At 34.9% G+C, this 72,089-nt stretch overlaps 1 protein-coding gene and 2 long non-coding RNA genes across 8 annotated transcripts in view; 2 read left to right on the plus strand and 1 right to left on the minus strand.

The window, feature by feature from the left end:
* The window catches only part of LOC128246619 (uncharacterized), a 2,151-nt gene extending 1,328 nt beyond the window's left edge, over positions 1–823 (plus strand). Inside the window, exons 2-3 of the long non-coding RNA XR_008263295.1 lie at positions 1–87; positions 451–823. The exon at positions 1–87 is cut by the window's left edge and continues 55 nt beyond it. This is a non-coding gene — a long non-coding RNA (uncharacterized LOC128246619). The remainder of the gene's footprint in view (positions 88–450) is intronic.
* Positions 824–6,039: 5,216 nt separating this feature from the next.
* LOC128245589 (uncharacterized) lies at positions 6,040–8,270 on the minus strand. Its single transcript, XR_008263188.1, has 3 exons — positions 8,182–8,270; positions 7,462–7,532; positions 6,040–6,804 (listed from the first exon to the last, which is right to left on the minus strand). It is a non-coding gene; the product is annotated as an uncharacterized LOC128245589 (long non-coding RNA).
* Positions 8,271–10,952: 2,682 nt separating this feature from the next.
* On the plus strand, positions 10,953–60,149 carry LOC128203505 (contactin-like). 6 transcript variants are annotated; one of them, XM_052904941.1, is made up of 29 exons: positions 11,842–11,928; positions 13,743–13,869; positions 25,318–25,409; positions 28,704–28,783; positions 30,955–31,112; positions 33,300–33,407; positions 35,387–35,463; positions 35,824–35,968; positions 36,350–36,466; positions 45,687–45,782; positions 46,284–46,523; positions 46,899–46,998; positions 47,320–47,507; positions 48,086–48,177; positions 48,482–48,662; positions 48,801–48,907; positions 49,398–49,584; positions 50,038–50,204; positions 50,888–51,002; positions 51,868–52,041; positions 52,453–52,614; positions 53,234–53,328; positions 54,036–54,122; positions 55,290–55,449; positions 55,870–55,991; positions 56,939–57,158; positions 57,482–57,597; positions 58,115–58,292; positions 59,035–60,149. In XM_052904941.1, the coding sequence occupies exons 1-29, from the start codon at positions 11,899–11,901 to the stop codon at positions 59,196–59,198; spliced, it is 3,885 nt and encodes a 1,294-aa protein (XP_052760901.1). In that variant the 5' UTR covers positions 11,842–11,898; the 3' UTR covers positions 59,199–60,149. The 6 variants fall into 6 exon arrangements, with proteins under 6 accessions (XP_052760907.1, XP_052760904.1, XP_052760902.1 ...); XM_052904947.1 differs by lacking the exons at positions 11,842–11,928; positions 13,743–13,869 and adding an exon at positions 10,953–11,059; XM_052904944.1 differs by lacking the exons at positions 11,842–11,928; positions 13,743–13,869 and adding an exon at positions 11,071–11,298.
* The last annotated feature ends 11,940 nt before the right edge of the window (positions 60,150–72,089 follow it).

Raw genomic sequence — 72,089 nt, forward strand, 5'->3', positions numbered from 1 at the left:
AGCCTGCATTAAATACTATGTTGGATCATTGAGACAGATTTGACATCCATGTCTATCCACAAGCCAGTCACATCTGATAGAGATGATGTGAGTATTTCATATAAAACATATTTGAGTTGGTGTTTGTTGTTTTATAAACTCACTGTATTCATTAATCAAGTGGTGGTGGTGGTGGTGGTGATGATGATGATGATGATGATGATGATGATGATGATGATGATGATGATGATGATGATGATGATGATGATGATGATGATGATGAATTTTATTGATAAATTTAGTAATTTTCTTTATATATTATCTACATGTATGTATCAGCTTGTTGTTGTTTTTTTAAATAATGTCGAGAAATATTAAACTGTTTATATTTTATTTTGTATATGTATGGCAGTATTATTATCTATACTAATAAGTTAGAAAGGCTTTAAAGTACTTTTTTTTCCTTTACAGCACTAAACATTCTAGGTGGGTAAAGAACCTGAAGGGGCATGAAAACCAAATCAGCATTGACTCAGCATTGAGTAATTATCTTCTGTGCACACACTACAAGTACAAACGCATGGGAACAGACCAAGCTTCAAATGTTGAAGAGTGAAGACTTATTGTGAAAAATTCTAAATGTAAGAATACTATTGACAAAATAAAACAAATAGACATCGATTACCTACAGAGACTGTTTACATGTTATAATATTAAAAAGACAAATTAGTTGAGAACTTTCACTCTGACATTTTTGGAGGGGCATTACCGCCTACATGTACATAGTGTTCTTTTTTCTCTACATATTTTAATTTGAAAGTACATTCATTGTTTTTAAAACTGAATTCTGAGTAAGTATCATACGTAAAATTCATTTATTTGAATGATTACATTTTATGAATAAGTCCAATAACCTTTATATTTTTTTCAAGAAAAGGGTTGATTTTTAAGCATTTTATTAGCTATAGAAATGTATGGTTACATGACATTATGTATATTTTCTTCAATTGAACGGTAAACTATCATAAATTGTCTTTTAAATTGTTCATTAGACAAAACTGCTTTATATTTTCAAACATCGAAATACTGCTCTGTTCAGAAGACTCACAAGATCAATCAAAATGATTTTTTGCATGCTGTTCGGTTGAACTTATTTTTTTTGTTAACTGAAGTTTATTTCACCAGAAACTGTTGTGTTTATTTCATAAGCTCTGATAATGTGAAAAAAAAATCAAACATAGAGAAAATATTTACTTGTCGCTCTTTGTAGCCCCTGGAGTTTGGGGTTGGGTGTAATTAAATTTAAATTACTTTTTTAATTCACGGTAAAATATCTTCAAAATTTGGATAAAAGTCCCATAGTGTACCATGATAATAACTATGTTGTCGGTGAAAGCTTTTATTAAAGTGTGTATTACTAATAACTTAATTCAGTTTAAATAATTATGGCCTTTAATGATTTTTGTTTTCATATAGATTTCCTGTTATATTGAGCTTTGTCAATTTTTTTGTTGTTTTGTATTATGTACAATTACTACTTCTATTTCCTAACTTAAAAAGATTTGTCTCATTTGTCAAATTGAATTGGTACATATTTCATATAAAGTGAAAAAAAACACACACTATTTTTAAAGATGCACTCTTACTCCCAAACAAGACTTACCACAATTAATATTATTGTTTTGATTTTTCAAAATGGGTTGATAGATGTCAACAACAATGTTTCTAATGAAGGATTTTGAGTTCAATTTGCTAATAAGAATGAACATAAAACATGGTGTTCTGCCTTGTGATACTATCGTAGACCACAGTAAATATTTTAGCAATCACCAATCATTTAATATTTGTCATGCTTTCTGCTGTTTTAAACAGGGTCACAAGCTTGTTATAAATCAGTAAACAATATTTCAGTAAATGCATTATTTAGTAAGTAGTTATTGTTTTATCAGTCAATTTGATGTGTGTTATAAATACAATTATATCATATATGTATTGATTTCAAATAAGAGTTTCACTTTAAAGATGCTCATTTAAAGATAATGAACAGACACACACAAACTAGACACATTTGATACTAATTGTATGAATGATTATTGTTTAGGTGACCTCTGATTTGTTTTGGAGATATTCATAAATGGGTGTTATTCTTTGTTGTCTTCAGTTTCTAATACATTTAAGGATTTTTATAATTACTTTTCTGGTATATATTAATTTAATGCAACTGAAAACACACTTTAAAGTAGACACATTTGATACTAATTATATAAATGATTATTGTTTACATGTACTCTGATTTGTTATGAAGATATTCATAAAGGGGTGTTCTTCATGTTATTATACATTTTGGACTTGATTTCGTATTGCTTTTCTGGTATATATTCATTTAATGCACAAAGAAATTATTATAAGTGTTCAGTATCACTTTCACACATTGTTTACTATTATTTTATGCATATTTGGCCTATTTATGCTTATATGTGCATTGTTGTATTTCAAAACCTTTGTGAAAAATAGAAACAGTATTATTTCTTTCATACATAGTCTGATACATATTCAGTTTGTATGCATTATTTTTATCATATTTGAAAAATTTGCCATTGTCCTATAAGACACATGCTATTTTTGTGTTAATATCATTAATTATTTCATGTCACTTCTTCATGATGAATTCCCCATAGAATCAGGAAACTTATTCCAGCATGGTGACTTTGCCCCCTCCCCCTAAATGATTAGAACTGCAGTGTACAAGAACAATAACTCTATTTCAGCGAATTGCTAGAGTTATACCCTTTGTTCCTTTTCCTGTCCGTAGCATAACAAGAAAACTACTTTTTTTGGAATTTCATTAAACATCATTCAATGGTAAAGCATAATGACTTTAGCTGTATTTCAGCTAATTACAGAATTATTGCTCTTTGCCTCTTTTTCTTGACCAGAGCATTACTTTCAAAATACTCATGGTATTGAAATAAAACTTGGTATATAGATAGGTGGCAATGACAAATAGTACAGTGCACAAGCACCCTAATTATGCCGTGTTCATTAATGTACCACACCCCTAATGAAATGTTCAACTTGAAACTCTTCAATTTCAATGCTTTAGCCTATGTTGTTAAGCAGAATACTACAAATATTTTGAGAATTTCATGGATGCGGTTCGATGCATTGTAATATGCTTGTTGGCCTTGACATTTCTTGTTTTTCAACATATAACAAATGCATACACTATTAAATGGCGCCCTTTGATGCTTTGCATCAATGGTCTTTCTTGTATTATTTAAAACAAACATTATCTGCTCATCAATATGAGTAGCAATACTTGACATTTTTACTTAGTCCTGGAATTTAGCACATACCGTCCATTCTGTCCATTCTGCACAATTTATTTTGTATGCTTCTCTGTTTATGTCCGTCGCATTAAATTGATCGACAAAGTCTAGCAGATTGTATCTAATGTTTGTTTATAAGTGCTTTTGTTGACCTATGTTAACATGCTTGGCTGAAGTTGCTTCGGGTTAAATTAGTATTATTTCAACAAATAAACGTGCGCTTCTTAATGTTCAACATTTCTCCCAGTTTGTACTTTATCCACAATGTTATCAATCGTAAGCAGATCATGCGTGTGCAGTTTAGGATTTACAGCAATATAAAAGAAATGTTTATACTTATGAAAACTTTTAACATATTCAGCTGTAGTGTTATAAAATAAAATAAATGCGATTAGCATGTGCAGAGAATATGCATATGTATACAATTAAAGTATGCGCCTGTTTAAAACTTTTAATTTTTCTAAAGAGTTTTCTTTACGATATGCTTAAACCGCGGAATTTAAATGCAAATATCACTGCTTAAATCAAAATCGTTATGAAAAAATTGGGCATTAAAATTAGCTGTATGAATACCTCAAAATTTGAAATGCGAACACTTTCTTTTCGTTCTTTTAGATGCATACATTTAATGTCATGCACAACAAAAAAACATGAAGAAATGTCTGTTTTACTGCTTTACGACTCGAGTCCTTTCTACCCGACCTTAAAATTGTTATAGCCATTTGTCTTTCTTTTTACGGACCGTATTTAACTCTTGTTTTTCGATACATTTTTATAAAAGTGTTGATAAAGCGCTTTACAAACGCAGGTCAGGTTAACCCATACAAAACTGTGCTGTGTGGGAGTGTGACAACACTACCTCTACATAACATTAACCCAAATAGTAATATTCCCGACCTATTAAAATGTAGTGGCGGTAATATCGGTATTAACAAACGCGCCGTTTGCCGCCTTGGAGAGTGGAAAACTACAATGTTCTACCCAACCGTAACAACTCGGCCATCTCCGGCAAGCTTCGAGATAGACCTCGTAAATAGTAGTAAGGGTATACGAAAGTGCGATGCGGCTGCCGGCGATTAACACCGTTTTCAATCCGCGTAAAGAAGGCCCATTGTAACAACAAGGAAATGGGTTGTGTTAAATTAAATGTGCTTGTTTAAGAGAAAATATTTATTGTAACCTAAAAAAATGTTCGTTTTATGAATATTTAGATGTTTTCTTATAGTTGAAGCACTCTATTTCCTCTAGAAAAACCGTGAGCACACAGAAAATGTACTTGACAGTCATTGAAACGATCATACGGTTCATGGCATGCATGAATCATTACATCGGATTAAATGCATGCATGGACTAAATGTCAACATTTTCTCAACAGTTATAGGAATACCCTATGAAATGTAAGTTTTAAGTCATACTTTGCCGTGTTATTTTTCACAGCATGCCTTGCCATTAAAACAACATATTACTATTCTGTAAAATCATTGATTGCATTGTGCAGACTTTTGTGGATTGTGGTAGGATGGGTGTGAGCTTGGCACCAAGTCAGCTTTACCAGCTGAAATCTATGCATGCCCCCACACCCCAGGGACTCTAGGTAAGGTCCATTCCCCTCTATATTTTAAGCGAAGATAAAACCACCGCATTCAACCAGCACTGCAGGGCCACCTGATAGGTAAAATCACGGCCCATTTCCCCTGGTTAACCCCAGTATTCCCCCGGACCTGGGGGGGGGGGTTACAATTGACTGGTGCACTAAGTTGACAGATCTTGTCTTAAAATTGTATTTGTTCAAGGCAGATCATGCTTCACTTTACCTCCTAGGCTGTGGATAAAACCCACTCATTAGAAGTTTCCTTACACATTATACTTGTCTAAATCTATAATTATTAGTCTCAATATCTTTGAGTAAATGGTCATTTTTATTAAAAACAACACCACCAAAAGAGTAACTGATAAGATACTCAACTGATTTTTTTTTTGTAAATAAAAGCCTTAAACAAATATTTAGCCAGGTTACTAAGCTTTTCAGCAATGTATACCAGACTTTTTTCAATAATACTTAATCTATTTTGAATAATTAGCCTTTAGATCACTCTTCACCAAATGACTCTTTTATGTCCAACTCCATAAAATGCAAACAATAATAATTACAGTTTGGATCAACATGTCTCTTAATTTTATTTTTAATATTAGTCAAGTAATAACAGAGCCATGTGTTTGCAATCCAATGTAAAACTAATGAAAAATTAGGTTTTGCTCCCAATTTTTACTTTCATTTCTGTGCCAAGCCCTTTTAAGTGCATTGAGTCTTTTGGGAGACTTCACAACATTTCTGGCGCTTAATCCCCATATATGGCTTTAAGTTGCCATACAAATTTAAGTCGTCATTACAAAATGTACTGTATGAGAGGACTATTTAAAGCATTACCATGTGTCAGAATTATAGATCTTTCTTTACATTTTATTTGTCTAATTGTATTACCGATCTCTTTAGCAATATCCTTGTGCCTCTTTGAGTACTTGGCTTGACAGTTTGGTTTTTAATACATTGTTTTGAATGTTTTATTTGTACACAACAATGATGATGATGATGATGACACTATGCAATGCCAAAACCTCAACACATTTTCTTCAAACAAAAAAGGACAGTCATTCAGAATAACTTTTATTACATCATTTGAGAAAATAAACTCACACAATCAACGAAATAAACATGCATCTGTAAAATCACAAGTCATGTTATGTGTTCGTTAAATTCAACTTAATAAAGAAAATAAATATTGGTTGCAGTAAGCAATGCGCATCACTTCTAATAAACATTCCAACAGACTGAATAATAAATCAACACAATGGAAAAACGGTTTGCAAGTCAGCTAGTATCTTATGTAATGCCTTATCAGATTGCTATGCAAGCTGGAAGCTTACAAAATCACTCTTAAGTATGTTGCCTAAGAAAAAACAAGTATGGACATCCTTTTCCTGAGGTCAAGAGAAAGTATCTTGGAGGTCTTGAACTTGAATTTGGGGCTTATCCTCTAGACCACTTTCACCTTTTCACATTTTAAAGAGCCCAGTTTACAATATGGCATTTGCAAGGATGTGCCCTATTAACAGATTTTCTGAAGTCTTGAACTGAACAAAATAGTTCTCCTTTATTTGGTCTGCCGATGCCATCTGTTTCTGTTTTTGTAGTTATCTTCCCTCCATAATATAGGAAAACCACTTAAAGCGTATACAAATCCTTTACCATTTTACCCTTTTAAAATATATGTTCGGATTTATTTAATAATCACGGACCAACAGATGACTTTTATCTTCAACTTCAGTATGTAAGTCATCAAATATTTGAGATGACAAGATGTTCCACTGAACGCTTTGTTTGCATCTTGCACTCATTTTTCCAAGGAAGGCGTTGCAGTTGTGTTAAGATGATTGCCATACTTTGCAGGTCAATCCTCATACAATGGCATTTTTTATTACATTCGGATTCCAGTGCCTGAAATAGAAAACAGAAAATACAACAATAATAGGAATTATATTTTCAGATCAATTATTTTAAAAGCCTGTACAACAACAGAAAAGTATTCACAAAACATTAAGTGCAACACCAATTTAATGCTGCATCCTCACAGTTTTACTGTTCTGATACCTTTTTTATTTTTGTCTTTAAACGAGCCAATTGGCAATTATTGTGCAAATGTATGGAAACCAGTGATATTAGACTGCTGACATAATATCAGATCACAGTCTTTCATATACAAGTTGGTAAAAATTCCTCCAACTAGTCATATAAGGTCACACATAATAGAACAGATTTCAATTGTTTGGAAAATATGTTTTTGCTATTGTTTTAAGCCATATAATTAATTATATGTGTAAATTTAATTTAATTACTCCTTTGGGCTTTTGAAGAATGACCAAGAAGAACTGTCAATCTGTGAGAGAGCAGCTTTTAGCTCTGGACTACTGGTTAATTAAAAAATATGAAATGAAATTGTTATCATGTTTAAATTCATCTACAATGTTGATATTTTAATACTGTCAATCCTTGTTGGTTAATTGTACAAACATGCAGGTACTTTTGGGCTTTTAACCAATAGGATACTTGACTGTTATATTATTGTCCGAATTTCGAAAATAGCACAACCATTACCTCATCTGCCTTTTTTCATTAGAACAAGCCGGGAATAAGAGTCAGCTGCACCCCTGGTACCATACTCTTCTCTGAAAATGACAATAAGATTAAAATTTAAATGTTTGCATTTCATTGGCACAGTAAAAATGTCAGCATTTTTCAATGTTTCTGCATCACCACCACTGGTGGATATCAAAGAATTTAGTCTTGAAAGAAATGTGTGCTGGTTTATGCGTTCAAACTCATTTTGTTAAACCAATAGAATGAAGATCTAATTTATTTAGAGAACTATATTAGTGAACAGGGCCGAGGTATTCAATTGTGCCATTACATTAAGTTGTTCGCTACCAACACTCACGGACATATAAACCATACATCCTTGGTTAAAAGAATGTAAATTTTAATTATAAAAATTAAAGTTAATGATATGAAATGTATGAGATAAATACACTGAGAAAGAAAGTCTAACCTATCATCGATCTAAGTAAAGTCAGATTCAGACTTATTTGTTATTAAAAAAAAAAAAAAAAAAAATAGAGTATTTGTTTTCTTAATTTTTGCCACTGATCACTGGAGCTTCAAAATTGTTATTTACTACATTAGAATCTGTCAAATGTAAGAAGACTTTACCCCACCCACTAAGAATTAATGACATTTCCAATTAGTTTCTCATTAGGGCTCTTTTAAAACTATTTTTATATTTTATTAAAATACAATAAGTATAAAAATAACACTTACACACAAATAAATGGTAAAAGTTCGCTTCTCATTCTGTCTTTGGACTAACATATCTCTTGGTTGTTTGAACAAATTCTTCTTGGTTGGCCATGATGGACTATTTTTTTACGACCGGTATTATATCCGAGGCCATATCTTGATACTAGCCGAGGAGTTCCGATTGTGTTCTACCCTTTAATACGTGCTCCTACGGCTGAGTAATTCCCACTCTTTTAAAGTTTTTAAAGTGCACTAAGAGAGGACTTATGCAATCCATTAACAACAATGGCGGACAAAATCTGTAATAGATATGTATTAATAATTATGATTAAGCGTAATTCAGCTGAAATTGATACATGTCGGTTATTTAAAGAAGTACAAATGTATTTATATACTATTGATAATGAACTTTAGCATGCCTGGTTAATTCGAACAGTAGTACCGTCATGTTAAATGTAAATAATTACGCACCTTTTTCCATATACTGTTCAACTTATCTATAGAAGGTCGCATGATTGTTATGATGATTATTCAAATGAAGAAGTGAATATTGAAATGTTAGATTGTCCGTTTTCCGTTGAGGAAATATGCAAAACTATATCCATGTTAAACAGACATAAAAGTGCTGATATCACAAACAATGTTGCTGATTTTTTTATTGATAGCAAAAATTTTATTGCACCATATTTAGTTCAATTATTTAACCATATTTATTATACGGGCGAATACCCTGAGTCTTGGACAAAGGGCATAATTGTTCCAATCTTTAAGAAAGGAGATAGAACCGATCCCTCCAACTATCGTGGTATCACTCTTGTCAATATAATGGCTAAAATATTTTCTCTTACTCTACGTAATAGAATAAATGATTGGTGTGGAAATGGAAATATTTTTAATGACACACAATTCGGATTTAGAGATAACCACAGCACTTCAGATTGTATATTTATATTGCATAGTATTATTCAGAAGGTTTTAATGAATAAATCAAAATTGTATTGTGCCTTCATTGATTATGAAAAGGCGTTTGATACAGTTAATCACGAGGCTTTATGGATAAAACTATTAAAATCTGGTGTGAGTTGCAAAATGTTAAGAATGATCAAATCAATATATATGAATGTCAAATCGTGTGTACGCAACTGTAGAAATATGAAAATATCTGATTTTTTTTATGTTTCTCTTGGTGTAAAACAAGGGGAACCACTTTCTCCATTATTATTTATTTTATTTATCAATGATATTAGTGAGTCGATTGATTTTGAAAACTTAACCGCTAAAGATATAGAATTGTTGTCTGTATATATGTTGCTGTTTGCAGATGATATTGCTCTTTTCAGTACGGACCCCAATAGCTTGCAAGCATTGTTAGATAAATTTGTCAATAAAGTTTGAAGTTTGTTATTTAACAGGACAGAATTAATAAAAATGATTCGAAGCTACCGTCTTTTTCTATGGCTAAGAAAAGGCGTTTAAAGTAAACATACTATCTACACAAATACACAAAAAAAACATTATACAATCCATTGACTGTGTTGGCAAAAAAATACAAAGAAGCAAGCATGTTAAATGAAAATGAATAATAAACTATTATTAATAATGGACACCCTGCATGACACAAAAGTTAACATTTGATATGTAAGGCATTGTCAGCTGTTGACAATATATTTTAAAACAGAGTGTTAAGTAAGTAAGTAGTTTATAAGTGTTACATGTGCAGTAACACAAATTACAGCATATTCACAAAAGTTGCACCCGACCCTATGGGTCTATAAGTCACCGAAGCTAAGAATAGTTCGTAAAAGTTATAAAGTCACAATGACATAATAGCTAATACAACCTTTCAACTTTCAACTTTTATTTCACAAAAGCATAGGGGACACATAGGGACAGCATTAGCTTACATAATATATAAAGCACAATGGGTACGGCTATGTGAGATATTAAGTATTAATTATTTTAACTAGGTTTTTTTTCATATGTCTTATTTTCTACTGTTACTAATAACTTCTTAAAATGAATAAAAACAATTTGGGTTATGTTTTATGTTTTAATCGTATTGTTAGGAATAAGCCTAGTCTGTACAACTCATTTAAAGTTAACAAATTTGATACTACGAATATATGATAGTTCGTCTGCTCAAAATTTAGATAATCTTCGAGGACATGAGGGTGTTTAATCTTGGTCGACAATTTCAGGTTGTATTTCACCAAAGAACAATAACCGCAGATCATTATATATATATCGCATTCTGATAGGAAATGGGTTTCGTCTTCAAATTAACCTAGTTCACATAATCTGCATATTCTCTGATCTAGTTGTTCTCCAATACAACGTCCAGTTTCGACCATTAGTGGTAAGATACCCATTCTTAATGGACCCGGCAGTGATTGTTTATTCATTTTTAAGTTAATAGTAAGTGATTCCCTGCATTAAAAGAACTTTTGATCTGTCTATATGTCCTAAATTGTTGCTCATGTTGAATTTCGTGATTACAGACATTTGCAGAGTCCTTAGCCTGTGGGAAATTAACAACTAGTTTATATTCAAACGTATTCGCTAGACCAATAACACTCAACATTTCTTTAATATCTTTGGTCGATAAATGTTATGTAAGTATCCGTTTCATAAACATATATCACCCTGTAAGGCAATGAGACAAAACCGATAATAGGTTCTGCTAGTTAAATATACATCCACCCAATCTATCTATTATAGTGTGACGCATACCAATGCATACCTGTAAACCACACAGAGTATCAAATATCGTGAAATAAATGCGTGACTCTACTTCCCAAATATTTTTAAAACTTATTGCAAAACAAAAACACTCCTCTTCAACCAGATTGAAGCGGTACAAGCGAAGTCTGTCGCTATTGAAGCATAACTCGGAAATGCGGTTAGTTTATTTATAATATAGTACAAGTATTGACATCAGATGGATCATTATTATAGATTAAATAGAGTAGAATTTTACGACGCTATCATGGCTATACAAGCTATAAGCCATACGTGTTTCACTCACTAGTCACAATGGCCGACTACTGGTCTTTAAGATGAACTTGTGTGTTGTGTCTGTGATATTTGTTGGAATATGTTTTCGTATTTATGGAATTACGGGGCAGGTATTCTCATACGGTAAGACAATGATAATGTTTGATCTCAGCACCTTTACTCCACGTATAGACATTGTTTAGCTGTTTTGTACTATTGAAGGAGACAGTGATTCATTCAATAGTTCTAAAGAATATAAAAAAATGAGTTCACCTGGCATCAAAATTAATAATTTTTAAATAAATCTAAAAATATAAAAAAGAAGAGTACCTGGCATCCAAATTAATAATTTTTAAATAGTTCTAAAAATATAAAAAAGAAGAGTACCTGGCATCCAATTAACATAACCGTACACAGGATACAAAAGGCGTAACTCAGAATTGTCCTTAAGTTTATTTGTTACTGATAAATCAGTACCTAATTTAAACGCGATCATGGCTTTGTCCGCTTCAAGCTCAACATGTTACCCGTCCAGCTAGTGGCCATTTAAATTCGAATTCACGAAGCATAGGTGAAGGAACGGTGTTTGTATTTTGTATTTTCTGTATAGTATAAGGAATTGTATTACGAATTTTATTGATCGACATGCAGAAGTAAGCGTGTGCTCGTGTTGTAGACGTATCATGTTTAAGAGTATTTTTAGTGTTATGTTTGTGATATTTGTTGGAGTATGCTTTTGTTTTAATGGAATTACGGCGCAGATATTCTTCTACGGTAAGACAATGTTAATGTCTGCGGATTTCCGCACCTCCTCCCCATTTTTAGACATTTAAAGCAGTTAAGTATTATATAACGAGACATTACGTCATTAGAAAGATCAGAGAATGCCATACCCTCGCAAGCCACAATGGCTTGCTATTGGCCATTCCTACTTGAAATTCACGAAGCAAATCGGTCATTCGCTGGTCAACGAACATAATGGATATTGATTTAAGATGATTTTTTGTGTTGTGTTAGTAACATTTGTTGGTATATGTTTATGTTTTAATATACTTAAGGCCACAGATGGTGGACTATTAAATTATAAAAATAGCTATATGATATTCCGTTCGATAAGTATTGTAGTCGATATTATGTGGCGTATTTTAACAAATGGGTAAAACCTCTTTTGAAAATCACAAAACCTTTTAAAATTCGCGTGAATAAGACAAGATTGGCAGAATAACTTTAACCGGTGTTATGAGAATTATAACAAACCTGATTTGTTCGTAAACCATCTATATGGCAAGGGCACATATACATAGGGAAATACATACACAATATATTTAATAATATAATAATATATTTGCTTGTGAGCCAGATAAATCCACTTTTAGGTCAATACAACAATATAACCTAGCTTGGTAGGGATATATTTTCCTCAAAATATGATTCAGTATAAAACTTGTTTCTATTTTTTGGACAGTTACAATGTTCAATTAAATTAGATGATCTGTAACTAAAGATTTTCATGTTCAACTGCGTTTCTATTTTAAGTAAAAGTGACATTGACCTTGACCCTAGTAGCTCCAAATGTATCTATGTACACTTCCTATAAACCAAGTTTTGTCACAATTTGTTTACATAAACTAATCATATTCAGTTTCAACCGTTCTTTTTTACTTTTGTAGCAATGACTTTGACCCTGGGTATCCCAAACGCAATCCAATGAAAGATCACAATAGACTCTTCCTACAGTGCTTTTTCTGCCCATTTTGGGAAAAAGACCCTAGACATTTTGGGAAATTTTGCGTCGAGAAAATGCCGAAATTGGGAAATTTTACAGTTAAAAGAAAAAGCTGTCTAGTCTCCTGCGAATTAGGAAATGATTTAATATTAGTTTATTTTCCCTTTAAAAGACCCACAATGGCTGAAATATCAATTCTTGGGGTGTAAATGTCTATTGCAATAAATCATGACAGATAATATCTCATGTTTCAGATCTCTGAATTTGATAAAAAAAATCAATGATTTCTGAGTTCAATTACCAAAAAAACTTCATTATCGATTAGGATGTTGAAAATGAACCAGTACAGGTTAAAAAAAATCTCAAAAAAAAAAAAATCTCAAAAAAAAAACAATTTTTTTTTGATTGGGATTTTTTCTAAAGATTGGGAAAAATATCTTATATTTTGCTTTGGGAATGGGTCCGGACCCTTGGGTACTTTAAAAAAAGCCCTGTCCTATATAGTAAGTTTGATCACAATATGTCAACCCAAACTAAATATATTTAGTTTCACCTTAAAGTTTCCTGTTTTTAGTAACAGTGACCTTTACCATGACCAAAGGCACCCCAAACACACCCCAAAGAAAGGGTTTCATGTGACCAAAATTGGTATTCATGAATAGTTAATTGGGACCTTTCATAGGATTGCGTTTACGTCCCTTTGGATTTTGGTAAATGTAACTGTAAATGAAAATAAAACAAAAAGTTGATTATATTTAGTTTGAATAGACACATTGTGATCAAACAGGGTATATGACAAGACGTTACTATATGTATACCCACACTTTAGATATCAAGTTTCAATTGTTATTATATTTTTTAGAAACAGTACCCATGGCCCCAAGCGCAATCCCATGAGAGGTCTCCATATACTCTTCCTACAAACGTATTCAGTTTCATAAATGAGTTTGACGCCGCCCGGCCGCCCGGCCGCCCGCCCGAACAACGACGTACGTCATTCTCATCATAACAGTCATAACAGATTCCTAGTATACATTCTTTGGCTGTCCTGAAGCCAGTGAATGCAAAGAAATTGAAATTTTGAGTAAATAAAACACATGCATAGATTTCTATAGATGACAGCAAGGCGTACATATTTTCTTGCGATTGATAGCACTATGCTCTTACTTGGATTTTGTTTGATGGCCTCAGAAATTTCAAAACATGCATGCTATCCATCGAAAATTGGTCAAAAGCTCACCGCTCGCAGACAACACATTTCAATTTCAGGCCGAAACGCAGATTAAAATTCGGATATGTGTCTAACTCAGTACCGAATAAAAACATCCAGGAAAAAATAATCAGCAGAAAATAATATCTAGCAGTATTACATTTTTAGGTCCAGATAATGTCAGACATTACCTCTTCTAGATATAATTTTGACAGCTCCTGCACGAAAACTTTTGACTGCTACCATTGCAAAAGTCGCGAGAGTGCTCTCCCGTGGATAAGAAGGGTACCAGTCTTTGGTTTCCATTCCCATCTAATATTGCTGTCGCAGGATACCAATATTTACTGGTTCCCTTCTAACTCCATTCGTTTAGTTGCGTTCGTCTAAATGCAAATTGTGGCCACGACATTAGTAACTTGTGGCCACGACATTAGTAAATTGTGGCCACGACATTAGTAAATTGTGGCCACGACTTAAGTAAATTGTGGCCACGACATTAGTAAATTGTGGCCACGACTTTAGTAACTTGTGGCCACAACATAGTTTATTTAATCGAAACAGTCGTTTTATCTTTGCCGCTTTATTGTGATAACACAGTTAGCACCCCTGGTACTAAAACGCCATTTGTACGCAGCAAAAGTGAATAATATGGACGAAGACAGGGATAGTATTAGATCAGATCACTTTCAGGAAGACCTTTCTTATGCTAATATTATAACCGTTTTGAGAAAGAGTCATAGAATTCAAATAAGTCATTTGCACAGAGTACTGAGATTTTTGATGTTTAGACGAAGAGAGTATAGTGACGCTATGTGTGTTGCTTTGTTGACAGCGTGATCGAGCATTCTATGTGTACTCATGGTTACAGAATTATACGAAGACGATGCTTGGCGAATGGATTGAGCGTTAGTTTTTCACATAAGTATTGAGTTAATCATCCATGTCTAAAACCATGACTCGTCACCATGACAGCGTCCCATCCTTTTTCTTCTTCCTACTGCTACAACAACGACTAAATTAATAAAGCCGAAAACAACGAAATCAACCTTGGATGTATATGGACGGTTTACAATGTCAGAAATCGGGTTTTAAGAATTTTAAGTCCGCTGCAAGTAGATCGCGTAGTAATTTAATTTAGCGGTTAATCTTAATGACTTCACTCTTAGGAATCTTAATTATTTTTTCAATAATACACTTCAATGGCAATCAATTAAAACTTCAACAGATCAACAAAGACAAGCTTAATTACTACATTTATGATATAATTCATTTTTTACGAACTACTTCTACTGATGCGCCGGTATACATCCGAGGTTGTTTTCGATAATAATTGCTGAGGAGCTCCGAATGTGGGTATCCGTAGTACCGTACGTACTATTACCGGTAAAAATCGTAAAGAGTCAAAGATGAAACAGCTGTTTTGATTGGCTAAACTTAGTTGTGGCCACAATTTACTAAGTTGATGCCATGATTTAATAAGTTGTGGCCTTAAGTTACTAAGTTTTGGCCTCAAGTTACTAAGTTGTGGCCTCAAGTTACTAAGCCGTGGCCACAATTTATTAAGTTGTAGCCTCAAGTTACCAAGTTGAGGCCATGATTTAATAAGTTGTGGCCCCAAGTTACTTAGTTGTGGCCTCAAGTTACTAAGTTGAGGCCATGTTTAATAAGTTGTGGCCCCAAGTTACTTAGTTGAGGCCATGTTTAATAAGTTGTGGCCCCAAGTTACCAAGTTGAGGCCATGTTTAATAAGTTGTGGCCCCAAGTTACCAAGTTGAGGCCATGATTATTAAGTTGTGGCCTCAAGTTACTAAGTTGAGGCCATGTTTAATAAGTTGTGGCCCCAAGTTACTTAGTTGTGGCCACAAGTTACTAAGTTGAGGCCATGTTTAATAAGTTGTGGCCACAAGTTACTAAGTTGAGGCCATGTTTAATAAGTTGTGGCCCCAAGTTACTTAGTTGTGGCCTCAAGTTACTAAGTTGAGGCCATGTTTAATAAGTTGTGGCCTCAAGTTACTAAGTTGAGGCCATGTTTAATAAGTTGTGGCCACAAGTTACTAAGTTGAGGCCATGTTTAATAAGTTGTGGCCCCAAGTTACCAAGTTGAGGCCATGTTTAATAAGTTGTAGCCTCAAGTTACCAAGTTGAGGCCATGTTTAATAAGTTGTGGCCCCAAGTTACTTAGTTGTGGCCACAAGTTACTAAGTTGAGGCCATGTTTAATAAGTTGTGGCCCCAAGTTACTTAGTTGTGGCCTCAAGTTACTAAGTTTTGGCCTCAAGTTACTAAGCCGTGGCCACAATATAAATTAAGTGTTGCGGATGTCACCTATGTGCCACCCTATGAGTCTGTCTCGACCATATTTAATGCTCGGATTTTTATCAATGGAATGTTCATGGGAATACATTTGATGTTATTTCAATAGTGATAAATGTTTAATTTTTATGTATGGTCTAGTTATTCTCTAGTTATCATGTTTACAACATATTTATATGAACATTGAGAGAAATATGAACAAGGATAGATATATTTTTTTTCATAATTGTAAAGTTAAGCATCTACTCCGGGTACATATTCCATTACCGTCACAGATTATAAAATATAATACATAATGCATGCTTAGCAGTGAAAGTTTTCATAAAATAATTATGAGTTGGTAGACGGCTCTTGTTACAACTTTGTGAATAAAGTAACTAGATGCTCTTACCCAATGTTATGCTGATAAATAAAAAAATCACATATAATTTAACGCTTTCGCAATCCTATATCCTATAAAATATAAATACATACTTTCCTTTTCTTAGCATGAACTCCTGAAACTTTAATTCGTATAGTTAAATTGTATCCTTACATTCTAACAATATCTGATTTCTTATTATTATACCGAGTTTACCGCAACATAATATCACGTAGTAGTACGTATACTTGTATCATAACTATGTTGTTTTAAATGTCCTTTCAATACATCCTATTAACATAGTTACTCATAATATCCATTTCACTCGCCTTACAAGTGAATAATAATAATAATAATAATACCCTAGCGGTAAATGTTGCGTATATTAACGCTATATAAGATGTGTGTGTGTTTTTCTAATATATAAATTGATGGCTTTTAATTCTAAATATCTATGATTATTTTGTTTTCAATTGTGATTTCAAACTTGCCTCCGTGTATTCCCCCTAGGGCAATTTACCCGGGTCAAATGTTTGGCATATTGATGATTTATATAGAACAAAAATGTTGTTCTATCGCATACAGTTGTGTCGTTTTATAATACCCCCGTAGCTTTGATACCAAGAAGTAGTATTTGGTAATCAGAAAAAAAAACAGAACAGAACAGACTAGTAATATGATGACTTGATCTTCCTTCTAGTTTTAATTTAAACTAAATTCAAATAATGCCTATAGCATAACAATTACATGTAGAGATTGTACGGGGAAACTGGAGCGTAAAGGCCAGTCACATCTAACCGATTTGGCTTGCCGGAGCTATACCGGGGCACACATTTTGGCGATATTCGGGGGTCGGTTTCAGAAAATCCTCGGCATGATACGCTGGGTTGCCGAGGATGGTATAAGTACTGCAGCGCAATGGTATCACATCGTTAACAACGGTAAAGCATCGTCAGAACATTGGCGAAAAAGTAGAATCGTCCTCAGACGGTACGTATTTCTTCATGTCGGAAGTCTTCTGCCTTTGCGCTGTCAGAGTGGGCAACGGGACTACAACGGCGGCACAACGTCAGTACTCCAGTTTGGCTTCGTTAATGTCGGTAGAGCACCGGTTGCGCCACGAAATGGGTCAGGGGCTCTCCATGATACTGTAGTGTTTCGATGTACTAACGGTGTACTGCTGTTCTTAGCGATGTGATAGCACCCTATATCGCTAGTACAACGGTAGCGCATCGGTATGACTCCGATATAGCCCCGATCAGCGGTAGCGCATCGGTATGACTCCGATATAGCCCCGATCAGCGGTAGCGCATCGGTATGACTCCGATATAGCCCCGATCAACGGTAGCACATCGGTATGACTCCGATATAGCCCCGATCAGCGGTAGCACATCGGCAGAACAACAGCGGCGCCTGGGTATAATATCGGTGATAGAAAAGTGGTATTTCGGTAGTACATTGGCTCTTACGCCGGTACAACATCGGCCTCGCCACGGCCAGTTTTTAATTTTCAAGTGCTTTATCCACGGAGCTCCGGACGTCGTTGTCTCGCCGTTGTTAAATGTGTGTTCCGAATTAGTCCAGGTGCGGTACATCGGTAGTATATGATAGGCTCTTTACGTGTATGCTGAGATGCGAAGCTATAATATATTAAAAAAGGAAACATATATATTCTAATTTTACACCTAACATAAAGCTGTTTATTGCACCTTTGCGATTATTGCGACGGCGAAAGCTGGTGATTAGCAAACACTGCCAGGTTCCATTATACAACACACCAAAAGCGAATGGCAGTATAAAATTTTGGGTACAATATAAGAATTATGACACAACTCACGAGTCATTGGGTGTTATAAAGACCGGCAAGTCAGTCCCCGACGTCCATAAATATACACCTTCAGGGGCGGCCTGGTCGGTCCTTATAATGCCATGTGTCCCTCAGTGGTGTGTAATATATTTAAGTATAACAAGTACTACCTTTTACACGACAAACACTATCGACATTGCTTTGTTTTCATGCGCCCGTTTTTGTTTTTTAATTAAAAAACGGGACGTATTATTGTTTTACCGAAGGCGGTGGGTGGAGTGCAGTAAGTTGTCATTACCTTTAGAAGCCAAGCAACACCCACTTTGGCCAGAATGTGTATTGGCATAACATTTTTTACAAGTTCGATAACCACCATATTGCTCTTGTCACTCGAGAATAAACGCCCAATAATTATAGAAATTTCATAAAATCGGTCTGGTCCGATCAATGATTTTAGTACTTACAATCATCACCAAATTGCGGCAGTATATGTGTGGGCAAAATATATCTGACAAGGTTGATAACCAACCGTATCGTTTGAGTCATTCAAGAGTTATCACCTTTTAATTATAAACAAAATACCTAACTATGGAATTTTCCGGCCAATAACTTTAGAAGACTTTTGAATTATATATCTATCTACCGAACTGTAAGTCCTTAAGCTGGAGCGGGCAATCTTTTGTTGTGCCAGTTTCCTACCGCTCGTGTTCCCTTTTCAAAGAATTAAATTTCGGACAGAAACTGTTCAAAGTATCTATGGATAATACCACCAAACCCCACTGCCAACAATTTAAGCCAAATAAAATTATGTTATGAGGGAGGAAGTTACGCCCCCTCAAACGTCAAATCCTGGTCTCGCCCCTGGTTCAGCCTCGATTAAAATAATTGTCGCTTTTTAGAGGGCATGTTTTCTGTACGGAATGCATGTATAAAAATAAATCTGCCAATTGCCTCCGGCCAGATTTATCATGAAAGTGTTCTAAGTATGGTTTCACATGTCAATATTGATTGGTGTGAAAAAGTTTATTGTTTATCTTAAAGAATTATAGAGAAATAGTGTTGATCGAGATAACCTTGCTGGTCACAATGACCAACTACTGCTCACTGTTGATTGGTGTATAAGACTTGACTTTTGTTTTGTTACAACGAATTTAAGATAAATACTTTTTGATCGACAAACTGTTCGTTGACCTCGCTGGTCACAATAGCCATCTACTGGACAGTGTTGATTGGTGGTAGTGCATTTAACTATTGTTGTATAACGATTTGTAGCAGGAATGTTATTGATCGATAATCGCTCGCCACAATAGGAGACTATTCTGGTCAGTGTGAAGAATTCATTGTGCTATTGTTGCATAAGACTTGTAGACAGAGAGACGGACTGTACTATACGTTCACATACTCGTTTTGGGGGCTAGCTAGTTGTGGGATCAGCTCATGTTTTGAAATGGAATCAAGTGTTGTTTTAGTAACACTCGTAGGCATTTGGTCATGTATTCATGGAATTACGGCGCAGCTATTCTCGTACGGTACGTCAAGAATATTGTTGGATTCTGCACCTTATCTCTATACATGTTTAAACAAGCTACCTATGTATTTTTAACGCTTCAACGGGCATCCAAAATTCACATTATTGTTCATCCATTCGGACACATTGAAAGCGAATTCCGAAGTGCCATACAATAAATGTACGCAAAAAGCGTTGAATCAGTAATATTAAAGGGTCACGGACACTACGGACCATGCCCATGGACATTACGGACCAGACATTACGGACCAGATTTAGGGACACTACGGCCCAGATTTAGGGACATTACGGACCATCTTCAGAAACTTACGGACCATCATTTATAATGTTTTTAAACATTTGGTTTTTTTTTAATTTATTCACTCATTGGTCATAAATTTGGTAATAAATACTTGAATATTAGTGCTCAGTATGAAAATTATCTTTAATGTAACTGAAAAATCCAAGGAAATTCCAATGTTAAACATCAATGTATTTTTAATAAAATATTATAATAATTAAATAGAGGGGACTTGTACAGAGATATCAATGCTCAACCCGCTTAAAGCCAAATATGCTTCCGTGGTTAGTCCCAATGGTCAGCTTCTTGTTTAATTGATAATATCATATTGCATAAAACACATATTACACTGAATATGCCAATGAAAACCGGTTAAACAGAACATAACATTTTTGGTAAAACAATACGACTTATTTGTCTTAGTATTTCCTATTATAGGAAACTGTATGTAATATATGTCTACTTTGTTTATATATATATATGTTTAATTAATTGTTTGTTAAAGTGTTATTGTTCTGATCACATGGTTGTAATAACCCATGATCTAAATAAATCTTGAAATCTTGGTAACTTGCAAAATTGAACCACAGACCTATAAACCATTTATAGTTTTTATTTATTTTATAGGTCCGTGCTTGAACATATATAGTTCTTCCTTGTTATAACAACATTGATACATGGCAGAGTGCTAGAGTGCAATAAACATAATGAAAATAGTTGAACACATGTCAAAAATAAATACAGTTAAGCATTATTATTCAAATTGTTATATCGCTATTTAAAGGCAAGTTTACAATATAAAGCTAAGATTCTTAAACATTCATTATATTCAGAGTTTATAAAATTCTGTAAATGAATACATAGTAGGTTTAATATACTCTGAAAATATTGAAATTTTTATTTACATAAAGTCGATCGTGCATAATTTAAATTATTTAGAATAATATAGTTTATTTTGCCCTGTATCCATTAAATACAGAGGTTGCAACCATCACTTTAAAATTAAATATGGTATTGGCCGGGTCACTGGTCATTAGGATTTGAAATCAGCGAAGCATATACACGATCGTTCTCTAGTCAACGAACATAATGGATATTGGTCATCTGTTAGTGTAAAGCATTAAACTAATGTTGGATTATAAAGCAATTGTAGAAGGAATTTCATTTATCGACAAACCGTATTAGTATAATAGTAGTTTGTGTGTGCCTGCTTTTTGGAGTTCTCTTTTTTGAGATGAAATTTAGAGCTGTGTTTGTAATATTTGTTGGAGTATGTTTTTGTTTTAATGGAATTTTGGCGCAGATATTCTCCTACGGTAAGTTAAGGATAGTGTTGGATGCCCGCACCTTTCCTCTCTATTTATACATGTATATCACATAAGTGAACAGTGATCCATTCAAAAGTTGAAAAAATGCCAAAAATATATGATTTCACTATAGGCATTCAAATTTAAATACTGAATGGAAACGTAAGACGTAACTCAGAATTGTCCCTTAGTTTATTTTTTACCATGAAAAGAAAATGTATTTTTTTTAATATAAGCCTTCTTCCCATAAAATAATATTTCCATTTGATTTGATTTTACGTATATATATATATATATATATATATATATATATATATATATATATATATATATATATATATATATATATATATATATATATATATATATAGATTGAGACGCAAATGTGTCATAAGTTCAATAAAGGTTGCAGAGGTTTCAATTTCTATTCTATGTGTTCGGGTTAAAGATGTTACCTTAAAATGGGTTGTTTACAATTTACCATCTGTGTTTCCTTTTTAATTCCGATTAGTATATTGTTCTTTTGTATACAGTTAATAATGGTCCAGTCTACTGTCCAGTTGAAGACCTCCATAGCTCACTTGAATCATATTATTTGAGACACTTTAAACATGTGCTCAATATGATCCATGACCTGATACTTATTTTCCGATTCCTATTGGAATTTTGCACACCCAGTCCATATGCACATTTTCTTTTGTATACCTTTCTGTCCATGGCCGTCGCATTAAATTGATCGACAAAGTACATGTACAGCAGAATTTATCGAATGTCAATTAGTGATATTGTTGTCCTATGTTTACTTATAATTTGGTTAAGTCGCTTTGAGTCACTGTCTTAAATAGTATTATTCCAACATATATATACATCTGCGCTTTTTTTTATATTTATTATGCATAATAACATTTCTCCAAGTTGTGTATTTTATCCACATCTTCATCAATCGTAGACACATCGTGCGTCTGCAGACTTGACCATGAATTGCAGGAATATATGAATACATGCAATATGCAACACTCACTCATCCAGCGTTTATGTCATAACATAAGATATATATGCGATTAACAAGTGCAACATCAGTGATAGCACATGCATATATGTATTCTGAAGAGGCGGCTTTACAAAAAAAAATCATAATATCGCGAAGTTTAATTAAGTGGGGATCGTTTTCCGAAGGTAGCGTTAGATCATGCAATGGAAAAGTATTGTTATGCTAAATATTATGTGTTCCAAAGGCTTGGAAATTCCCACTACTGGTAGGTGAAAAAGTGCATACTCGTACGTGCCACATTTAAATGTAATTTAATAACCACAAACACATTGTTATTGTAACTTTATACGAATATCTGAAATAGATATCTACAAGTTATTCTAACGCTTTAAATAACACATGTTCGGAAATATATACATATATTTCGATTACCGTAAAAGAAATATACAAATGTATCTACATGCTATTGATAAAATGTACATTGGCATGCCAGGTGAGTGAGATTTATAGCTACTAGGATCAGGTACTTAGTAATATATATATTGCATAATTATTATTATGTGGATGGAATGACAACACTTTTATTGTCTATAACGTATAATGTATTGCCGATATTGCCAATAAACTTGAAACTTGAAACTATAACAGTTCATTAAATTTCCAAAAATCAAGCCACTGTATGCTTGTTATTGAGTGGTTTGTCCATTGTTTGTTTCCACATCTTTGTTACTTTTTAAGTTTATGCCATCACTGAGATGAACACGTCCTCCATTACTGTTCTTCCTTTCCAATTCTGTTATATTTCCAAATATAAGTGCGCTTTCTAAGATTACGCACAATTTTTATATAGTTGCTTTGGTAATTTTTAAATATTCATTAACTATTTGTATAATTGTGTGGTATACTATATAATTATGTGATACTGATAGTAGTTTATTTGTGATGAATGTCATATATTAATTCAATTCATATGAGTACATATGATATAATATTATATAATACTGTTCACTAAATCATTAAAAACCAACTTTAATACCTTAGACATGGACCCCGTTGGAAATAAGCTTTTGTACTTGTGCAAATCTTTACGGGTTATCCTGCGCAATGTCATTTATTATGTTAAACTTTATTTGGTAAAACTTTATTTGGTAATAAATTAGATAGCTTTATCATAAACACCAGAAGTAATACTTGTTTTAGTAGATCTAGAAAATAGTATCATAAGTATGTATTTCAAGTTAAACTTTCTGTGATATAACTTATTAGGACTCTAAATATCATGCAAATACAATATGTGATATATCTTATATTGATGTAAAATGTACTGTTATTGACATAATGCACGAATAAAAACTACTAACTACTACTACTACTATCCGGTTGTTTCGCACACCTACTTTCACTTTGTTTCCCATTCGGAACACCTCGACCATTTTCCATCGTACACAATCATGTAAACACTGTAATCAAAGGAATTGGACTCATTGTTTGTCGGTTTTGTCTGGTCTGAAATGATAAATTCGAATTAAGGAAGCCTGGACGGCATTTTTGAATGATTAACCTAAAAACATAAACTGTTAAGTCAGTCTTATTCTATTGTTCACACCTAGTGCACCAGTCTAACAACGGCCCCTAGGTCCTGGAATATCGGGGGCTTTGACTTTGGGTCTAGCCAATCCATGGTGAAATGCTCGTCCTGAGGGGACAAACTGCTGGTAAAATCCCCGCCAAATGCCCTCGCACCCAGTGAACATCCTAGGTTAGGCCTATTATAAGGTACTGAAGTTATGTTTGTGTTTCGTGATATCTCGTTCATCACGGGGAAAAGCTTGGCAAAAATGCAGACAAATCTCGTTAAAAGAACAAATATCTGATTCTCCAGGCACAAAGCCACAGCTCATTCCCTGCTATTTTCGGCGCGAAGCAAAAACCAAGTTGCATTCACTGCGCACTCCGCGGGCGGCCACCTGGAAGGTAAAAACACAGCCCATTTCCAGTGCTATCCCCGGTAAACCCCCGTATTGGGGGGGGGGGGGGATGTGGGTACAATTGACTGGTGCATAGCATCTAAATGGGAGCTTTGATATTTTTTTTTAAATATACAAAGGTAATTTCACAATTTCAGACATTTTGTCGCTATTTTCTCAATCCCATTCACAAAAAAAAAACTGGATGTACAATACAGTAAAGTGAAATATGATGCTTGGTGATTCATTATCATTTGAAAAGTTTTCATGATTGTGCAGAGGAAGAGTACAGTATGGAAATATTATACCTTAGTTGATACAAATATTGCAAAGGTGTTTTGGTCTTGAAAGATTGGAAAATCAGTCATATCACTCCTGATTACTGAACTCAAAATGTGGCTTACCAGATCAAGGACCATGTGTAAAATTGCTGAGTTTACAAGACAGAATGGTATTGATTGTTGACTTCCTAATGTTATGATGTCATATGAACTCTTTGTTTCGAATTCTATATTTAATTTATATAGTGACTCATCTCACAAATTGTCCTCTAAAGGCTTGGCGCGGTAGTGTTGAAACTCACCGTTTCATCCAGTTTTATCCAGTTTTGTTAAGACATCATTTGATTACCAACTATTGAATGTGTGTTTAATATGACGAAATCACTCTTTCAGGTTGTCCTAAAGGCTGGGTGAATCATGACGCACAGTGTTATAGATTCGTGTCAGAGCTGCTGTTTTATGAAGAGGCGGAGGCTGCGTGCTTTGTAAGTAGCAGACGGTATTCTGATGTGTAAATTATGAATTCCAGAAAAACTTCTTTATTTCAAATGTGTAAAAAAATGCAGTTTCAGATTACTGTATAGCAATTTATTGTTTCACAAGCAATATCTTATAATGATCATAAAACTTGTTCTTGTCAACCATTATCAGAGCATTTATACCACCAATGCTTGCAAAGCAAGGAATATGTGACTTATATAATAACTTGAATGTTTAATCTACATAAATTAAGCTTGATAAATATTACAAATCTATATAATTGATTGATTTGTAATACTTTCACGTTGAATATCTCTTTTATAGAAATATTAACAATAAGTACAGGTACACCACCATGGACCTATAAACAATAGGTCTGTGACACCACTTATGAAAGAGCCACTAGCAGGTATTTAAACCGAGACCTCCAGAGAGATTGGCCTATACTAATACAAGCATTTTTTCATACCGAAATTGCTACACAGACTTTTCATAATTATGTGGATAGTTTTTATCTCAATTTCATTGTTTTAAATCAAGCACGGCCAGCCAGGTATCGTGTAAAATGCGACAACAGAACCCAAGGTATGCACGAAAGGACTAGACCAATCAGATTTTTTTTTGTCATTGTATGAGAGTACTGCATACTTAGTTCAATTAAGTTTAGGTTCATGCAAAAGACAAATGTAACCAAACTTATTCTCATTTTAAGAGAATGGTGAAATTGCAGATTTATTTTAAATATTGCTGTCAAACAAGCAACACTAAGATTTGTTAAGTTTAAAATGTGGCATGCATTGATTCTTAGTGATCATGAGTGATGTTGTTCTTGTATTTCGCATCTCCTTTTGAATTACAGTACTGGGTAAGGGGCCCAACTTGTCAGCTTAACCACTTATACACTATCTTCCATCTTATTTCAGTTACAAGGGGCCCAACTTGCCAGCATAACCACTTATACACAATCTTCCATCTTATTTCAGTCACAAGGGGTCAAACTTGCCAGCATAACCACTTATACACAATCTTCCATCTTATTTCAGTCACAAGGGGCCCAGCTTGCCAGCATAACCACTTATACACAATCTTCCATCTTATTTCAGTCACAAGGGGTCAAACTTGCCAGCATAACCACTTATACACAATCTGCCATCTTAATTCAGTTACAAGGGGCCAAACTTGTCAGCATAACCACTTATACACTATCTTCCATCTTATTTCAGTCACAAGGGGCCAAACTTGCCAGCATAACCACTTATACACAATCTGCCATCTTAATTCAGTTACAAGGGGCCAAACTTGTCAGCATAACCACTTATACACTATCTTTCATCTTATTTCAGTTACAAGGGGCCAAACTTGCCAGCATAACCACTTATACACTATCTTCCATCTTATTTCAGTTACAAGGGGTCCAACTTGCCAGCATAACCACTTATACACTATCTTCCATCTTATTTCAGTTACAAGGGGCCAAACTTGCCAGCATAACCAAACTTGCCAGCATAACCACTTATACACAATCTTCCATCTTATTTCAGTCACAAGGGGTCAAACTTGCCAGCATAACCACTTATACACAATCTTCCATCTTATTTCAGTCACAAGGGGCCCAGCTTGCCAGCATAACCACTTATACACAATCTTCCATCTTATTTCAGTCACAAGGGGTCAAACTTGCCAGCATAACCACTTATACACAATCTGCCATCTTAATTCAGTTACAAAGGGCCAAACTTGTCAGCATAACCACTTATACACTATCTTCCATCTTATTTCAGTCACAAGGGGCCAAACTTGCCAGCATAACCACTTATACACAATCTGCCATCTTAATTCAGTTACAAGGGGCCAAACTTGTCAGCATAACCACTTATACACTATCTTTCATCTTATTTCAGTTACAAGGGGCCAAACTTGCCAGCATAACCACTTATACACTATCTTCCATCTTATTTCAGTTACAAGGGGCCAAACTTGCCAGCATAACCAAACTTGCCAGCATAACCACTTATACACAATTTTCCATCTTATTTCAGTTACAAGGGGCCCAACTTGCCAGCATAACCACTTATACACAATCTTCCATCTTATTTCAGTTCCAAGGGGCCCAACTTGCCAGCATAACCACTTATACACAATTTTCCATCCTATTTCAGTCACAAGGGGCCCAACTTGCCAGCATAACCACTTATACACAATCTTCCATCTTATTTCAGTTCCAAGGGGCCCAACTTGTCAGCATAACCACTTATACACTATCTTCCATCTTATTTCAGTTACAAGGGGCCAAACTTGCCAGCATAACCACTTATACACTATCTTCCATCTTATTTCAGTTACAAGGGGCCAAACTTGCCAGCATAACCACTTATACACTATCTTCCATCTTATTTCAGTTACAAGGGGCCTAACTTGTCAGCATAACCACTTATACACTATCTTCCATCTTATTTCAGTTACAAGGGGCCAAACTTGTCAGCATAACCACTTATACACTATCTTCCATCTTATTTCAGTTACAAGGGGCCAAACTTGCCAGCATAACCACTTATACACAATCTTCCATCTTATTTCAGTTACAAGGGGCCAAACTTGCCAGCATAACCACTTATACACTATCTTCCATCTTATTTCAGTTACAAGGGGCCCAACTTGCCAGCATAACCACTTATACACTATCTTCCATCTTATTTCAGTTACAAGGGGCCAAACTTGTCAGCATAACCACTTATACACTATCTTCCATCTTATTTCAGTTACAAGGGGCCAAACTTGCCAGCATAACCACTTATAAACCATCTTCCATCTTATTTCAGTTCCAAGGGGCCCAACTTGCCAGCATAACCACTTATAAACCATCTTCCATCTTATTTCAGTTCCAAGGGGCCCAACTTGCCAGCATAACCACTTATACACTATCTTCCATCTTATTTCAGTCACAAGGGGCCAAACTTGCCAGCATAACCACTTATACACTATCTTCCATCTTATTTCAGTTACAAGGGGCCAAGTTTGCCAGCATAACCACTTATACACTATCTTCCATCTTATTTCAGTCACAAGGGGCCAAACTTGCCAGCATAACCACTTATACACTATCTTCCATCTTATTTCAGTTACAAGGGGCCCAACTCGCCAGCATAATCACTTATACACTATCTTCCATCTTATTTCAGTCACAAGGGGCCCAACTTGTCAGCATAACCACTTATACAAGTTCTTTAATTCTATTTCAGTTACAAGGGGCCCAACTTGCCAGCATAACCACTTATACACTATCTTCCATCCTATTTCAGTCACAAGGGGCCCAACTTGCCAGCATAACCACTTCGGGCGAACACGAGTTCATATCTTCCTGGCTTCGAGGCACGAGCAGGTAAGTTGTGTAAAATAGAAACTAATAGTAACATTAAACTCATTCGTTTTGACAAATAAAAACAACAACATGATACTAATGAAATTATAAGTATATAGACCATGCTGATGTTGTTGATGATGATGTTGGTGGCGAGATTCAAGATTTAATTAAAAATTTAATTTCACCATTTTATTAAGGATAATGTTTATCAGCATATATGTTGTCCATTGCCAAAGACAATTTTTTTATTCTGTTCAAGAAGCTTTTCCATAGTTGACCCATATTCACAGTGTTCCAAATACTGGATATAAAAAAACTATTCAATTTGACCTCATTTTAATGTGCTCTTTGGCATAAAAGGTGTTTGGTCATAGTGACATGGTTCGCTCCAGGTGGCTTAGCATAGAAAACTTTCCATACAGGGTAATGTCTTGATCATTTTTAGACCTGTGTTTAAATTTGCTTAAAAATTGAAAAACGTAGAGGTCATTAAAAAAAACAAATACCCCGGTATGTATTTGTGTGACTCTACTGGCTCACCATAAATTAGGAGTCTCATTTTTGTATAAGCATAATAATAATATAATTTAATGTACTTTTGTTTCATCTTTCACCCAGTCATAGTTCCCCACTTAAAAAGCCCCAGGTTACTTCTAAAGGTGTCATATTTCCTCCCAGGGTAGTTAATCACGTTACGGCTCATGGACTTGCCTCCTGCAGACATCCCACCATATCACCTTTGACTGTCTTTTTTGAAGAATTGAACTACTTTTTGAATCATGTAATAGATACTGCTCCACCGAGTTATTTGAAATAAACACAATCAGCATGAAGTGCAAGTTATGTATCAAAAGTATGTAAAGGCTGACCATGCTGACTTGTTTTGCTTGATGACAAACAACTTTCTACCCATTATTCACAAAGCTTTTTAGTCTGCCTTGAACTTAATGATGCTGCAGGAGAATTCTGTGTACTCCATTTAGAAAGTGAGTTTTTTCCAGTCTTTTCACCACCATTAAAACTCACCATAATGCTGTCCAGCTGCACAGGGAACCAATCCCCGGACCCCAATAATGATACTATCCTTGTGTAATCTAATGATGAATAAAGTACCTTAATATATGCAGGAATGAGATGCAAGCTGAAATGTATAATTGGTGGAGTCTATTCACCCACTTTCCTTGTTCAAAGTATTCATTTGTTCAATATACGGTATATAGTCACTCGCATGTCAATAGCTGTGCAAGATGAAACCTAGAGATAGTAGTAACAATATGTTCAAACTTCTCACCTTGAACTTTTGCTGAACTTTGTTATTATTTGAAAAGGAAATTTATTCTGTTTATGGAATGGTGTCCTTTTCAAAGGGTTAAGAAGTAGCATCATTGGGCATTGAGTTTTAAAAGATGTTTGAAAATAGATGGAAATAATATCCGCCTGTTCAATCCTTGTTGTACTTGAAGAAATTAATGTTATGTTGATGTGTAACAGTTTAGCACACACCTTGTCACATTACAAACTGATTTTATCAAATTGACAATCATTAACTGGTTGATCAGATTTTAGTATTTAATTGGATTGCCCCAGGATTACATTTTATGACTGCTTTTTGAGTGGGATTAGTACTTTCAGAATGATTTTGGTTTAGGTAACTTAAGTTTCACCACATACTTAAGAAAGAACATGTCAGCAATTTGAAGTTGTTTAAATGTTTTGTAAAGACATAGACAGTGCTTTACCTACTCTGTGAAAACAACTCTACTTTCACCCCCTCCATTTCAATCATCATTGAAATTTTTGTCATCTGCAGTTGCATTTAAAGCGTCACCACCACCACAACCAATGTCATCTTAGGAAGGAGCATAAGCAGCTCCGTTAATAGCATCATCTTCATCATAGTCGTGATCAAAGCCAGATTGTTGTTAACTGAGTTATCCTGTTCTGTAACAGATCATTATCCTCCTATTCCTACTTTTAATTGCCATCATCATCATCAATTTCGTTGTGTTGTCATCGTCGTTGTGTCATCATCATGGTCAGCAGCAGCAGCAGCAGATCCATCATCATCATCATCATCATTATCACCACCACCACCACCATTATTATCATCATCATTATCATCAATTTTTACATTTTTATGTTCATGAATAGACGGAATTTGTTTGTAACCTGTATTTTACCTTTACCAGGGAGAATTTCTGGTTGACATCTGGCTACTACATGCTGGGGAGAGTTTACTGGGACGAGGCAGGGTTGATTTCCGACCCATCAGGATACACATACTGGTTAGATAACCGAGCCCCTGGGTTCTCATCAAAGCTGTATAGGATTGCTTACACCCACACAGGTAAATGGTAGCTCTTACGGGGGTACCTTTGCTTATTCCCATACAGGTTTATTGTAGCTTTCCCCCGGGGGTGGGGGGGATCCTTGTTCATACAACACAAGGTAAATGGTAGCTCTGCCTGAGAATCTTTGCTTATACCCAAATAGTTAAGCATTTACACTACCCAGGGTATCTTTGCTTATTCAAATGTACTATAGAGTGTTTGAAGAGCTATAAACAAAGGGTACATTTGTTTTTAGCATTTCTAATATTTTTCATTTATCAAACAGAAACGGAGTATATTATAAACTGAACATTTACATTAAAATTACTGTACTAATTAGCATATTTGAGGTCATAGACATCTATGTATTTTACATCGTACATCAGTCAATCAATTTTAGCTGACACGACTTTTTGGTGTCTTTTATAAATAAATATTGGCACATTATTATCCACAGTGTGTGTATAACACGTGATAAATTACGTCATACATGCTACGTCGGAAGGCAAAAATTTGCTTAAAATGAAGACTTAAATCAAAGATAACTTTTCATTTACAACACCATTTTAAATGAAACAAGGGACAGTCTATGCCGCTTAAAGAGCCCCACATTTGTTTTATTTCCGAAATTTGATGAGGTCATTAGTTTCATCAAACACTTCGACAAACCTGTTTCCAAAATAATGTTTTGACAATGCTCCGTCAGACGGCCGTATTGTGAAAAGGTTTGTCGAAGTGTTTTAAGAAACTAAACTCGCATTCAAACTCTGGTAAAAGACCGAAGGTGGGGCCTGTAAGCGGCGTAGACTGTGCTATGTTTCATTTAAAATGGTGAAGAAATAGTGAAGTTATCCTTGTTTAAAGTCCTTTTTCAAATCAAAATATTGCCTTCCGACGAAGCATTTATGACGCAATTTATCACGTGGTATACACACACTGTATCCACCTGGCAGGGGGAAATTTCCTGAGGATTCCATCCCCAGATCTCCCAGAGTGGAATGAATATCCCGATTAAGGTTTTAGCTGAATTTCTTGAAGTAAAAGGAGGTAAAACTACATGAACATACCCAAGCATCTCTGTGTCCGGTTTAAGTTTTAGGATATGTTGGCAATTTAACATACCCGGTATAACTCCAATACACTTCATATACTTCAGACAGTTGTTAATGGCCATCAGATAACTCCATTATATTCAAAATATAAATTATGGCCTCTGGTTGATTTGGAAAGTTTGGTTAAAGATTATGGGCAACTTTTGGTTTTAACTCAGATCTCAAAAACTACTGTTCATTCAAAGGCCTTTATACTTAATAACACAGTAGCCATCACACAACTAGGTTACATAACTCCACATTATCCCTTAAATCAAATTATCGCCCTTGATCAACTTTTTTATTGCTTTTGACAGGCACATTTTCATATTTTTAACCAGGTTTTCACAAAGTGGAACTTGGTAAATAGAATGATGTATGTTGTTGTTCGTTCTAGTCAGCAGATAGTTGGTGTCAAACTCACCTATTGTATCAAATAATTTAGTAAGGATAGACACATAGTGTCTAAACTTGGTATATAGGTAGAGTTTATGGAGAAATTTCATGGGATTGTACTTGTGGCTCATAGGGTCAAGATCACTGTTACTTAATATTGAAAAATGGTAGGTACTGAGTAACTTCAGTTAGGGTTGACATATTGCGACCAAACTTGGAACTGGGTATATAGATAGAGTTTATGAAGACCTTTCATGTAATTAAGTCAAGGTCACAGTTACTAAAAATAGATAACAGTTTGATACTGAATAACTTAAGTGAGGATTGACATTTTGTGACAAAACTTGGCATGTAAAAGAGTTAATGGAGCACTTCCATAGGATTGCATTTGGGGCAAATGTAAACTAGATGGCTTTGTACAGTAGTTCTCAATTAAAAAGAAAAGCAAGTATAACTATAATGAGTTTAAAAGTACCGCAAGTGCAATAATCCAAATGCCAGGTGATAAATGACAATCTAGGAAAATCCCTCTAGTTTTGGAAAATGCCTTGCTTTTCTGAGCAAGATTTCTCAGAAAGCCTTACAGAAAAATATTTAATGTGTGAGTTATTGACACATTTCTTAGGCACATAAATGATCCCCTGGTTTTCTATACAAATTAACCTGGGGATTTTTCCTGAAATATGACATATATATTGTGTTATTTTTTATTTGTAGAGACTGAATACAGATGGACAAACATCACCGGCAGTACCCCTGCAGCCTATATCTGCGAGGTCGAGCAAGGGGCCGCCCTGGCACAGGACATTCTCAACAGGGATTATGGTAATATATGGTTGAATAATAAAACTTCTGAAAAATTCCATGGGAACATTTGAGTGGAAATATCCCTCCGGCCCATGTCAAATGGAGAACTTAGTCTTAGTTGTACATTGAAATTAAGTGTCATATTTTAAGCTTGACTATTTGAAGAATAAGAAGAGCTATACTACTCACCCAAGCGTTGGCATCGGCGTCACCCCTTGGATAAGGTTTTGCGTGCAAGCACACATAGGTTAATATCTCAGCAACTACTTGAGGTATTGCATTGAGACTTTAAACAATGGAACCCAACCATCCAACCTTCTTAATTAAACAAGTTTGATAACTCTACTTTGGATTTAATGCCAATAATAGGCCTTTATTATTTGACTTAGAAATTTTGGTTAAGGTTTTGCGTGCAAGCACACATAGGTTAATATCTCAGCAACTACTTGAGGTATTGCATTGAGACTTGATACAATGGTACTCAACCATCCAACCTACTCAATTTACCAAGTTAGATAACTCTAGTTTGCATTTAATGCAAATAATAGCCCTTTATTATTTGACTTAGAAATTCTGGTTAAGGTTGTGCGTGCTAGCACACATAGGTTCAGTGTGTGTATACCACGTGATAAATTACGTCATATATGCTTCATCAGAAGGCAACATTTTGCTTAAAATATAGACTTAAAACATAGATAACTTTTCCTTTACTACACCATTTTAAATAAAACCAAGGGCAGTCTATGTCGATTAAATAGCCCCGCCTTCGTTTTAATACCGAAGTTTAGTAAGGTGACCAGTTTCATCAAACACTTCGACAAACCTGTTTCCAAAATAATGTTTTGACAGTGCTCCGTCAGATGGCCGTATTATGAACAGGTTTGTTGAAGTGTTTTAAGAAACTAAACTCTCAATCAAACTCTGGTAAAATACCGAAGGCGGGGGTCCAAAAGTGGCGTAGACTGCGCTATGTTTTATTTAAAATGGTGAAGAAATAGTGAAGTTATCTCTGTTTAAAGCCTTCATTCGAAGCAAAATGTTGCCTTCCGACATAGCATTTATTACGCAATTTATCACGTGGTATACACACACTGAGGTTAATATCTCAGCAACTGCTTGAGGTATTGCATTGAGACTTGATACAATGGTACTCAACCATCCAACCTACTTAATTTACCAAGTTAGAAAACTCTAGTTTGCATTTAATGCAAATAATTGCCCTTTATTATTCGACTCAGAAATCCTGGTTAAGGTTTTGCATGTAACCACATTTATGTTAATATCTCCGCACATCATGTATTGCATTGAAATCTAATCTAACAGTGATCCATGCATGTTTTGCCAAAACTTTTTAATCCTTACACTGAAAAGCGGCGGAATAGTCGAGCGTGCTGTCTCTGTGACAGCTCTTGTTTGTTATGCAGCTATATATGTGTATATTGAAGCCAGTATTAAGGATGGAAACAATAGGAGGAACTGAAAACAATCAACTTTTTGCCATTTGCAATGTTTCAACAGATTTACAATTTTGTAACGACTACGATCCCTAAATGAAAAGACCCCGGAAGCTTAAATCTAGGGAGTTGAGCATGGGGTGGCACTTGTACAGTATATTCCAAACAGAGATAACTGTTATTTTCAAGAAAAATGATAGAAAACAATTTGTTAGAATAGTAAAATGTAAGTTTTAGAAGACAGCGGCATTTCCACTGAGGTGAAATGTTATATAATTCATCACCTTAGTGCAAGAACTCAATATCTGCTTCTTTTTCTATATGCAGTTATTGAGTTATTGCACTAAGGTGATGAATTATACTGTAACAATAGCTTGGAAGGTCACGAGTCATATAAGAGCTGTGTAGTTAGAACATGTCAGTGTTGAATGCTAACTGTAGGTACTTTACATTACAATGATAGTTTGTGACTTAAATTTGGAATATAAAAAAAGTAATCTTAAATATATAGACAGCATACCTTTAATAGGGTTTTCACTTCAGACTACGGCCTGGGTGTGACAGATGTGAAAGAAATCCAACGAGGACCTGTCATTGTGCGTCAGCCGGAGGACATCTATGTAATTATTGAGTACTGTTTTGCAAGGAATCTGTTATTTGATGGAGAATTATGTTAATTGGCTTTTACAGACTTAATACACACATTTATAACATATGACCTTTTTTTTCGGGGGTGGGGGGGCATTGAGTCCCCAGGATTATTCTACTGGATCTGAATTGTTCTTCAATCATTGGTGCCTAGGCTATTTATATTATGACTTTGTATTCTTAATGAAGTATTGTGGAGTGTAATCAGATCTACAACTCATTGGTAGTAATTTGTTTCATGCAATTAAACTTGTCACCAGATTCATTGATTAATGTTTAGTTGATTGATTGATTGATTGATTGTTTGATTGTTCAACCTTTGTGCACTCCAGTACATTGAGGGAGCCTGGGAGGTGGATTTTGAGTGTGTGGCTACTGGTACCCCTCTTCCTCGCTACACATGGTGGCGGAGAGGTAACGTGCAGGAAATCGCCACACAAGTCACTTCCGCCATCAGCAATAGATACACGATTACTGGTAAGTAAGAAACAGAACATAATTAAATACTAGTTCTTCTGTTCATGAGTATTTCAGTCAGTGGTGGGTCGAGGATTGTGGCATAACAAAAAGTCAATTTTATTGTACAGTACATATAATTTTTATGATTGTAGAATTTTGGGTTTCATTTGCATTTGTTGGCTGAAGGGGCGAGAACATTCTGCTTTTTACATATCATCTCAATATGGAGTATTCAAGACATGGAAGATTTCTTTAAGTGACATATTAGTAGAGAGTTGTGTCCTCTACATATAAATTGTCCCTTTACCTTCTTCAAAGAAGAGTTTATTGTTTGACAGAACACAACCTTTTGCTGGGGTCAGCATTAAGACATATCTTTCCTCTTCCTTTGATTCCCAGGTGGGCGACTGGTGATCAGTTCACCAGAACAAACCGAGGACCAGTTCATGTACCACTGTAAGGCAGAAAATGAAGTGGGAGCTGTGCTTAGTAATGAAGCCACACTTTACTTTGGATGTAAGTTTCTGTTGGCCTGAAACTGTCTCGTATATGTTCATCTTCTTAACGGTAGCTTTTGTTTGTATGCTTAAACTTTGCATTGTCCTGAAATTGTCATCATTTGTGCAACAGTCAATTTAATTCATTTAACCAATCTCAATCCATATTCTGCAGTACTATCATAATGTTACTACTTTTTAGATTTTAATCAGACACCATTATAATGAAATATTAAAAGTACTGGTAGGCTAGTAGCGATTGGTGAAATTGATGTTAACTGTAATAATTTTTTATCAGTTGGAATGAACCCTAGGGGCTTCTATTATGCTGTATTATAACAAGTAATAAATGTTCTTTTACATAGTCTATGATTGAGAAATTCCTTTAATGTCTACTTTAAGTAAGGGTTAAAATTCGTCACCTTAGTGCAAGAACTCAATAACTGCATATAGACATAGAAGCAGATATTGAGTTCTTGCACTAAGGTGACTTAATGTATTGCAGACCCTCTGTCTATTTATTCAGTAAATGCATGCTAAGAACCTTCAAGCTTTAGTTGGTGTGTGAGACGATAGTTTGTCTACTTTGACACTGTTTAGATTTAACAATTTACCTGATTAAAATCATAAATTGCTGACAGCTGATTTACCAAAATAAATGTAGAGCGGAGTATAAAACCCCCCCATTGCACATACCGGTACTATAATTTCAAACACTGAATACTCTAAATGCAATGGCTTAAGTCAGTGTAACATTTATACGAAAGTTGACAGTTTGACCCATTAAAATGAAAGTTTATAGGTACATAAAATTTCCAAATGCTCTTGGCAATTGACAAAGATGTACAAAAAGTTGAAACAAACTGTAACGGTGACAGTGACAGTTGTATCCATAGCTGTAGATCAGAGGTTGAATTTACGATTGCATTCCTACCTACCTGCAAATAGAAAAAAAAGGAGAAGGGAATACATCCCAATTATGTCAGAGTTGACATAAACTAATTCTTAGGTTTTCCGCTCTCAAAAAAATGGAAGCTCTTCCATCTCTACATGTTTGTATTAAATAAAATCATGCTATAATATTACCATTTTTTTTCCTTTTACAAAATTTATTACAACAGAGAGGATATTTGTATATATAGAACTCAGAAACTTTAAATTCCAGAGACTTATTATATAGGAATTTTCCCGAGTGGCGAGTAATGTGAAAATATCATTGTCTGTGTTAAAAAAGGCAAATCAATTTTAATCTCATATCAAATTTGAACTCATAGTCTGTTTCTTTTAGGCTTAAATCTAAGAAAATTGTCAAATTAATTGGTGCTAATTAGAATATCATGTGAGTGAGACAGTCTATGACAACATTTTGCTGGCGTCATTTCGGATTTTTTTAACCTGCATGAATGAATGCTACCTTGCATAATTTATTAACAAGTAGCAACACAAAAACCAATCTATAAGAGCAGTGAAAACATAAGCAGTGAAAATAACATAATATATCTGATATTTTTATCCAGAAGCATAAGAAAAAATCCTTGAATTTAAGAGTTAATTGTTAAATGCATGAAGTCATCAACATTTTTTGCTTTTACTGACCTGAGTGAGTGAACCATTTTAGGGCTATTCCATTTAAACATAAAACCCACGGGGGGAAGGCACTTTTGAACTAGACCTCCCACCTACAGAAGCAAATTAACCGTTTGAGCGTCCTACCTCGATTTGTTTTATAGATCCTTAATAACCCCCTTCAGAAGCAATTTAAAATTTACATGTATAAAATAGGGATGGCAACGAGTAGTAAAATTAATACTCGAGTACTCGGACGATCGAGTACTCGGGTACTCGATTACTCGGAAAAATTGAATATGTGTTCGCAAAGACAAGATTGTGTATACATGTATCATTAATGACGTATATTGTGCGTTGGTCGTATTATTGGTCATTTTCACCTTTAAAGTAAACTTTCATTACGTATTTTAACAAAAATTGATATAAAAAGAAAACAAATGTTGTTTCAGGCTTTTAATTTGTCTTATTCGTTTCATTTTATACAAGTATGCACTGCAGAAATAAACAACAATCAGAATTACAATGAACGAAAATTAAAAGCATACATAAAAATAGTGAACGAAATTCAATACGAAGTTCAGTTGTTCACTCTATAATTTATTTTTAAATGATAGTTTTTCGTACTGTGTAATTTTTGTTGACCTCATTAATATTCATAATTCTTGATTTAAAATATCAACCAATCAATTGTGTAATCATTGCAAAAATAGTTAAAATACGCCCATTAAGAAATCAATAAATTTTCGTAACGGTCGATACTTGCTCGTTAGCGTCCATTGTTTGATGAAAGGTCTCTAATTGGTATACAATAGAATTGTGTAGGTGAAAGTACCGCTATCAAAACTTCGCTAATTGACATCAGTGCTAATTTAAAATAATGGGTCCTTTGATGACAGTTTGCAACTATCACAACAACTCTCAACTAATTGATTGAGGTCAATTGTGTACACAGCGGGGATTAGAGGGACCGTTAATTGTCCTCTTGGCAACTAACCAGATCTGATATTTTGTCTGTAAATCGTGTATTTGGTGATTTTTATAGATTTTTTTCCCGAGTACTCGAGTAGTAATTTGGTACTCGAGTACTCGGACGTTCGATCGAGTACTTGAGTACTCGGGTACTCGTTGCCATCCCTAGTATAAAAGGTAAAAAAAATAATTTACTGATCTTGCTTTAGGCTTTAAAGGATGCAGTTAATGATGATACAGATATTGAACCATTTCTGTTTCAATTCACAACATTTTTCCAATATTTGAAGGGTTAGTTACTATCATTTTAATGTTGCACTCTATAGTCAACGTGTTTTATGTTTCAAATTATCTTGTTGCTGAAAATACATTGAAATCATCGATTTACCGCTATAGCCAGAATCACATGGCACATCTCCAGTCCATTTGTCAAAGAGAACTTGATTTTAACTTTTTTAAATATACCCTTTAAACTTTTCTCAGAAATTGGCAAAAGCTCTTTTTCAAGGGAGTTTGAAAGTCCCTTGACTTCAAGATGGCAAAGAGATCTCATCAAACCTAATGACGCATTAGAATGATGTGAAATACAATTAATGATGCAACTGTACTTCTATCATATATTTTGATGAGAATAAGCATATAATTCATGCCATGAACTCTTTGTTTGTTTGCTGAAAAAAAATAAAAGGCATATTTGTCATTTTTGAAGCAAGTTGATGTGTCGATCTTAAAAAATAATTGGAAAACAAACAGAACATGGTTGTACAGATTTGTAATTTATTGAAAGATCTTATAAAATTATTGTTTTCAGTATAAAACAATATTTTGCGCATTATAAATATTATTATTGAATAATTGCACCTGTAATAATAATAATAATAAGCACTTAGTAATACATTCATATGACTATCAATAATCATGGCCCAGAAAAACAGTCTGACAAACACAACCAATGACTGGGAATCTAACCAATAATTACTAAATGCAACAGTTGGCCATTCTTGTATTGTCCTCTGTCTCTGTCCTGATAGCTCCCTATCTCAATAGTTGCAAATGGTTGTAGGTTCATGATTCTCCTGTTCATTGGTCATACAGAAAGATGTTGAATGTAGAATCAAGAAGCTTTCATTTCAGGCACTCCGAATTGAATAGAACTGTACCATTTGGAGTGCCTAGAATTCGTAGGATTCCTAGGCAACACGTATCAGGTGTTGCAGTACATTTACTTCACTACAAATACTTTTACCCACCCTTGTAAATCTAAAAAGCTTTCATTTCGCAAAAGTAGTTCATATATTAAACTATAATAAGGTTGCTAAATCAGAGTTTGAATAATTCTGATATCTAGATGTGCCTTTAATTGTAGCAATTTAATGTCCAATTCATGATGTCAATTGAGCTGGTTAAGCAATACTGCATTTCCTTGGTGTGGGGATGGCTTTATTAACTTGAATAAACAAACAGTTCTTGCGTTGGAAAGTACAATGTATTAACAATGTTACATGCAATTTTCTTGACCTGACTCCATCCAAGCCTTAAATCTAAGATCAACATGTACTTAAGGGGGCTATGTGTTTTATCAATGAGAACTATAAATTATGTTTAGTGCCACTTATGATATATCATTCCACATACAAAAACACTAGAATTTTCATTAAAACCACTAGCATTAATATCCTATGTTATGTATGTATGTATTTCTTTAGACCTTGCGATCAAGGATAACCCGTGAAAGTGCAAGCACTTATTTCCAACGGGGTCCTTTGTTTTTGCTGAAGGGACAGCACGCTAAAGAGACAGTGGTGGGATACAAGGAAGTCCGGGTGCGAGACCCTAGCTCTTTTTCGAAGAGACCCCTTGGTTCTTTTACGTGCTCGGTGTAAAGCACCGATACACGGGGTACAACTTTCCTGGGTTAAACCAGTACTGAGTACACCACTTTTCCAAGCACTACCCTTTAAATGCCAAGCGCCAGGCAAGGGAGCTACTTGTACCAACTTTTAACGTCTTTTGGTATGACGCGGCCAGGGATCGAAGCCACGACCTCCCGCTCCGTAGGCGGACGCTTATCCACTAGGCCACGGAGACGGTTCAAATAAAACCATTGCCAAGTTGATAATTTGAAAACACTAGAAATTTTATCTGGTAAGGGTTTGACATAGTCTTTCTAGACAGCTGGACTTGTTTTGCAGTTACTTTGAAAATCTTCAAAAGCTAAACTGATCAAGACTGGAGCAAAGAACTCACAATACCAAAATGGATTTTAAAGACTTAAGAGATCATTCACACATCACCTATACCATTAGTTCTTATCTACAAACTTAAGTCAACATAAAAATGTTTTACATTAATATTGCAATGAATAAAACATATTGCAATAACATAGCAATCAAGTATGATCACTATAAGCCTAAACATGAGATTTCAACATTTTCCAGATAAACAATAAATAATTTTACTTAATAAATTTCTCGATACTTACACAAGCTGGAAAATGGTCTCTTTTTGAATACTTCACATATTTCATGGCTTTCATCATTCAAACTAACATTTTGCTTGTTATTTCAATATTCAATGATTTTGTAAACATTCATAAATGATGGTTAAAATTAAGATTCATACTAATCATGCCTACCAAAAACACCTGACTGACCAATTATAATCAAATTTCGGCAAGGCTTATTGGTGGTTCAGTGAAATCAACCATGACCTCCCACAATCTGCACTGATCAACAGTAAATGCATTGTTTCCATTGTTCTTATTTTCATAAAGTTAGAAAATTTATTCCTTATCACTGAGAAAAAGTTTAGAATGAAAGAAGCCGACGGTTACAATTAGTGGGATATCAAATCCTACAAATGTATTCATCATTTTATGTAACCGTATTTAGTATTAATGTTAAAGTTTTGAAAGTTTAAAAAGTGTCAATTTTTGTATATTTTGTGCTTCATTTAATTTCATTCTTTGAAATTTGTTTTTTTTAGTGTTCAATCCCAAGCATACTTGGTCACATTTAAGTGCAAGACAAGTCTCTAAATTATGATCTGAATAAATCTTTATATTAATGTTAGGTCACATAAAAGATAAACAATGTATTGTGCTTTTTAAAAATAACAGTTTTTCATCTGTTTAAAATTATTTCAAATGCTGTGCATTGAAATTTGATTATGAGTTAAAACTATGATGGGAATAATTCAAGGGAATGTTTTTTTTTGGTGATTTCTAGCATTAAAATTGTCTGAATCGCATGAATATTTATAAATTACGTAAGGTACCGGGTATTCTCAAATTGGTCACACTTGTTGAACTTTGTACTGTCTTCTTTTTGTCTGTCTCAAATTTAATACAGCATTGGCTTCACTTGTTGTTTATGAAAGGGACTGTACACCAGATTGGCACCAAAAAAGTTTTTTTTTCTTTAACGAATCTAAGGACAATTTTTTAATAAACTATTTTACTCTTTGATATCGTTATTGTAAATAAAATACCAAAATGTAAAAAAAAAAATGCAGTGCAGTGTTAAATCCACTATGCTATTCAGACTTACTCTTACTGGGTGGAATTTCCAGATATATACCTAACTCGCTTAAATCACGTAATAACATCAACGCCAGATTACACATAAGGAATGAATTATACTTGGTAGACATGCAATGTACCTAGTAATCTTTTTTTAATGGAAAGTCACGAAATAACTGCTATTAATAAATCATTTGTAAACTATGTGCATCATCAGTTAGTAAGTTTCAATGCATTAATTGTACACATCGATACCAAGTTAATGTCAGGTTTCTGTAAAAAAGAAAGTTTTTTCTTTTTCATTATTAACTGAGTACAGCCCATTTAAAATGTACCTTATAATGTCTGTGACTTATCAAATATTTAATAGTAATGGTCTGCAACAAAGATTTGTTTGAATTATCAAGGTTTCAAACTGCATTGTATATGCGATTGGAAAGCTAATCTTGAAAGCTCCCTTAGTATAATTTTTAAAAAATAACATAGACCCTGCAAGGTACGGGATGATTCATAAAGATTTGCACAGTTATTTATGTATAATTGCATTTATTGATACAGGTTACCTTTTTCAAATCTATGATTTAGATTGCAAAGTATAACTTATATAAATAAATATATATTCTTAACTTCTAATAAGTAATTAGTTAATTTGTCAACTGCGCACCAAAACACTGAATCTGAATGTATACGCAAGCTTATGCATCAGTCAATTTAACCATGCACCCCCTCCCCCCACCCGGTCCAGGGAATAGCGGGGACTTTTACTTTTGGTCCAGCCAACCCAAGCTAAAATCCCCGCCCTGCAGGGATGATCTGATGGCAAAGTTCCCACCAAATCCCCCCCAGCACCCAAGGGACATTAGGTTATAAGCCACATCCACAGTGTATTTTCCACGAAGACCCGGTACTGCGGGGCCACCTGAAAGGTAAAAACACGGCCCATTTCCCCAGTATACCCCTGGATGTGGGGGCCCTGGTTACAATTGACTGGTGCATACTGATCCATAGTAATCCAATCTCATGCCAAGACGATTTCTGGTCTGACATCGCCAGGTAAGTTATTCTTAAGCATAAAAAAGCCTGGACAGCATTTGAGAAAGGCTGTTGTGAGTTTAAATCTTCATTACTTCACTATGCCACAACATTGGGTGATTACTGATTTTCATTCTTGGCTAGGAAACAAAAAGTGAGCTCAAAGCGTCTTCAGAAAAAGAACTTCAATGTCTTCATGCACCAGTCAAATGTAACCACGCCCCCCCCCCCCCCCCTCCAGGTCTGGGGAATACTTTGACTTTCAGTCCAACCAATCCCCTATAAAATCCCTGCCCTAACCTGCGGGAACGAACTGGTGACTGGTGGTAAAATCCCTGCCAAATAACCTCGCACCCCAAGGTTCTTAGGTAAGGGTAATTCCCCGCTATATTTTGCGGGAAGATAAAACCACCGCAATCATCAGGCACTGCGAGGACACCTGAAAGGTGAAAACACTGCCCCTTTCCCTAGTATACCCCGAGGGGGTGGTAACAATTGACTGGTGCATAATAAGAGTAGAAATCAAAAGTGAGCAGGCAAATGGCGATGGTTTATCACACAATGTCATTGAACAAAATGTACTTACACTGAGAATGGCTCCGAGACTTTTCTATGCACATTCTAAACACTCAATCATATTCATAAGCCAGATGCTGTGCACATATTAATACATTTGTCTTCATTTAGAATGAAACTTCATAAATAAGTATGCGCATATTTGATATTTCTTTATCTCCATTTTGCAAAATTGAAATCACATGATTTTATCAAATGAACTTGTATTGCTTGAAATTCTACGTGTCAAATTAAACATGCTATCCACGGTAAGATGACAATAAATCCGTTTGATGGTGGTAATCATTCAATGGCGACTTTATTGATGAATTTCTTCAATATAACACATATAAAATTCACACCATCAGCATCCGGAAGTAGTGATAACATGTACATGTGTGAATCATTCGGCCGCTCTGATCAGAGTGAATGAGTCAATACAATAGACTGGTACCCGAATTTACTTTTCCTCAAAAACACAAATTATAACGTTATACAGATACGCGGCGTATGGTTTTTATTTTACATTAATAGTATTTAAACAATCAATACCAAAAAATCATGCTGTATTTGAAAAAGTGCTGAGTACCATGCAATGATTAGTTAAAAAATAAACTTTGTATTTAAAAAGAAAATGTCACGGAAACATGCAAATTATGTCGAAAAAAAGAGCAGCCTTGTTAATAAATTAATACCAACATTCTATACAAAGGATAACAATACTTTAAAAAAAACAACAACAAATATCCTGGTTGTTTACTACTTAGACCGCACGCTTGATTCGGTTTACGTACCCACAAGACATTTCGAATGCGTGACGGGCACCGTGGTTAGCTGATACTGGTCTCTATTCGGATAAAAGAGAAAGCGGCTACCAGTCTATCAATAAAGAGCTTTGAACGGAAAATGTTGATGCATACTTTTCCAATATGTTCATATTCTTATTGCATTTAATCTGACCGTATGCAAGAACATTCATGTAGTTAACCCGATTAACTCACTCGCTACGTACCCATTTCCTGTGCTTCATTAAAAGAACATGCAATTAGCTTGTCTTGTTAGGAGAACTATTTTTATTGGATGTTTTCATTGTAATCAGTTCTGGTACTACTTTGATTATTCAAATTCGCTAACGGCAATCCAATCAAAATACAGCGTATGAATTCATTACGTCAGTGAACCCCCAGATGCGGCTTGAAAATGCAGACATCGCTGTTACGGCTATGAACTAGGCCACAAGTGCCCTAGTCCAAAAACCAGAAGTATTCCGCACAGTATAAACATTTTAAGGGAGGTAACACAAATTATCTGTTAAATCGGTCTGAAGGGATTTTCACCCTTACGTCATATGCGATTTAAATTTCGACACCCCCCATCAGAAGCAAATTTCACAATTTGGCAACCACATACAGGTGCAAATAAGCGAAAATGACACCCCACCATATATGATTTTAAAAAATTGCCGTTCCCCCCTCGGTTATATGTTTAAATAAATAGCCCTTACAACATAATGCATGGAAGAAATTTTAAAGAGTGCTATAAAAGTTGAAGAAAGAATTTGATATTTGTATCCCTTTTTATTCTCTTATAACAGACTTGGACCAGTTTTCCAACATACGTCCTAAGCCTGTTTATGCAGCCGAGTTTAAAGGCACCAAGATGGAGTGTGGTGCACCGTCCTATTCACCAAGTAAGGTCTTGATATGAAATGAGTGTTATAATGAATTATTGAGACAGCAGTTCCCAAAACTATCATTTAAATAATAATTTTTCATGAATGTCAAACTTGTATTTTACATACTATTGTTCACCAACTTAGGTACTTATATTTACCAACTTTATTTGAAAACAAAAACATGCAATTTAAATGAAACCATGGAAACTACAGGGACAAGTCAGAAGCCTGAAACATGACCAAGATCCTGCATATAAGCGCAAGGATCTATTACACTTAATAGGAACATACGATTATTCAACTATATTCATGCTTATAAAATAATAATCATCCAATATTTCAAACTTCAGTCATGTTGCACATGTATTTCACCAACTTGAAAACAACAAAAGGATAGCAACAAGAATGTTATATTTAGAAGTTAATAGGGACATACAATTATTAAAATCAAACAAAATAATGCTAATTATCAGCCGGATGTTCCTATTTTCCAACACTACATATGCTTGATTTTAGGAGTGAACTATGAATGGTTCAAGAACGCAGCCACTAACATTTTTGTTTACGAGGGCCACGGCAACCTGTTTGTCTCAAACGATGGAAGTCTCTACGTTTCCGAGGTGCAGCCAACTGATGCCAATAAAAACTATTTCTGTGTGGTGACACTGGTTCAGCCGGACAATGCTCGATTTGCAAAATCCAACTCAGTCAGTCGCACAAACATGGGCATAGAATTACTGCTGTCAGGAGATACAAGTAAGTTTTTGCCATATGTATAATACACATTTTTTATTATGATTGTGGAATAAAAGGTAGCCTGGAATTAATTTCTATTTAATATGTTATCCCATTTGAACAAACCAAGTGACTTTTGACATCCTTATGATATTTTCACAATAAGTAATCATGTATAACATGTACTAGTATTTTCTTATCAAAATCTGGAATATGTATTCATATAGTCCATTTTAAAGTAAATGATTTGAGTAAATCCCTGGTTTACTTACCAAAGCTGAAAGGCTTTATGGGTAGGTTTGTTTTTAGTTTAATAATTTAGTATTTTTTTAGCATTTTTTGAAAAACTTGCACTGTAAGATTTGTTGAATCATTATTGATCTTACCATTTTTTAGACAATGATGCCGATTATGGTCCAATTCTTCACACGAATGTTTTCCCGCAGAACACAATAAAGGGAAGCAATATACGCATGGAGTGTGTTGCCTATGGCTCGTGAGTTGAGTTGCTTCATAATACACAGTGATAAATCCGTGTCTGTATAATGCTCCCAAAAATGTTTTTCAAAGCAAAAAGTTGAGGGGTTGTAATGTTGCGTAGGTGTAATTGTTGGAGAGCAATCATGAAACCTTCAGCCTTAACTCAAAAATGCTTCCAAGACAGGTAGAGCTAGTAATGCCTCTTTTCTGCTTCAAATATAGAATAGCATCAGTGTTCACTTCAAGGTGCTAATGTTTTATGCACGTCTGTTTTTCAAAAGAAAAAAAAGCTAATCTATTTTGAAAGAAATTATGTAAGAAGTGTTGCTTTCTTCAGTCCACCTCTCAACTACCAATGGTATCGCGCGGACGGCAGGCCGTTTGTAGCGGGAACCAAACTACGTGACCTTAACCGCGTGCTAACAATTGACAACGCATCACTTGAAGCTGAAGGGGATTATATCTGCAGGTGCACCCGGGGGTCAGGCTCCTCTAAGACACAAACAATTACATTAAATATGGACGGTGAGATCATTATGTTCTTTATTGATTTAATTTAAATGGCTGTAATATTTAAATATAATGTGGGTTAAATAAATATTGGTCTAAAGTTATTCAATTCGTCTGAATATTGAAGTATTCATGTTACAATACTTATATTATGGTTTGATCATGCTCTCTGAAGACAGATATATTTAAATTGAACTTTCTGTATGTGCGTCCAGCACAATTTCTCATGTCCGGACTGTAATTTTCTCGAGTATGAACAGATTTTAAAATAACTTGCCACATTTGTTTAACATACCAAGACAATGTTTCATGTGCATGGCGCGTGTCCCTTCCTCTTAGGTCAAGGTCTCACTTTGTGTTTGTTTTCCATGGAATGCTGCATATAAGGCCATAGAGTAAAGGTGGTCGTGTCCGGGCTGTAACTTTCTCTTGTATGGACAGATTTTAAATCACTTGCTTTCATCATATATAGTACATGTACTTGAAAAATAGAATACCAAAACGGGTAATATCATTGGTTCCAACATTGAGTGCCACAGTATGTAATTGTATTGCTGTTATAATTTGTAATGAGCTTATTGTCTCTTTTCTAGCCAAGCCGTATTTCCCCTACCCGATTGGCAACAAGTTCCTGGATGTGGGAATGAGATTTGACTGGCACTGCATGGCTGTTGCTAGACCTAAGGTAAAAGAAGAATTCTATTCTCAAAAAATGTCAGAAAAATTTGAAAAAAATCTCTAGTTCACCTGTAAGTCCATGTACTTACTGTCAGAGATAATTTTAATTAAAAAAATAAAAAAACACTCTACATTTTATTAAATTGAATTCAAATCTCATGTATATTAAGACTTACAATCCCTCAGTTCAATTGACGACAAAAGAGAGATAACTTTTAAAGAAATTTTATGAAATGTATTGCTTATCTGTGTTTGTAAGAAAGAAGTTCAGGTATTGGCATGTAGAATGTTTGTCTTTGTCAATGTTTCAGGCAACATATTCTTGGTATAAAAATGGTGCTCGTATTGATAGTATACCGGGCGTTCTTGAAATCAGGGCCAATGTACTCACCATCCTCTCTGTGGACAAGTTACGTGATGAAGGAATGTATCAGTGCGCCGCTACAAACAACTATGGAACTACTTTCAGTTTAGGAGAGCTCAAGGTTTTAGGTAGGTTTTTACATTTCATTCAAAATCTAAACTTTTTGAGTGCTGCATTGTATATTTGGATGAAAATTAAACTATTCAATGACAAAGTTTTTGAATAAATCCTAAGATTCACTTAACAAGCCCTGTTCGAATTTTCAGCACTGACTCCTAACTTCAAGCGACACCCACTTCCTCAGGTGACTTTGGTCCCGTTGGGCGGAAATGCCAATATTCCTTGCAGTGTGGAAGGAGCACCAACACCAACAGTAAGACTTATCATTTTTCTTTGATGTGCAAGTTCTAGAAATGAAAAAAATAAATGATTTGAAATATTGATATGGGAGTGAAGTTCTTTACTGCACTCTGAAAGAAGGTCATTGACCAATAATAAAGTGGTTGGCTATTTTGAATGTGAAAAAATGGTTTCAAGCAAAACATAATTTGCTTTAGCCTGAAATAATTATAAAAGCTAGGTTGAATTGTCTGACTGACAACAGACCTAACTGAATGCAAAATAATATCTCAAAACATAGTCAGAACTTTGTGGTTTTTCTCTACCTTAGATTTTGATTGATTGCTAATGTTTCTCAAATTGATAAATTGTTTGATTTTCAGATGTTCAGCAAAAAGCAAGATTGAAATCGATCATTGAAGTTTTGAGTACATGCTGTTGGCAGTGAAAACCCTACCTCTTCACATTTATATATACACAATTGCACATACAATTATTGACTCTTAGCTTCATTTCCTCAATAGGTGACCTGGATAAAGAATGGAGGCCCCATGGGTTTAACCCCTGGTAACCTGAATGATCGTATAGGGATGGACACGTCTTACGGGCTCGTTTTAACCTCCATAGCCATGTCAGACCAAGGCTTATACACATGCAAGGCAGATAACCAGTTTGGAACTGCGACCAACTCTACTGAAGTTCGAGTTGTTGGTATGTATTAGAGTAATTAAGGTTATATGTATTTGTACTCTGACATAAGTAGTTCAGTAGTTTTTTTTTTTCATCTTTCCGAGGTAGAATGTGAAAGCCTTGGTATTGTTAGTATTGTGGCAGTCATCATAGACAAAGACTAACAATATGCACATTTACAGCAAAACCATAACTCAGGCTTTAACATGGTATTAATGAGTGATGCGCCTCTTTTAACTTGACAAAATCATTTAATCATTGGCATTTTTGAGCTATTGCTTCTTGTTTAATTATATTTCAGTTATGCCATTGGTATAAATATTGTTATCCGTTTGTTAAGCATATATTTGAATGTAAATCTAATAACATAAAGCTATTGTAACACATGTAAAAAATAAAATACATTCCACATTGACAACCAAAAAGAAGAGAAAATGTAGTTTACAACATTGAATATTTGAACGTCCTTTTCAGATGGTATCATCTGGCGTAGCAGGTTACTGAACGAGACAAACGTCCAGGTGAATAGGACGGCGTTCCTGTACTGTGAGGCGTCAACAAATGTTAACTTTGATATCAGTTACGTCTGGAAGTTCAACGGACATCCAATCAACTTTCTGTTACAGAAGGAGTATATTCTGGTTAGTTATGAAACATCTGCTCTCCCTATGTGACAGGAATTGTATGTTGACATATAGTCATTGTACAATTTTAGTAAGTGTTACTGAACAGTGCATAGATGTTGTTGATTTTATGATGATCTTGTAGTTAATAGACTAAATTTCTAAATTAATTAAGGAACTTAAAATGGCATTTGTCCAACAATTAAACACAATGCTTTTGTTCTTTGACACCATTGTAGGCTTTTGACCAAAGAGTTGTGGAATGGTGCCTCACCCTGTCCTTATTTGGTAACATCTTCTGCCTTTATTAAGACCAGCATGGCCACCCTTCTGCCTTAAATGCCTTTTGTTATGATTTATTCTTATAATTATTATGAATATTAATACATACAAACTTAACATACATTGCATTTGAACCGAATACTTGTATCACTGAATTTTCTGTGACATTCATTATATTTTTTTCACAGCACTTTTCAATGTGCCATTCTTACCCTTTTCACCCTGTCTCTCTCCAGCAGTATCCTGTCATTTCTAAGACATGGCTTAAAAAGTATTTGAGACTGCTTATCTACCTTCAATTTATTACCGAGAGAGGGGTCGAGTGGTATAGGTGTCTGCCTCATAGTCAGGAGGTATTCGGTTCAAGCCCCACCCTGAGCAAGATTTCAAACTTATCCTAACATATCTGGATGTTTCAGGGCATGAATGGGCTGTACGTCACCAACGCCCAGTACAAGAATATGGGTCGCTATGAATGCGAGGCCCGGACCACAATTCACTCCAAGACAAGCAGTGGACTGCTCAGGGTAAATGGTATGTGTCCCTTTGTCTTATTCATTAAAATGTAAAAATGTAAAATAGGTATATGTGACATAATCTGGGCAAACAAAGTCATGATAAGATAATGAAGTGAAAGAAGTCACCGAAAAAAGCATGATAGCTGTTTTATACCTACTGCCAACCAATAAAGAGAAAAAAATGTCACATTAAAAACTCGGCATGATTAAATATCTTGCTTTTTTATATTGCATTTCTTTCACCTGGCCAGTGCCCTTATTCATCGACATTAAGTGTCTGAGGTTGAGGCTCCGACTAGGAAAGCCAAATTTGACTTTCTCTTTAAAAATGCTGTAATAGAAGCAAAGATGGAAAACATTGCTGTAACTGTAACAAAGTAAATGTTTTTACAATCAGGCACATATCTTTTGTTGTAGCATATATATTGAAATATGTAAGATTTCAGTTTTCTGAGCCTGAGTCTGCCACTCAGACCTGAAGACGTTTAGTAAATACTAGGGATAGCAACAAGTACCCGAGTACTCGATCCATCGTTTGAGTACCTGAGTACTAATTAACTACTCGAGTATTTGAAAAAATGTTTAATATCCACCAAATACATGATATACTGGTACGATTAATAACAAGATACTTTTTCAATACATGACTGGTTACCACTATAAATGTGATGCCCTGACCTTTGCTTGAACTGTGACAGGCTTTTCAAAAGTGAGCACTCTGGAAACTATTATAAATATCCTTTCACATTTTGTCTTTTTTTCATATGCCGCCTTATGCCTACTACCTAATGGTGAGCAAAACTAGTCTGGGTAATCTGCAGAATATTTCCATGCTTTGATTTGTTGATTGACTGTTTCATTATGAATAATTATTATTCTAGGGCCACCTCTTATGCCTGCGGGTGTGTATGTGCTGGACAACACCGTAACTCCCCGTTCAGTAACCCTGGTCTGGACCTGGTTCGTAGCTATAGAGCATGGTGCTCCCATTGTAGGCTATGACATAGAGGCAGAGTCCAACTTCAAGCCCAATGTGTGGACAGTGGTTGCCGCAGGTACGTGGAACATTTGATCATTGTTGTACACACGCAATAATTAATATCAACTGTGTATAATTAACTACTCATCATTATCCTGTAGCAATCAAACTTTCTGTTTAAGTCATTGACACCTAGAGATGAATTGACACATTGATTGATTGGGAATTTGTAAGTTTCACTTTCATACCATTTCTCAAAATTTGAAGACTTTTTGGAATATAAGGGATTAACTTTTATGGCAATCTCTAATATTAAATTTGAGAAGTATATTGTAGCAATTTGACCCATTAAAGTATTACATGGACAAACCATAATACTGTTTATATATAAATTATATCTGACCATGTAAGGAACTTTATCTTCATGTATTATGAGGACATGAGTCTCAACTATTGTTATCTAGTATCTATGTGTTATTCATCTCAGATATCCCTGAGTCGATTGCCGCTCGTGAAGCGGCTGATCAGGGTAAGCGGGGAACACAAAGGGCCGCAACTGTGGATGGACTCATTCCTAACACAAACTACCGGTTCCGGGTGCGTGCAACAAATGCCTTTGGAAAGGGGCAAGAAGCAAGTAAACCCACAAGTAAGTATGTACTGCATGAGTTTCTTTCATTTTCTGTATTTGCCCTTATCAATTCTCTTATCAATTGAAAAATTGCTGGATGAGATAGTTTTAAGTGCCATTACAAACTTGTTAATTGAATTTCGGAAATGGCAAGATGCAAAAAATATCCAATTACTAGCACTAAACTCCATCAAATGCTGGCTAATACAGCAGAACTATGTGCTGAGGAACATAACCATTTGCAAATATATAGTTAAGTGCCTTACACACTACATGGCTATCATGATGTAGTAAGAACTACATACATGTTAGTAATTGTAACTTGTTTAAAAACTTCCAGTCTCAGTAAAGCTATTGGCAATATCAAGAAATCTTTAAGGCATTAAAAGTTAGCTATCCCAAATGGAGGACCTTAATGATATAATATTTTGTGGTCTTGGCATTAAGTTTTGTTATATCTTCCCTCTTCCCATTATCTGTAAAGCTAATGAAACGGCAACCATGGTCCTCTCAAAAAGAGTGGGAGATGATGGTGTCAAAGTTGGAACATCACAGGTTAATGACCATGCATATATAATAATTCAACTTCACATAATTTTATTTTATTACCGGTGTGTATTTTTCTCTGTTCTTCCAGCTTCTGTGAAACTAATGCCATCTGCACCTGTGGTTGCCCCTAGAAATGTTGGCGGTGGTGGTGGCAAAGTTGGCACACTCCAGATCACTTGGGATGTAAGTCCATCTTGTCTCTATAAATGTGTTTGACTATCTGTCATAGGCTACAAGGTCTGTGATTGTATTTCTCATAATTATTGTTGTTAATTACTTTGACAGTAATAGAATAATGGATATGGTATGGTGATAACCTGTGTCATCGTCAACATAAAAAGCTTCAATCCTTGCCATTACTCATACGGTGTTCAAATGAAATAATTTCACATGTTGCCAGAGACAATACATACAATCAGAGATTTGGCTTTGTTTGTAGTGCTTTAGTCTCATAACGAGTTCATTAAACATACAATTAAGGTTTATTCATTTGGCCAAATATTTGTTTGCATCGAGCAAATTGAGGCCATCACGAACGGACGCCCACTTCCGGATGTGAAACGTGTTAAATACTTGTCTGCATGTTGTCTTGATCAAGGTATGGATATGGGTCACCTCAAGTCAAACACTAGGTCACTTTGTAGAATCTTAGGAGAAAAAAAATCCCGTTATAATTTCAAGTTTTTATTCAGTTGTAATGAAACTTGGTTAGAATACTGGTATACAATGTTAGTTAAACATTGTAACCTCTGTATTTTACTGCTGTTGCTTTAAATTGGACCAAATAACTGTCATTTAACAGATATTTGGGTTGGAAGCTATCTAAACTTCTTGTTATCCATATAATTGATAAATGTTCCACGTTTAATGGTTTTGTTCATAATTGTTAGATTCTGGAGCCAGCTGAACACTGCGGAGACAATCTGAACTACATAATCTACTGGAAAAAGATGAATGATGCAAAAGACTATAAAAGGGTATGCTTAACATGATTTGGTTTTATAATTTACTATCCGGTAGTTTTTAGTTTTTCTTATTACACAGGGCTTGGACACAATTTTTCTAATGATTGTCTATCAGTATACACTTCATCACTCTTTTTTGTAATCCACAATCTGTCAATACATCCAATGAACACCAAAAGTAAATATTTCACTTTTGGCTTATACTCCCCTTGTAAAATATACCTTGAGGTGCTCACTATGTGAAATACAGTGAGATCTTACACTGTAACAACTATAATCCTACATTTTATATGCTTTCATCTCCTTATTTAATCTGCATCATACATACTATAAGTTATGGGGTTAGTAGGTGAGCCGATATGGGGGGCAATGGAAACCATATCGGGTGACAGCGAAGCCTACTAGCCCCGTAATGTCTATATGACGCGGGCAACCTGTTTCATTTATTCATTGAAATTGGAAAAAAAGACGCCATTTTGGTACAATATAAATTTGATGGCCCCAATATGGCAAAATATGGGGTCACCGTGTGACCAGTCCTGGACCAATGGCGTTGGTGTCATTTATGTTGAAGGCGTGATATATACATATACATGGTGCTAGAATTAAGATGTCTGTGTTTGCATGTACATAGTTTCTACATTAAGGAAGAGCCATTTAGCTGAAGTTTTTATGTTAACTTGAAAGCAAACTCATTGATGCATGTTAAACATGAAATTCATGTATTTTGCATTGTGAAGCCATCTGCAAAGTTTTAAACCAGGTGAATATATTTTGTATTAGAAATAACATTTAATATTTAACCCGGTCTTTAAGAATTATATAATTCCAATACACACATTCTTCCTTACAAATGTTACTGTTTTAATAATAATTAGATGACCTGAAATAAAATCTTAATGATAAAGAAAGGGCAAAGTGGGCAAACAAGCCCTTCTTTTCACTAAGATGGATCATCTCACTGACTTAACATACAACCTCATTGGCTGACATCAGATGAATGGCAGTAGGCAGACCTTGAAACACCGGCAATAATTGAAATTCTTTCTGATTAAACCTAGGATCTAATGATCTGCAATTTCATTAGCTGATAATGTAGGTTGTATTCCAAGAATATGTAAATATCACAAAAGTCATTCTTCTCCTTGCCATTGTTTTCATATAAACTTTGTTCAACAGGAAATTGGGAACACTCCCTTGTCCCTTGTTGATGGGAAATATGTGATAGAAGTTGGCGTAGACAATTACTACCTTCAGTATCAGATAATGGTTGCCGCCAGGAATTCCAAGGCTCAGGGACCTAATTCTACTGTCCAATACATATACTCAGCCGAAGCCAGTAAGTGCATCAGGTTCTATTTGTATACAAATTGATCAATATATTTTCATCATGTACATAAGGTAACAGGAACTTTTGGGGGACTCAATTAATGCTCCATTAGGCATTACTTTGCCCTCTCTGGATTAAGTCATCATGCTTTAGACAATTTGTAAAGTATAAATTTTTAACCTGTCAATATGTATTGATTTATTCTTTGTTATTTGCAGTGCTTTCTTCAAATGATTCTACCGGTATTCTAAATTATTTTAAACAAAAGTGGCACATACCTTATAAGACATTGTCATTGAAGGTTAATTTGAGAATTTTATAAACCTTCTTCAATGCCATTTTTTGCAGAGGTTTTCTTTAATATGATGCAGCACAGAAAGACTGTTTGAACTCCCTTGCAATATCAACGTATTCCTTCTCCATTTTCAGTGCCAGCTGCAGACGTGAGGATGGAAGATATGGAGACATTCAATGGTACATGCATCATAGTCCACTGGGAGTCTGTGGCAGACACGAGGGAGGCAGTCGGGGGCAAAATTAGGGGATACAGGGTAATGTATATGTGATGATAAATAAACTGGATTTAAAGCTAGATAATTAAAAATTGAACATGATTAAGAGAATGACAGGGATAAAACAATGCATGATATAAGAAGGGCTACGACATGCATTGATGGCTTATAATCAGTTCCAGGTAATATGCAGGGTGATACTTTTTCTTGGTCCTGAACTCATCCGGTCCCTGTCTTAGTTTTTAAAATTTTATAATAGCTTTTGGCACGATCAAGAAGGTGTGAATGAACGCGGTGGGTAATAGGATTACAGTTGATTAACGTTGCTAAGAACACAAACATTAGATATTTGATGATAATTATTTCACCATTTATTTGATATCAATAAAACAATTAATAAAGGCAAAGATAAAAACATAAGATATACACATGTTCTAAAATTAATGTCATGAATAACAAACACATAGTGTTATATTTCTACAATATTAAATTCACTTTTAAGTTTACTATTATAGTAATACATAGTAAACAATGAATGAATATATGTAAATCAAATTTGTAAGTTAACTTAGAAATTATTATTAACGAAATTTTGAAGCATTCATAGAAGCTGTTATTGTTTGTTTGTTACATAAGAAAAGAAATCTGCACAATTTTTTATTACGCTAATTGATTTTTTTTTCTGATATTTTTGTTTGTATTGAATTATTTTAGTACAGTGAAAATTCATTATGTCAAAGTCATTAATATCCTCAAGAAAATACATTAAGATAATTAAACTGGATATTATTAAAATTGGAACAAGAATGCAAAACTGTTTTTCTGTTAATGGCAATGTACAACCATGTAAAACAGAATCTGTACAATGTTCAATTATACCAATAACTTGAATCTGATTTCTTTTCTGATTTTTCTTTTGTTCATGTTCAATTATTCAAGTATACTTCTTGTGAGTTTAAATACATGTGTGTTTTTTCTGCCTGCAGGTACAGTATTTTGCAGACATGTTTGGCAATGCCAAACACGATGAAGAACCAGACCCGAATGTGTTGGAGGTTTTAAGCAAGGATGTGTACGGGCAGACAGACCACGTGAAACTCGTTGGACTGTATTCAAATATGGAGTATCTGGCACGAGTCATGGTAATAAATGGTGCTGGTGTGGGAACTAAAGGCAATTGGAGAAGAGGAGAGACTTACAATGACAGTAAGAAAAACACAATGATTTTGATTTATTGTTTTGGATATTTTAGAATAACTTCTACGATTTTTGACTGTCTAAGACTTTAGATGTGTCAAGGTGGTTTTGTATAATTTGCATGTCTGTTTAGTGCAAGAACTCAATATATGTTTCTACTTCAATATACAGATATTGAGTTATTGCACTAAGGTGCTTGACAGCATCACATGGAAGATAGTACCGGTATGTTTTTGTGATAAGTTGTATGGATGAGACTTGGCATCCAATTTTTCAAAGGTGATGTTCCAAATGCTATAGAAATTAAACCGTTACTATTTATTTATCTTCAGTGCTCCATGATTTCCCGACCCACATTAAAGTGTATGAAGTGAGTCAACACAGTGTGCGCGTGCATTGGCGGGGAGTTGGCGTCCACGCAGGGGAAGAGTCATTAGAGGGATACATTGTAAGTCCTTTACACTAGAGGATAAGAGTGTGACGGTGGAATAGATGTCGCCCTCACCCCTACCAGGGGCACATTGTCTCATTCTACCAGAACATTAGTTTCTAAGCAGGAACCAGACTCAGTCTTGCTTAAAACAATCTTTTACATGTAGCTTTTTCCACAATCAAACTTTAAATAGTATGATCACTTTGATTTTGATGTTATCAAACTTTTTAATTGGACCAAAATTTCTAGAGCTTAGATTAAAGACAGTGACAGTGTTTCATTCACAGTTGTTGACAATGAGCAATCTCGATAAAACTGAGACTGTTATTGTCATATCGGGGATTTATTTTGCCTCAATGTCACTATTGCACAATATATTGTGAACAAAATGTTGGATTTAATGTTCACTAATGCCCTCATATTTCCCTCTTGTACATTTAACAACAACCTCCTGATATTTTATATGAAAAGTTGCTATGTAGTTGTTTGATCCTTTATGCGTTGTTTGTAACCACTTCACTCCAAACTTCAGATCCGCATATTCAAAGTGCAAGAGGATATACGCAATGCAGTAGATACTACGGTAGGGAAGGTGAATGAAGCGATCATCAATGGTCTCCAGTCGAATACAGTCTATGTGTGCAGGGTGCTTGGTACTTCAAGGGCTGGGGACGGAGCTCTTAGTGAAGCAGTGTATTTTTCACTTACAAGTAAGTATTTGCTTCTTAAGGGCAGGGGATGGTGGCAACTTTTGAGTTGTCATTGTTCTTTTATTACATGCAGTGTGTGTAATTATTGAATATTTTTCCTTTATATCTACTACCGGTATCTGAAGGTTTAAATCTTTTACCCGGTATGTCATTTATGACTATGTTTCATATGGACTTGAATATTTTAAGAAATCAAGTTAATTCAATATTATTCACTATGGACAAGTGAACTTAATATAATTATTATTGAACCATCATATTCCGACACATTGATATAAAAAATGGTATTGGTCATTATAAGTTCAACACATTATATAGTAACTTATGTTAAGTATTCATCAAGAGCTTTAATATATAGACATCATGGTATTTAAGAAACAAAATAAAAAAATGCTATATAATCTTGTAAATTTTTGTTCTGTGACCTTTTAAATGTATCATATCAAAATAGGTGTTTTAAAAATGTTATCCAATCAAAAATAATATAATGATTAATCAGTATAAAATTGACGTACGAGAAATAATCTCAATATTTATATATAAAATGCACTAGCGCATCCTAATGATGGATGGCTACCTTAAACTAGGTGGAGGTATCCTTTCATACCTGCTAAATAATGTTCAAAACTTGAATAACATGATTTTTACATTCTGACTCTTTATCATGTAGACCCTTAATGGCAATTAAAGAACAATTCGCTAATGTTCAAAGGAATAACAGCATTAATTATATTATTTTCAGGTTCTGACTCTCGTTCTGTCAATCTGAACATTGACCCATCCACCTCGGAGGTGTGTTACTCAGACAATGATTCCCGAACCTGTGGAGTTTCATCACTCAGATCGCTCCTGCATATGAAAGTTCTAATTGCCATTTTAACTGTGTTCTACATCATTTCAAGCTAACATTTTTATTTTATTTTTACTTTCTTACATTAAGAAAAAACATTACTTTAATGTATGTTAACGTTTTGTTTTTTTGTGGGTTTTTTTTGTAATTTTTTTGTGTTTATAAAAAATAAGAGCAGACCACTTGCATTAAACAGTTTTCTTATTTTGTCACCTTAGTGCAAAAACTCAATATCTGCTTTTATTTCTATAGGCAGTTATTGACTTATTGCACTAAGGTTCTTATTTGAACCTTAATCACCCTAGAGTTGTCTCAATTTATCTCTAATCAATTAGCTTTATTTTTTTAAATAATCATCTCAGTATTTTGAAATTCATTGTTTGAGATTTATTATACAACATGCATATATTTGTTCATCTCTTATTGGCATATTGTTGGTATTAGATATGTGAACAAATACTCGCTCATTGTACATACTCATTATCTGATTTACATTGTTTAGTTTTTACCTTAAATACTCTTTTTTCAGTGTTTACAATTAGAAATCCATTTCAACATGTGCTCAATATATAATTTAGATATATATTGCTTTGTTTTGAATGTTACTTACAATTTATACTTTTTGTTTACCTTTAGATATAGTTTCTTCTTGTAAAATACAGAAATACTTGAAAACATCAACTTCACATAGAAACTATAATGACTTTCAATCTTTTACAATGTTTTAAATACTTTTTTTCTTTTTCTGTTGAATTGTTAATAATTTCATTAAGTATGTAAATATATACTGCATTTAACATGAATCTCAATACATTTGTCATTGTACAAATTGTAAATCCTGTGTATACATTGTGTATTCATGTATCCTGTTGTAAATCCTGTGTGTATACATGTTTCCTATATTTTTACTATAAGACATGTAGCACATACAAAATGCGAATAATACCTGATAACTTTTTAAAGCTGCACTTGTGTTGTCCCCAAATAAAGATGTGTAAGAAAATATACTCCTGTAACACTCTCAGATGAAAAGTGAAAACATTATAGCGTTGGAAGTTCATTGGAAGTACACTGGACTTATATGAACTATCAACACACTTCATAGCCTTGAAGTTCATACACTGGACTTATATAAACTACAAACACACATCATAGCCTTGAAGTTCATACACTGGACATAGATAAACTACAAACACACATCATAGCAATGAAGTTCATACACTGGACATAGATAAACTACAAACACACATCATAGCAATGAAGTTCATACACTGGACATAGATAAACTACAAACACTCATCATAGCAATGAAGTTCATACACAGGACATAGATAAACTACAAACACACATCATAGCCTTGAAGTTCATACACTGGACTTATATGAACTACAAACACACATCATAGCAATGAAGTTCATACACTTGACATAGATAAACTACAAACACACATCATAGCAATGAAGTTCATACACTGGACATAGATAAACTACAAACACACATCATAGCAATGAAGTTCATACACTGGACATAGATAGACTACAAACACACATCATAGCAATGAAGTTCATACACTGGACATAGATAAACTACAAACATACACTATAGCCTTGAAGTTCATACACTGGACATAGATAAACTACCTACACACATTATAGCCTTGAAGTTCATACACTGGGCATAGATAAACTACCTACACACATTATAGCCTTGAAGTTCATACACTGGACATAGATAAACTACAAACATACACTATAGCATTGAAGTTCATACACTGGACATAGATAAACTACAAACATACACTATAGCCTTGAAGTTCATACACTGGACATAGATAAACTACCTACACACATTATAGCCTTGAAGTTCATACACTGGACATAGATAAACTACCTACACACATTATAGCCTTGAAGTTCATACACTGGGCATAGATAAACTGCAAACACATATTATAGCCTTGAAGTTCATACACTGGACATAGATAAGCTACAAACACACATCATAGCAATGAAGTTCATACACTTGACTTATATTAACTACAAACACACATCATAGCCTTGAAGTTCATACACTGGACATAGATAAACTCAAAACACACATTATAGCACTGAAGTTCATACACTTGAGATAGATAAACTCAAAACACACATTATAGCACTGAAGTTCATACACTGGACAAAGAAAAACTCAAAACACACATTATAGCACTGAAGTTCATACACTGGACATAGATAAACTCAAAACACACATTATAGCACTGAAGTTCATACACTTGACATAGATAAACTCAAAACACACATTATAGCACTGAAGTACATACACTGGACATAGATAAACTCAAAACACACATTATAGCACTGAAGTACATACACTGGACATAGATAAACTCAAAACACACATTATAGCACTGAAGTTCATACACTGGACATAGATAAACTCAAAACACACATTATAGCACTGAAGTTCATACACTTGACATAGATAAACTCAAAACACACATTATAGCACTGAAGTTCATACACTTGAAATAGATAAACTCAAAACACACATTATAGCACTGAAGTTCATACACTTGACATAGATAAACTCAAAACACACATTATAGCACTGAAGTTCATACACTTGACATAGATAAACTCAAAACACATATTATAGCACTGAAGTTCATACACTTGACATAGATAAACTCAAAACACACATTATAGCACTGAAGTTCATACACTGGACATAGATAAACTCAAAACACACATTATAGCACTGAAGTTCATACACTTGACATAGATAAACTCAAAACACACATTATAGCACTGAAGTTCATACACTGGACATAGATAAACTACAAACACACATCATTGCCTTGAAGTTCATACACTGGACCTAGATAAACCAGAAACACACATAATAGCCTTTAATTTCATACACTGGACCTAGATAAACTACAAACACACATCGTAGCCTTGAAGTTCATACACTGGACTTATATAAACTACAAACACACATTATAGCACTGAAGTTCATACACTGGACATGGATAAACTCAAAACACACATTATAGCACTGAAGTTCATACACTGGACTTAGATAAACTACAAACACACATCATTGCCTTGAAGTTCATACACTGGACCTAGATAAACCAGAAACACACATAATAGCCTTGAATTTCATACACTGGACCTAGATAAACTACAAACACACATCGTAGCCTTGAAGTTCATACACTGGACTTATATAAACTACAAACACACATCATAATCGTGTAGTTCATGCTCTGAATTTATATAGCTAAGCCACCAACACACACTGTAGGCAATATGCAGTGGACATTGCTAAACCTCCAACCCGCATTAAACTAGTAGTCTTGAATTCCATGCCATGAATTTAGCCCAACCACCAACTCGCCTTGAAGTTCATGACCTCGACTTATCTACACCACCACCTCAAAATATAGCCTGGAAGTTAATGTCTTGATCTAATCTAAACCAGCAACACACATTAAAGCCTTGAAGTCTGTGCTCAGAATGTAGCTTAACTTCAAACATACATTATAGCATTGACGGTCATGCTGTAAGTAGTAGAAGGAGAAGGACAATAAAAGTGCTTCATTGAGCTGTAAGGGAAATAACTGCTACATAACACGGCGTGGAATACGGAAAATTGTTATTCATCTTTATTATGCGAAGTTCATGTCCTTGACTCAGCTAAACCACACGTATGCTGTGTAGCCTTGAAGTTCGTAATCTGGACTTAGCTTAACCCGAAGTACGCATTGTAGCCTAAAGGAATCAGAACCTGGACTTGAGAAACCATTAGTACGCATAGTTACTAATAGCCTTGTAGTTCATAACCTGGACTTAGCTAAACCGCAAACACGTACTATAATGCACCAGTCAATTGTAACCACGCTAGATCCCGGAACTGGGGGCCGTGGTTACATATAACCTAAAAGTTCGTGCCCTGAAATTACTTTTACCACCAATGACATTATAGCATTTAAGTGTATGCCCTTACATGCAGCTAATGCATACCACTTGTACGGTAGGCTAAATGAAGATGAACATCAGTCTGCTAATTAATACATTCAATAAGCTTCACTTTGCAATCTAAGCTATTAAAAACTCGTTTAGCAATAATGAATTATTATAGTGCCTTGGAATGGTCGCTTGGTCACACTTGTTCCTACATTGTGTCCCTATATCAGATATCTAGAGGGGCATTGTTAGATCTTAAACTGAGGCTAGGACCTTTAACTATCGTTTTGCAGAGGAAAATGTAAACTGAACAAAAGTATCCTAACTGCAAATGTTAAGTTTAGGAAAAAACACATTATAACTCTTATAAATATTGAAAAGTGGCGCCACGGCTAGTTTTATTTTTTTAAGACAAACAAAAACTGTGTTTGACATAGACAGATGCAAACCATGCATCAACTCACTCATCGTCGGGTACACAGCGCAATGTATGAAATGTAAAGGAAGAAAGTACCGTGGTTGCCGATGATGCAACCTACTATGCAAGATATGTATGGCCCACGTATTCAGACTACTTAATGTATACGTGGCAATAAATGGTCAATAAGTTCATTTAACTGCTGAAGTTCAACCAACCAACAGCCTATCTTGTGGTACATGTATAGTTTGTCCTTATCTTTACAACACTGTAGCCTTTAAGTGCTTGCTTCATATTTGGTTCCATAGCCGATTATTCAACATGGCAATATCTTTGCAAATAGGTTTTGCATATTTAGTTGTTTATTTTCATTTAAATGAAGCTTGCAATGAAACCGTTACAGTTCCGCCGGGTATAACTGACGTTCTGAACAAGTTGGAGAGTCGCCTTACGAAATTAGAGCAATGGAAACACGAAACGGATTTGTCAAACAAAGAGACGGCCAGAATTTTACGCGACACTGTTATTAGCCGTAAGTGTGTTTAGAAATATTTCGATCTATCAATCGGCCGAATGATAGCTAACTGACAGAGCGTCCGCATTTCGGGAGTTGGTTCCCAAAATCAACTCTGACGTCATATCAATGACGTTTTAAAACTAATTCCAGTGCTCCCTTGCCTGGCGCTCGCCTTCGAGGGTAGTACCTAGGGGACTCCGAATTGGGCAATCCCCGGAAAAAAATGGGCCCCGTGTATCGTTGTTTAACGTCTGACATATTGAAGAACCAAACACTGGTCTATTCGATATAAGAGCTAGACTCTATTCCAACGTTATTTACTCTTTCACTACAACGAAAGGAAGAAAAGCAGTGCTATTCATTGGTTATTGATCAAGGGCCTTATTTTTTTATAAGACAACTTAGTCGTAAACCCTGCTTTGCCTAAAAGTGCACGGGGACTACCGTTATGTTACGGGCTCAATCTCGAAACGATACTTGTTTTTACGACATTCTTAATGAAACGCAATATACGTTCAAAACCGGGATAGAATTATAGATCTTAGCTTACCAATCTTAATGGAAACAGTACCCTGGATAATATTATAAAGTACGGGGTTAGTAGGTGACCCGAGCTTCGCTCTCACACGATATGGTTTCCTTTGCCCCGTATATCCCAAATAGGATCCCCGTAACGTATATATCACGTCGACAACGTGTTAACATGTGTAAATGTTTCATTTATTTACCGGAATATTAATTGAAATCGGAAAATAGACGCCATTTTGGTACCATATAAATTTGGTGACCCAATATGTAAAAATATGGGGTCACCGCGTGACCAGTCCTGGACCAATGGCGTTGCCCGTCATTTATGTAGGAGGCGTTATATACAAACATACGAACTAATAAAGTATTGGACTTATTTGTATGGCGTACATAAATCAACTCTCAGTTGGTGAGCTTCTTTTAGTAGTTCTTTTTAAAACAAAACAATGTTAAAAATATATACTGTTGGTTTTTACTCTTAATGAACGAGCAAATAAAGTATTGGACTAGGAATTGTTTGAAATAGGTTTCAATGCTGTACCATGGGGTTCACGTGATTAAAATGGACCAGCATACATGATTATTTTAAAATAAAATTGGTTTGATAACCTTTTTGAACAAACAATTGTATTAACTAAATAAAGAAAATGCAAAAACTTAAGGATACAAAAGACGTCATTTTAAACGGGGTTTACAAACCATAATCAGAACGCGATTTATCAAAACTAGAAAAAAAGTTTCGGAGGATGATTTGCTTATTTAAAATAATCTGATTTTTAATAAATGGGTGAACTTGAAATACCAATGACATATAACAGTTTAAATGGTAAAGACTGGGAACTGTATGTAAGCTATCATTGTTTTATTCCCTCAAAATTATATAACGCTTTCTATTGAAATACTTGATGAAAACACACTGACTGTGATTATGATTATTTTGTTAAAATAAATATTTAACGAATTATTTCTTAGTTAAAATATTAAAATAATTTATATTAAAAACAATATCGTTTATTTGCATTAAGAAATCAACGTGATGATCAAAGTCCGTAATGACCCCAAGCGTGCTAAAATAATAACACTATTCTGTCGGTTGTTATTTATTGCGTTAATGTTTTTTTATGAGTCTGGGGGTTTAAAAATATCAAAAAGGTTAAAAGAATCATTTGGATATACATTTCAATAAGTAAACATTACTAATGCACTAGTCAATTTTAACCACGCACCACCCCCAAGGTCCGGGGGGTGGGGTATAATACCGGGGATAGTCGGGGAAATTGGGCCGTGTTTTTACCGATTGACTGGACCGAAAGTCAAAGACCCCGCTATTCCTCGGACCTGGGGGTGAGGTGGGGGTTACAATTGACTGGTGCATAAACGTTACTGTGAATTTAATCATATAGGTTGATTGTGGTTAAATTAGGATAATTAAATGAATATTGCTATCATTTCTATGCAAAAAACAGTTAAATATTTTGAAGTTCTAATATGAGTTTGGAAATATATCATCTTTTATAATTAATTGAAAATATTTAAATTTACTTAAATGCTTCATTTATACAGTTTGTTTGTTCAGAAAATTGGATTCTTTATTTGTTGTTTAGTATAAAATCATGTCAATTTTATCTTAACTATCAGAAATGCGCATTTGGAACATAAATACCATTAAACTTGTTATAATTACCTTAAATGCTCCTGGAAAAGAGTAGAACTTCCCTTTTTCTTCTAAACAATCACACTCATAACCAAAAACAATATACAATGCATGTTCAACGCCCAAATACGTATTACAGCACCAGGTATTTGTGGTCAGTTTGTCAAAGGTCAATGTCGTGGTGACCTTAAGATTACCGTCAGCTGAAAATGGTTTTCCGATCAATATATGATCAACGCTTAGTCTTAGTGATCTTAAATTTTTTAAGTAGGTAGGTCGTGCCAATAATATAACCTCTAATGAATTTTAAGTCAGTTGGTCAAAGGCCTATTTTTTGGTGACCTTCAGTTAAAAATCGGTGTACATATTATATCTGATGAACACTTTGGCTGAATGAGTATTGGTCATGACCAGCAGCTGAACCATATTGATTTTGAGGTCAGTGGATCAAAAGACAAGATGATAGTAGGTTTTCGATCAATATCTGAAGATCGCTTTATCACAAGGACCTAAAACTTTTTAGACAAGTTGGTCGTCACCTGCAGATGAGCCCTATTGCTTTTGAGGTCATTAGGTCAAAAGTCAAGGTCGTTGTGACACGCATTATGAAAATACGTAGTTTCCTATAAATAATTGAAAAAAAACCACGTTAAGGCCTAGAGTCTAGAGACATCCAAATTGGAAGAGGTCCATTAAACATGATCAGCACACAGCTTTGACGTAATTTGGTCAAAAGTCAGGGTAGTGGTGACCTTAAGCTGAGAATCCGATTTCGTTCAAAAAAATCAGAATACTTGTATCCAGGTAGCCAAACTTTGTTTAATGGTGAACGGCATCTGCCAACATTTAGTCATGTTTCAAAAACATTCGTGGCGTCTTTGTTGCTTTGCATTATCATCATCGCACTAACGCGTTATCATCATCGTACTATCACGTTATCATCAACGTACAATCGCGTTATCATTATCGTACTGTGACATAACCATCATCGCAATATCGCGTTATCATCGTCGTACTATCGCGTTATCATTATCATACTGTTGCATTATCATTATCGCACTATCGCGTTATCATTATCGTACTGTTGCATTATCATTATCGTACTGTTGCATTATCATTATCGTACTGTTGCATTATCATTATCGCACTATCGCGTTATCATTATCGTACTGTTGCATTATCATTATCGTACTGTTGCATTATCATTATCGTACTGTTGCATTATCATTATCGTACTGTCGCGTTATCATTATCGTACTGTTGCGTTATCATTATCGTACTGTTGCGTTATCATTATCGCACTATCGCGTTATCATCGTCCTACTATCGCGTTATCATTATTGTACTGTCGCACTATAATTATCGTTCTATCGCGTTAACATTATCTTACTGTCGCGTTATTATCATCGAACTACCGCGTTATCATCATCGTACTATCGCGTTATCATCATCGTTCTAGCGCGTTATTGCTATCGTACTGTCGCGTTCTCGTTATCGTACTGTTGCGGTATCTTCATCGAACTATTGCGTTATCATCATCGTACTATCGCGTTATCATCATCGTACTGTCGCGTTATCATCATCGTACTTTCGCGTTATCATTATCGTAATGTCGCGTTATCCTCAGCGCACTGTTGCGTTATCATTATGGTACTGTCGAGTTCTCATCATCGTTCTGTCACCTTATCATTCTTGTACTCTTGCGCTTATTTCATCGTACTGTCGCGTTAACATTATCTTACTGTCGCGTGGTCATCATTGTACTAATGCGTTAACATCGTCGTACTGTCGAGTTATCATTATTGTACTGTCGCACTATCATTATCGTTCTATCGCGTTAACATGATCTTACTGTCGCGTTATCACCATCGAACTACCGCGTTATCATCATCGTATTATCGCGTTATCATCATCGTTCTGTCGCGTTATCGTTATCGTACTGTCGCGCTATCATTGCCTTGAAGTTCATACACTGGACCTAGATAAACCAGAAACACACATAATAGCCTTTAATTTCATACACTGGACCTAGATAAACTACAAACACACATCGTAGCCTTGAAGTTCATACACTGGACTTATATAAACTACAAACACACATTATAGCACTGAAGTTCATACACTGGACATGGATAAACTCAAAACACACATTATAGCACTGAAGTTCATACACTGGACTTAGATAAACTACAAACACACATCATTGCCTTGAAGTTCATACACTGGACCTAGATAAACCAGAAACACACATAATAGCCTTGAATTTCATACACTGGACCTAGATAAACTACAAACACACATCGTAGCCTTGAAGTTCATACACTGGACTTATATAAACTACAAACACACATCATAATCGTGTAGTTCATGCTCTGAATTTATATAGCTAAGCCACCAACACACACTGTAGGCAATATGCAGTGGACATTGCTAAACCTCCAACCCGCATTAAACTAGTAGTCTTGAATTCCATGCCATGAATTTAGCCCAACCACCAACTCGCCTTGAAGTTCATGACCTCGACTTATCTACACCACCACCTCAAAATATAGCCTGGAAGTTAATGTCTTGATCTAATCTAAACCAGCAACACACATTAAAGCCTTGAAGTCTGTGCTCAGAATGTAGCTTAACTTCAAACATACATTATAGCATTGACGGTCATGCTGTAAGTAGTAGAAGGAGAAGGACAATAAAAGTGCTCCATTGAGCTGTAAGGGAAATAACTGCTACATAACACGGCGTGGAATACGGAAAATTGTTATTCATCTTTATTATGCGAAGTTCATGTCCTTGACTCAGCTAAACCACACGTATGCTGTGTAGCATTGAAGTTCGTAATCTGGACTTAGCTTAACCCGAAGTACGCATTGTAGCCTAAAGGAATCAGAACCTGGACTTGAGAAACCATTAGTACGCATAGTTACTAATAGCCTTGTAGTTCATAACCTGGACTTAGCTAAACCGCAAACACGTACTATAATGCACCAGTCAATTGTAACCACGCTAGATCCCGGAACTGGGGGCCGTGGTTACATATAACCTAAAAGTTCGTGCCCTGAAATTACTTTTACCACCAATGACATTATAGCATTTAAGTGTATGCCCTTACATGCAGCTAATGCATACCACTTGTACGGTAGGCTAAATGAAGATGAACATCAGTCTGCTAATTAATACATTCAATAAGCTTCACTTTGCAATCTAAGCTATTAAAAACTCGTTTAGCAATAATGAATTATTATAGTGCCTTGGAATGGTCGCTTGGTCACACTTGTTCCTACATTGTGTCCCTATATCAGATATCTAGAGGGGCATTGTTAGATCTTAAACTGAGGCTAGGACCTTTAACTATCGTTTTGCAGAGGAAAATGTAAACTGAACAAAAGTATCCTAACTGCAAATGTTAAGTTTAGGAAAAAACACATTATAACTCTTATAAATATTGAAAAGTGGCGCCACGGCTAGTTTTATTTTTTTAAGACAAACAAAAACTGTGTTTGACATAGACAGATGCAAACCATGCATCAACTCACTCATCGTCGGGTACACAGCGCAATGTATGAAATGTAAAGGAAGAAAGTACCGTGGTTGCCGATGATGCAACCTACTATGCAAGATATGTATGGCCCACGTATTCAGACTACTTAATGTATACGTGGCAATAAATGGTCAATAAGTTCATTTATCTGCTGAAGTTCAACCAACCAACAGCCTATCTTGTGGTACATGTATAGTTTGTCCTTATCTTTACAACACTGTAGCCTTTAAGTGCTTGATTCATAATTGGTTCCATAGCCGATTATTCAACATGGCAATATCTTTGCAAATAGGTTTTGCATATTTAGTTGTTTATTTTCATTTAAATGAAGCTTGCAATGAAACCGTTACAGTTCCGCCGGGTATAACTGACGTTCTGAACAAGTTGGAGAGTCGCCTTACGAAATTAGAGCAATGGAAACACGAAACGGATTTGTCAAACAAAGAGACGGCCAGAATTTTACGCGACACTGTTATTAGCCGTAAGTGTGTTTAGAAATATTTCGATCTATCAATCGGCCGAATGATAGCTAACTGACAGAGCGTCCGCATTTCGGGAGTTGGTTCCCAAAATCAACTCTGACGTCATATCAATGACGTTTTAAAACTAATTCCAGTGCTCCCTTGCCTGGCGCTCGCCTTCGAGGGTAGTACCTAGGGGACTCCGAATTGGGCAATCCCCGGAAAAAAATGGGCCCCGTGTATCGTTGTTTAACGTCTGACATATTGAAGAACCAAACACTGGTCTATTCGATATAAGAGCTAGACTCTATTCCAACGTTATTTACTCTTTCACTACAACGAAAGGAAGAAAAGCAGTGCTATTCATTGGTTATTGATCAAGGGCCTTATTTTTTTATAAGACAACTTAGTCGTAAACCCTGCTTTGCCTAAAAGTGCACGGGGACTACCGTTATGTTACGGGCTCAATCTCGAAACGATACTTGTTTTTACGACATTCTTAATGAAACGCAATATACGTTCAAAACCGGGATGGAATTATAGATCTTAGCTTACCAATCTTAATGGAAACAGTACCCTGGATAATATTATAAAGTACGGGGTTAGTAGGTGACCCGAGCTTCGCTCTCACACGATATGGTTTCCTTTGCCCCGTATATCCCAAATAGGATCCCCGTAACGTATATATCACGTCGACAACGTGTTAACATGTGTAAATGTTTCATTTATTTACCGGAATATTAATTGAAATCGGAAAATAGACGCCATTTTGGTACCATATAAATTTGGTGACCCAATATGTAAAAATATGGGGTCACCGCGTGACCAGTCCTGGACCAATGGCGTTGCCCGTCATTTATGTAGGAGGCGTTATATACAAACATACGAACTAATAAAGTATTGGACTTATTTGTATGGCGTACATAAATCAACTCTCAGTTGGTGAGCTTCTTTTAGTAGTTCTTTTTAAAACAAAACAATGTTAAAAATATATACTGTTGGTTTTTACTCTTAATGAACGAGCAAATAAAGTATTGGACTAGGAATTGTTTGAAATAGGTTTCAATGCTGTACCATGGGGTTCACGTGATTAAAATGGACCAGCATACATGATTATTTTAAAATAAAATTGGTTTGATAACCTTTTTGAACAAACAATTGTATTAACTAAATAAAGAAAATGCAAAAACTTAAGGATACAAAAGACGTCATTTTAAACGGGGTTTACAAACCATAATCAGAACGCGATTTATCAAAACTAGAAAAAAAGTTTCGGAGGATGATTTGCTTATTTAAAATAATCTGATTTTTAATAAATGGGTGAACTTGAAATACCAATGACATATAACAGTTTAAATGGTAAAGACTGGGAACTGTATGTAAGCTATCATTGTTTTATTCCCTCAAAATTATATAACGCTTTCTATTGAAATACTTGATGAAAACACACTGACTGTGATTATGATTATTTTGTTAAAATAAATATTTAACGAATTATTTCTTAGTTAAAATATTAAAATAATTTATATTAAAAACAATATCGTTTATTTGCATTAAGAAATCAACGTGATGATCAAAGTCCGTAATGACCCCAAGCGTGCTAAAATAATAACACTATTCTGTCGGTTGTTATTTATTGCGTTAATGTTTTTTTATGAGTCTGGGGGTTTAAAAATATCAAAAAGGTTAAAAGAATCATTTGGATATACATTTCAATAAGTAAACATTACTAATGCACTAGTCAATTTTAACCACGCACCACCCCCAAGGTCCGGGGGGTGGGGTATAATACCGGGGATAGTCGGGGAAATTGGGCCGTGTTTTTACCGATTGACTGGACCGAAAGTCAAAGACCCC

Source organism: Mya arenaria, chromosome 9, assembly GCF_026914265.1.
Source record: "Mya arenaria isolate MELC-2E11 chromosome 9, ASM2691426v1".
Taxonomy (NCBI): Eukaryota; Metazoa; Mollusca; class Bivalvia; order Myida; family Myidae; genus Mya; species Mya arenaria.

Excerpts from the sequence above, each read along its gene's own strand:
- LOC128203505 (XM_052904941.1), top strand. The coding sequence starts at position 11,899 with ATGGAATTACGGCGCAGATATTCTTCTACG. Across the intron at positions 28,784-30,954 it reads TGGCTTCGAGGCACGAGCAG|GGAGAATTTCTGGTTGACAT; the intron begins GTAAGTTGTGTA and ends TACCTTTACCAG. Across the intron at positions 48,178-48,481 it reads TGGCTGTTGCTAGACCTAAG|GCAACATATTCTTGGTATAA; the intron begins GTAAAAGAAGAA and ends TCAATGTTTCAG.